At 40.2% G+C, this 72,089-nt stretch overlaps 2 protein-coding genes and 1 long non-coding RNA gene across 3 annotated transcripts in view; all 3 read left to right on the top strand.

Annotated features, from left to right (window-relative positions):
* Nucleotides 1-300: 300 nt before the first annotated feature.
* Nucleotides 301-13,725, top strand: LOC306839862. The gene is made up of 3 exons (XR_013781266.1): nucleotides 301-335; nucleotides 2,600-2,641; nucleotides 13,251-13,725. It is a non-coding gene; the product is annotated as an uncharacterized lncRNA (long non-coding RNA).
* An 8,028-nt stretch (nucleotides 13,726-21,753) lies between these two features.
* stm (starmaker) lies at nucleotides 21,754-53,270 on the top strand. Its single transcript, XM_079368866.1, has 9 exons — nucleotides 21,754-21,800; nucleotides 24,438-24,496; nucleotides 24,720-24,752; nucleotides 28,078-28,113; nucleotides 30,396-30,422; nucleotides 36,607-37,941; nucleotides 39,733-39,792; nucleotides 39,952-40,003; nucleotides 52,315-53,270. The coding sequence occupies exons 1-8, from the start codon at nucleotides 21,790-21,792 to the stop codon at nucleotides 39,960-39,962; spliced, it is 1,572 nt and encodes a 523-aa protein (XP_079224992.1). The 5' UTR covers nucleotides 21,754-21,789; the 3' UTR covers nucleotides 39,963-40,003; nucleotides 52,315-53,270.
* Nucleotides 53,271-61,773: 8,503 nt separating this feature from the next.
* Nucleotides 61,774-72,089, top strand: part of LOC306839924 (uncharacterized protein) — a 21,283-nt gene continuing 10,967 nt past the window's right edge. Inside the window, exons 1-10 of the mRNA XM_079368875.1 lie at nucleotides 61,774-61,807; nucleotides 61,963-62,027; nucleotides 62,126-62,197; nucleotides 62,912-62,950; nucleotides 64,686-64,742; nucleotides 65,063-65,371; nucleotides 67,984-68,013; nucleotides 68,110-68,163; nucleotides 68,290-68,337; nucleotides 71,418-71,462. Coding sequence (XP_079225001.1) covers nucleotides 61,797-61,807; nucleotides 61,963-62,027; nucleotides 62,126-62,197; nucleotides 62,912-62,950; nucleotides 64,686-64,742; nucleotides 65,063-65,371; nucleotides 67,984-68,013; nucleotides 68,110-68,163; nucleotides 68,290-68,337; nucleotides 71,418-71,462 — 730 coding nt within the window. The 5' untranslated portion in view covers nucleotides 61,774-61,796. The remainder of the gene's footprint in view (nucleotides 61,808-61,962; nucleotides 62,028-62,125; nucleotides 62,198-62,911; nucleotides 62,951-64,685; nucleotides 64,743-65,062; nucleotides 65,372-67,983; nucleotides 68,014-68,109; nucleotides 68,164-68,289; nucleotides 68,338-71,417; nucleotides 71,463-72,089) is intronic.

Genomic DNA, 72,089 nt, shown 5'->3' with positions numbered 1-72,089 from the left:
TTATTATTATTATTATGACCAATAAAGAGATGTGACCTTAAAGACATGTGACCTCATTGAAAAACTGTTGAGAGATAAAATAAGTGAAAAGTAAAATATGTCAAATATGTGTTGAATTATCTGATCATTTGTTCTACATTAATTAAAATACAGTTTAACTAATTGTGTTTTTTTTTCATTTACAGACACTGAAATACAAGCGGTGACAACAGGTAAATTACTTATTTGTGTGTCTGTCCTTCCTCCTGTCTAACTAGTCTGTTATATGTTGTTTCTCTAATCTGTCTCTTGTCTGTCCTAAGATAAAGACTCAACATCCAGTGAAGCCCCATCAGGTATGTCTCTGAATGAAGAAACTATCTCTCCACAGAGTTACATTTTCCATATATACCCAGTGGGACAGTTGACATTACTACAAGGCCAACACTCGGGTATGAAATGCGCAGTCACGCATAAAGTCACTGATTTACCTCACTTGAAAGAACCAAGGTTAGAATGTAACTAAATGTTCTCTGCCATATTGAGACTATCTTTTCAAGTAGTCACATATTCCATATTAGTGGGGACCCCATCAGACACGCTGTAAGGACACAAATGAGTTAGGGCAGGGGCCACTTCTATAACGCCTCTGCCAAAGATCTGGCAGACTGGGTTTTGAACAAGATGAATAATACCAGAGTGCTCTTAACAGTGCATAGAAAACAAATTCCCCGTGAACTGCTATTTATAGATATGCAAACATAAATATCAACCTCCCACATTTATTAGCTAGTGACGTTACCAGTTGCTCAATCTCGTTGCCTGGTGCTAAGGTGCATTACATAGTCTTAAGCATGGCCAACTCTGCAAAACAAAGGGTTAGGTGTAAGAAGATAGGGGCCGCTCAGAAGGCCTACTGACCAGGGTTTAAGACATCCCCTGTGGCCAGACCAAGATGGGCCCTTTGCCACACAGTAAATAATACTAATAAGGATGAGGATATACTTTATTGATCCTCCAATGGGTTAAATTTAGATTTTACACCAGCTCAAAGACAGGAATGTAAACAGCATCTCTGTTCCCCAAAGTCTGTGCCTGTAGCTGCATTCAGGCTGTAAATTCTGGTAAATGTAAACGTTGTGTTGTCCACACAAATCCCAGAGTGGTTAGGTACATGCCACTAACTAGGCTACCGAGTCAAAGGCCCTTTATAACGAGCCAATATGACTCGGATGTTAGCCAGCTGGCTCTGGACTGCCATGCCCCATGCATTTTGCTAAACAAAGCATCCATTTTTCTGCAGTTCTTCTAGAACAGCCACTGTTCCCGAGAATTGAATGAAATGAAGACACCAGGGCTGCCAGGGCCTGGTCAACAGGAGGTAATGGCCAACAGCCTATCCTCTCTCAATTATGGAGTGCCACTAGGTCTCTATGAAGTGAGGACCAGTGACTAGCACCTGTTCTCTGTTTCTGAAACTGCCATCAAACTACAACGTCAAGGTCAGGGAGAACAAGAGGGAGAGTGAGCCAATCCCAAGCCCTGTTATCAGACCCCTGATCAGATGGCATCTCCACATTCTGACCTGCAGCAGAACTAAAAACAATTTTATAAAACAAAAGTGTTCACACTTCAAACGCCTTCCTCCTTCTTTCCCAAGAGTAATAACAAATTATCCTTCTTGGAGGGCTCTAAAGTTTCTACATCCACCTGCCTGTCTGACTCAGGGGAAGAGGAGCGATCTTTAATGGCTGCCTGAGCTCTGAAAGCTCCCCTCTAAGGGGGTCCGGGGATCGGAGGCCCCTGTCCCCAGACTTTGCACTACCAGGTAGGCGGGTGTGACTATTTACCCAACACATGATTTCATGCCTGCCTTTGTCGTGCTGATGTACAAAAACAACTCCTACACAAGGATGGGTTATCCCTTGCTGTCAGCGCACGTTCAGCTCCTAAACAGAGCACACAATAGTCATGGCCATTCTATTCATATCTTACGTGCCATGTGTTTGTCTTAAAGAAATATCAATTGCCCCAAGTCCCCAGACGTGGAAAATGTAACTCTGTGGAGAGATAGTCTCAAAAAAGCACATGACACAATATATACAGTGAGGAACAGGAAAAGTATTTCAACACCCTGCAATTTGGCAAGTTCTCCCAATTAGAAATTCTGGAGTGGTCTGAGATTTACATTGAAGGAGCATTTCCACTGTGAGAGACAGAATTAAAAAAAGAAAATCACATCATATAAATAATTTATTTGTATTTTATTGTTGCACATCTGGATATCAGCAAGAATTCTGTCTCTCAAAGACACCTGTTCATCCCACAGTCAGTCAGACTCCAACTACTAACATGGGCAAGACCAAAGAGCTGTCAAAAGACACCAGAGACAACATTGTAGACCTCAACAGGGCTGCAAAGGGCTACGGGACAATTTTTAAAATTCTACCTCTCACAGGGGGAATGCACCTACAATGTAAATTTCAGACCCCTCCATATCTCCTAAATGGGAAAACTTGCCAAATCGCAGGGTGGTCAAATACTTGTTTTCCTCAGTGTATATATATAAAGAAAAAGACATGCATATTGATGGCTTAATAAGTTGATTTGTTATTATCAGATCCTGCGATTACTGCTGCAAGCACTTCAGAGAAAGAAGATGGTGAGACATGTTTGAATTATTATAATTGATCCATTTCATACAAAGGATCCCCTTTTACTAAATGTTGGGACATTTTTTTAAATGTAAATAAAAACAATGAGTGCGTTGACGTGGACTTAAGTATCCCAGTTATGAAAATATTTAGGATATGACATTTACATGCTCACAGAGACACCTGGTTATGCATATTCCTGTATACATGATTAATAATAGTATCCCAATTTCTGATCACTGCATCTTATTGCGCAGGCGAACATGATGTTTATATTGTACAGCACAAACCACGGAAAAACAGAAGTAGTCGATTGATAGAATAGAATAGAATAGAATAGAATAGAATAGAATAGAATAGAATAGAATGCCTTTATTGTCATTATTGTACAACGAGATGACTTCACCTTAAAGTGACACAGTGAGATGTTTTTAAGATCACTGCTGTATCAGAATAAAAAAGAAGTAATCTCACCAGGATAGGAAGATGAATAATCTGGTCTGTCAGTCCCACCATGCGTATCCTTTGCAGGTGAGAAGATGCGATGGGAACCTGAGGCTGATGGTAGAGGCTGCAGAGTAGTAGGTTTTTCTTTTAGACACTTTCACAGGTGTTTAGTGCTCTTTTCTTTCATCATCCAAACAGACTGTGAACATAAGCTAACAGCAGCTGCAGCAACATTTTCCTGCCGCTTCACGTTTCGTTAAACGGCTCTCTCATTCTCCTTTACACAGCGCCACATCCACAATCAAAACCGGGAGACTCAAGTCCGTATAAACGCACTCAATGTCATGTTTTTGTAAAACATGTTTACACCTCCTTTATTTACTTCAAATACTAAAAAGACAACATGTCAAATATGAAAACTTTGGAATCTGATATCAGCATAAATCAAACACATACACAAAGATTGTCTATGGCTCAGTTATTACAGTTGTTGTCTTTTAACCAGAAGGTTGAGTATATATGAATGGATGAGTTAATACTGATGGACTCTTTAAACAGCAGCCTCTACCATCAGTGTGTGAATGTGTATGAATGGATGAGTTAATACTGATGGACTCTGCAGCAGCCTCTACCATCAGTGTGTGAATGTGTATAAATGGATGAGTTAATACTGATGGACTCTGCAGCAGCCTCTACCATCAGTGTGTGAATGTGTATGAATGGATGAGTTAATACTGATGGACTCTTTACTCTGCAGCAGCCTCTACCATCAGTGTGTGAATGTGTATGAATGGATGAGTTAATACTGATGGACTCTTTACTCTGCAGCAGCCTCTACCATCAGTGTGTGAATGTGTATGAATGGATGAGTTAATACTGATGGACTCTTTACTCTGCAGCCTCTACCATCAGTGTATGAATGTGTCTGAATGGATAAGTTAATACTGATGGACTCTGCAGCAGCCTCTACCATCAGTGTGTGAATGTGTATGAATGGATGAGTTAATACTGATGGACTCTTTAAACAGCAGCCTCTACCATCAGTGTGTGAATGTGTATGAATGGATGAGTTAATACTGATGGACTCTTTAAACAGCAGCCTCTGCCATCAGTGTGTGAATGTGTATGAATGGATGAGTTAATACTGATGGACTCTTTAAACAGCAGCCTCTGCCATCAGTGTGTGAATGTGTATGAATGGATGAGTTAATACTGATGGACTCTGCAGCAGCCTCTACCATCAGTGTGTGAATGTGTATAAATGGATGAGTTAATACTGATGGACTCTGCAGCAGCCTCTACCATCAGTGTGTGAATGTGTATGAATGGATGAGTTAATACTGATGGACTCTTTACTCTGCAGCCTCTACCATCAGTGTATGAATGTGTCTGAATGGATAAGTTAATACTGATGGACTCTGCAGCAGCCTCTACCATCAGTGTGTGAATGTGTATGAATGGATGAGTTAATACTGATGGACTCTTTACTCTGCAGCAGCCTCTACCATCAGTGTGTGAATGTGTATAAATGGATGAGTTAATACTGATGGACTCTGCAGCAGCCTCTACCATCAGTGTGTGAATGTGTATGAATGGATGAGTTAATACTGATGGACTCTTTACTCTGCAGCAGCCTCTACCATCAGTGTGTGAATGTGTATGAATGGATGAGTTAATACTGATGGACTCTTTACTCTGCAGCCTCTACCATCAGTGTATGAATGTGTCTGAATGGATAAGTTAATACTGATGGACTCTGCAGCAGCCTCTACCATCAGTGTGTGAATGTGTATGAATGGATGAGTTAATACTGATGGACTCTTTAAACAGCAGCCTCTACCATCAGTGTGTGAATGTGTATGAATGGATGAGTTAATACTGATGGACTCTTTAAACAGCAGCCTCTACCATCAGTGTGTGAATGTGTATGAATGGATGAGTTAATACTGATGGACTCTTTAAACAGCAGCCTCTACCATCAGTGTGTGAATGTGTATGAATGGATGAGTTAATACTGATGGACTCTGCAGCAGCCTCTACCATCAGTGTGTGAATGTGTATAAATGGATGAGTTAATACTGATGGACTCTGCAGCAGCCTCTACCATCAGTGTGTGAATGTGTATGAATGGATGAGTTAATACTGATGGACTCTTTACTCTGCAGCCTCTACCATCAGTGTATGAATGTGTCTGAATGGATAAGTTAATACTGATGGACTCTGCAGCAGCCTCTACCATCAGTGTGTGAATGTGTATGAATGGATGAGTTAATACTGATGGACTCTTTACTCTGCTGCAGCCTCTACCATCAGTGTGTGAATGTGTATGAATGGATGAGTTAACACTGATGGACTCTTTACTCTGCAGCAGCCTCTACCATCAGTGTGTGAATGTGTATGAATGGATGAGTTAATACTGATGGACTCTTTACTCTGCAGCAGCCTCTACCATCAGTGTGTGAATGTGTATGAATGGATGAGTTAATACTGATGGACTCTTTACTCTGCAGCCTCTACCATCAGTGTATGAATGGATAAGTTAATACTGATGGACTCTGCAGCAGCCTCTACCATCAGTGTGTGAATGTGTATGAATGGATGAGTTAATACTGATGGACTCTTTACTCTGCAGCAGCCTCTACCATCAGTGTGTGAATGTGTATGAATGGATGAGTTAATACTGATGGACTCTTTACTCTGCAGCAGCCTCTACCATCAGTGTGTGAGTGTGTGTGAATGGATGAGTTAATACTGATGGACTCTTTACTCTGCTGCAGCCTCTACCATCAGTGTGTGAATGTGTATGAATGGATGAGTTAACACTGATGGACTCTTTACTCTGCAGCAGCCTCTACCATCAGTGTGTGAATGTGTATGAATGGATGAGTTAATACTGATGGACTCTTTACTCTGCAGCAGCCTCTACCATCAGTGTGTGAATGTGTATGAATGGATGAGTTAATACTGATGGACTCTTTACTCTGCAGCCTCTACCATCAGTGTATGAATGTGTCTGAATGGATAAGTTAATACTGATGGACTCTGCAGCAGCCTCTACCATCAGTGTGTGAATGTGTATGAATGGATGAGTTAATACTGATGGACTCTTTACTCTGCAGCAGCCTCTACCATCAGTGTGTGAATGTGTATGAATGGATGAGTTAATACTGATGGACTCTTTACTCTGCAGCAGCCTCTACCATCAGTGTATGAATGTGTCTGAATGGATAAGTTAATACTGATGGACTCTGCAGCAGCCTCTACCATCAGTGTATGAATGTGTCTGAATGGATAAGTTAATACTGATGGACTCTGCCGCAGCCTCTACCATCAGTGTGTGAATGTGTATGAATGGATGAGTTAATACTGATGGACTCTTTACTCTGCAGCAGCCTCTACCATCAGTGTGTGAATGTGTATGAATGGATGAGTTAATACTGATGGACTCTGCAGCAGCCTCTACCATCAGTGTGTGAATGTGTATGAATGGATGAGTTAATACTGATGGACTCTTTACTCTGCAGCAGCCTCTACCATCAGTGTGTGAATGTGTATGAATGGATGAGTTAATACTGATGGACTCTTTACTCTGCAGCCTCTACCATCAGTGTATGAATGTGTCTGAATGGATAAGTTAATACTGATGGACTCTGCAGCAGCCTCTACCATCAGTGTGTGAATGTGTATGAATGGATGAGTTAATACTGATGGACTCTTTACTCTGCAGCAGGCTCTACCATCAGTGTGTGAGTGTGTGTGAATGGATGAGTTAATACTGATGGACTCTTTACTCTGCTGCAGCCTCTACCATCAGTGTGTGAATGTGTATGAATGGATGAGTTAACACTGATGGACTCTTTACTCTGCAGCAGCCTCTACCATCAGTGTGTGAATGTGTATGAATGGATGAGTTAATACTGATGGACTCTTTACTCTGCAGCAGCCTCTACCATCAGTGTGTGAATGTGTATGAATGGATGAGTTAATACTGATGGACTCTTTACTCTGCAGCCTCTACCATCAGTGTATGAATGGATAAGTTAATACTGATGGACTCTGCAGCAGCCTCTACCATCAGTGTGTGAATGTGTATGAATGGATGAGTTAATACTGATGGACTCTTTACTCTGCAGCAGCCTCTACCATCAGTGTGTGAATGTGTATGAATGGATGAGTTAATACTGATGGACTCTTTACTCTGCAGCAGCCTCTACCATCAGTGTGTGAGTGTGTGTGAATGGATGAGTTAATACTGATGGACTCTTTACTCTGCTGCAGCCTCTACCATCAGTGTGTGAATGTGTATGAATGGATGAGTTAACACTGATGGACTCTTTACTCTGCAGCAGCCTCTACCATCAGTGTGTGAATGTGTATGAATGGATGAGTTAATACTGATGGACTCTTTACTCTGCAGCAGCCTCTACCATCAGTGTGTGAATGTGTATGAATGGATGAGTTAATACTGATGGACTCTTTACTCTGCAGCCTCTACCATCAGTGTATGAATGTGTCTGAATGGATAAGTTAATACTGATGGACTCTGCAGCAGCCTCTACCATCAGTGTGTGAATGTGTATGAATGGATGAGTTAATACTGATGGACTCTTTACTCTGCAGCAGCCTCTACCATCAGTGTGTGAATGTGTATGAATGGATGAGTTAATACTGATGGACTCTTTACTCTGCAGCAGCCTCTACCATCAGTGTATGAATGTGTCTGAATGGATAAGTTAATACTGATGGACTCTGCAGCAGCCTCTACCATCAGTGTATGAATGTGTCTGAATGGATAAGTTAATACTGATGGACTCTGCCGCAGCCTCTACCATCAGTGTGTGAATGTGTATGAATGGATGAGTTAATACTGATGGACTCTTTACTCTGCAGCAGCCTCTACCATCAGTGTGTGAATGTGTATGAATGGATGAGTTAATACTGATGGACTCTGCAGCAGCCTCTACCATCAGTGTGTGAATGTGTATGAATGGATGAGTTAATACTGATGGACTCTTTACTCTGCAGCAGCCTCTACCATCAGTGTGTGAATGTGTATGAATGGATGAGTTAATACTGATGGACTCTTTACTCTGCAGCCTCTACCATCAGTGTATGAATGTGTCTGAATGGATAAGTTAATACTGATGGACTCTGCAGCAGCCTCTACCATCAGTGTGTGAATGTGTATGAATGGATGAGTTAATACTGATGGACTCTTTACTCTGCAGCAGGCTCTACCATCAGTGTGTGAGTGTGTGTGAATGGATGAGTTAATACTGATGGACTCTTTACTCTGCTGCAGCCTCTACCATCAGTGTGTGAATGTGTATGAATGGATGAGTTAACACTGATGGACTCTTTACTCTGCAGCAGCCTCTACCATCAGTGTGTGAATGTGTATGAATGGATGAGTTAATACTGATGGACTCTTTACTCTGCAGCAGCCTCTACCATCAGTGTGTGAATGTGTATGAATGGATGAGTTAATACTGATGGACTCTTTACTCTGCAGCCTCTACCATCAGTGTATGAATGTGTCTGAATGGATAAGTTAATACTGATGGACTCTGCAGCAGCCTCTACCATCAGTGTGTGAATGTGTATGAATGGATGAGTTAATACTGATGGACTCTTTACTCTGCAGCAGCCTCTACCATCAGTGTGTGAATGTGTCTGAATGGATGAGTTAATACTGATGGACTCTTTACTTTGCAGCAGCCTCTACCATCAGTGTATGAATGTGTCTGAATGGATAAGTTAATACTGATGGACTCTGCAGCAGCCTCTACCATCAGTGTATGAATGTGTCTGAATGGATAAGTTAATACTGATGGACTCTGCAGCAGCCTCTACCATCAGTGTGTGAATGTGTATGAATGGATGAGTTAATACTGATGGACTCTTTACTCTGCAGCAGGCTCTACCATCAGTGTGTGAATGTGTATGAATGGATGAGTTAATACTGATGGACTCTTTACTCTGCAGCAGCCTCTACCATCAGTGTGTGAATGTGTATGAATGGATGAGTTAATACTGATGGACTCTTTACTCTGCAGCCTCTACCATCAGTGTATGAATGTGTCTGAATGGATAAGTTAATACTGATGGACTCTGCAGCAGCCTCTACCATCAGTGTGTGAATGTGTATGAATGGATGAGTTAATACTGATGGACTCTTTACTCTGCAGCAGCCTCTACCATCAGTGTGTGAATGTGTCTGAATGGATGAGTTAATACTGATGGACTCTTTACTCTGCAGCAGCCTCTACCATCAGTGTATGAATGTGTCTGAATGGATAAGTTAATACTGATGGACTCTGCAGCAGCCTCTACCATCAGTGTATGAATGTGTCTGAATGGATAAGTTAATACTGATGGACTCTGCAGCAGCCTCTACCATCAGTGTGTGAATGTGTATGAATGGATGAGTTAATACTGATGGACTCTTTACTCTGCAGCAGCCTCTACCATCAGTGTGTGAATATGTATGAATGGATGAGTTAATACTGATGGACTCTGCAGCAGCCTCTACCATCAGTGTGTGAATGTGTATGAATGGATGAGTTAATACTGATGGACTCTTTACTCTGCAGCAGCCTCTACCATCAGTGTGTGAATGTGTATGAATGGATGAGTTAATACTGATGGACTCTTTACTTTGCAGCCTCTACCATCAGTGTATGAATGTGTCTGAATGGATAAGTTAATACTGATGGACTCTGCAGCAGCCTCTACCATCAGTGTGTGAATGTGTATGAATGGATGAGTTAATACTGATGGACTCTTTACTCTGCAGCAGCCTCTACCATCAGTGTGTGAATGTGTATGAATGGATGAGTTAATACTGATGGACTCTTTACTCTGCAGCAGGCTCTACCATCAGTGTGTGAATGTGTATGAATGGATGAGTTAATACTGATGGACTCTTTACTCTGCAGCAGCCTCAACCATCAGTGTGTGAGTGTGTGTGAATGGATGAGTTAATACTGATGGACTCTTTACTCTGCTGCAGCCTCTACCATCAGTGTGTGAATGTGTATGAATGGATGAGTTAACACTGATGGACTCTTTACTCTGCAGCAGCCTCTACCATCAGTGTGTGAATGTGTATGAATGGATGAGTTAATACTGATGGACTCTTTACTCTGCAGCAGCCTCTACCATCAGTGTGTGAATGTGTATGAATGGATGAGTTAATACTGATGGACTCTTTACTCTGCAGCAGCCTCTACCATCAGTGTGTGAATGTGTCTGAATGGATGAGTTAATACTGATGGACTCTTTACTCTGCAGCAGCCTCTACCATCAGTGTATGAATGTGTCTGAATGGATAAGTTAATACTGATGGACTCTGCAGCAGCCTCTACCATCAGTGTGTGAATGTGTATGAATGGATGAGTTAATACTGATGGACTCTTTACTCTGCAGCAGCCTCTACCATCAGTGTGTGAATGTGTATGAATGGATGAGTTAATACTGATGGACTCTTTACTCTGCAGCCTCTACCATCAGTGTATGAATGTGTCTGAATGGATAAGTTAATACTGATGGACTCTGCAGCAGCCTCTACCATCAGTGTGTGAATGTGTATGAATGGATGAGTTAATACTGATGGACTCTTTACTCTGCAGCAGCCTCTACCATCAGTGTGTGAATGTGTATGAATGGATGAGTTAATACTGATGGACTCTTTACTCTGCAGCAGCCTCTACCATCAGTGTGTGAATGTGTATGAATCGATGAGTTAATACTGATGGACTCTTTACTCTGCAGCCTCTACCATCAGTGTATGAATGTGTCTGAATGGATAAGTTAATACTGATGGACTCTGCAGCAGCCTCTACCATCAGTGTGTGAATGTGTATGAATGGATGAGTTAATACTGATGGACTCTTTACTCTGCAGCAGCCTCTACCATCAGTGTGTGAATGTGTCTGAATGGATGAGTTAATACTGATGGACTCTTTACTCTGCAGCAGCCTCTACCATCAGTGTATGAATGTGTCTGAATGGATAAGTTAATACTGATGGACTCTGCAGCAGCCTCTACCATCAGTGTATGAATGTGTCTGAATGGATAAGTTAATACTGATGGACTCTGCAGCAGCCTCTACCATCAGTGTGTGAATGTGTATGAATGGATGAGTTAATACTGATGGACTCTTTACTCTGCAGCAGCCTCTACCGTCAGTGTGTGAATGTGTATGAATGGATGAGTTAATACTGATGGACTCTGCAGCAGCCTCTACCATCAGTGTGTGAATGTGTATGAATGGATGAGTTAATACTGATGGACTCTTTACTCTGCAGCAGCCTCTACCATCAGTGTGTGAATGTGTCTGAATGGATGAGTTAATACTGATGGACTCTTTACTCTGCAGCAGCCTCTACCATCAGTGTATGAATGTGTATGAATGGATGAGTTAATACTGATGGACTCTTTACTCTGCAGCAGCCTCTACCATCAGTGTATGAATGTGTCTGAATGGATAAGTTAATACTGATGGACTCTGCAGCAGCCTCTACCATCAGTGTGTGAATGTGTATGAATGGATGAGTTAATACTGATGGACTCTTTACTCTGCAGCAGCCTCTACCATCAGTGTGTGAATGTGTATGAATGGATGAGTTAATACTGATGGACTCTTTACTCTGCAGCAGCCTCTACCATCAGTGTGTGAGTGTGTGTGAATGGATGAGTTAATACTGATGGACTCTTTACTCTGCTGCAGCCTCTACCATCAGTGTGTGAATGTGTATGAATGGATGAGTTAACACTGATGGACTCTTTACTCTGCAGCAGCCTCTACCATCAGTGTGTGAATGTGTATGAATGGATGAGTTAATACTGATGGACTCTTTACTCTGCAGCAGCCTCTACCATCAGTGTGTGAATGTGTATGAATGGATGAGTTAATACTGATGGACTCTTTACTCTGCAGCCTCTACCATCAGTGTATGAATGTGTCTGAATGGATAAGTTAATACTGATGGACTCTGCAGCAGCCTCTACCATCCGTGTGTGAATGTGTATGAATGGATGAGTTAATACTGATGGACTCTTTACTCTGCAGCAGCCTCTACCATCAGTGTGTGAATGTGTATGAATGGATGAGTTAATACTGATGGACTCTTTACTCTGCAGCAGCCTCTACCATCAGTGTGTGAATGTGTATGAATGGATGAGTTAATACTGATGGACTCTTTACTCTGCAGCAGCCTCTACCATCAGTGTATGAATGTGTCTGAATGGATAAGTTAATACTGATGGACTCTGCAGCAGCCTCTACCATCAGTGTGTGAATGTGTCTGAATGGATGAGTTAATACTGATGGACTCTTTACTCTGCAGCAGCCTCTACCATCAGTGTGTGAATGTGTCTGAATGGATGAGTTAATACTGATGGACTCTTTACTCTGCAGCAGCCTCTACCATCAGTGTGTGAATGTGTATGAATGGATGAGTTAATACTGATGGACTCTTTACTCTGCAGCAGCCTCTACCATCAGTGTGTGAATGTGTATGAATGGATGAGTTAATACTGATGGACTCTTTACTCTGCAGCCTCTACCATCAGTGTATGAATGTGTCTGAATGGATAAGTTAATACTGATGGACTCTGCAGCAGCCTCTACCATCAGTGTGTGAATGTGTATGAATGGATGAGTTAATACTGATGGACTCTTTACTCTGCAGCAGCCTCTACCATCAGTGTGTGAATGTGTATGAATGGATGAGTTAATACTGATGGACTCTTTACTCTGCAGCAGCCTCTACCATCAGTGTGTGAATGTGTCTGAATGGATGAGTTAATACTGATGGACTCTTTACTCTGCAGCAGCCTCTACCATCAGTGTATGAATGGATGAGTTAATACTGATGGATTGAGTTGTCAGAAGATTTACCCTGAGATAAACATATATATACACAGTAAATATACGTACAGTAGATATATACATACAGCCTGTCGGCATATATATATATATATATATATATATATATATATGTATATATATATATATATATATATATATATATATATATATATATATATATATATATATATATTTATATATATATATATATATATTTATATATATGCCGACAGGTACAGCACAGGTTAGTAATAATAATGCTGCTTCATTTGCTGCTTCATTTGTTGTTCTCCAGATCATGAAAGCTTTGACTCTGATGAAGGCGGAAAGAAAATCTTCAAGGTTAAATCACACATTTCTGGGCACAATCCAAACCCCGCCCACAACCCAAGCTCTATGGTCCCTCATCAGCCAATCATTCCTCAGCCTAAAGCTGCCGTGAGGAACCGAATGTCCAAGAGACGATCCAGGACAAACCGTCGCCAGATCTAACTCGCACATGTTTGTGATCTGATTGATCCCCCGGTTGGTTTTCTGCTTTGTGGTTTAATTGGTCTTCTACAGGTGTGACAGGTGTCCAGGATCCAGGATCCAGGATCCAGGATCCATTTGGAGTTGTGTTTAAGAATCATTGAGATCAACATCAAAGTCTTGCAGATGGATTTCTATCAGCTCTTTTTTGTTTTTCTGTTTTACACTTATATTTTTAAACAATGACACAAGAAGATGTTGTGTGTTAACTTTTCCGTGTTTAAATAAAGTTTAGCTGAACATGACCTCTGACTCACTGTTCCTTCAACTCATAATTATTGTTTATATTTTATTTCTCTCTCATTAGAACAATGCAGTTTATTTTGAAATGACAAAAATAAAAACACAAAGGTTCAACAACCGCTGGCTTCTGATAAGGCACGTATTATGAGGAAAATAAAATCAACATGGATAACTGCATGGTCTGCAATTTGCAGAATTTGGCCACTAGATGGCACCGAAGTGTCCTCAAAGATTTCCCTGGTCTGGACAGGTATTCAACTGAAAAAATGTGTCCTATTCAAATCACAGGTTTCACAAGATACAACCAACAAGAGGACATGAAAGGATTAGTAAACATGACGAGCTGTGAAAGCTGTGAAAAGATGATTTCTAAAAACATAACGTATTCTCTCTTTCATATTTATAATAATGATAGTCTGTGCTGCTATGTCACACCATCAGAGGACCTTTGTGAGCAACCAGACTTTACCAGGTGTGTGTGAAGGTCCTGAATGTCCGGTCTCTGGCAGGAGTCAGGGAGTCCAGGTGGACCGAGTTCTTTGGCCCAGATGTTTCCCTGAAAGGCTGCTGGCGGTCCCTGTACAAGCTGCCTGTTGAAAAACGGACAGCTGACCTCCAGTGGAGGGTCGTACACGGAGCTATAGCTACTAACAGATACAAGGCGCACATTGATCCTGGGGGGGGGGGGGCAGTGTGGGTTTTGTTCGGAGCCTGAAACTCTCACACACTTGTTTGTTGACTGTTCACGTCTCGCTCCTCTCTTTGAGATTTGATCTAAATGGTTTCAGGCTCTTGGGGAGGTCTTTTCTTTTGTTTTGTTTGTTTTTGGCCCAAAGTACTCGGCTAAAAAAAAGGCCGTTCACACACTGATGAACTTTCTGGCAACTTAACACATTCCTGCCAGGAAGAACCAGGCAAAGAACTCTGGTTGTGTGGATCCTTTAATGCAGGGGTGGGCAATTATTTTTTACAAGGTGCCACATGAGAAAGTCACATTTTGTCAGAGGGCCGCACCAACGATAACTTAAACTCTGCTCAACGTTCTCTTAATGTAAAATACTAAATGATATATTTTGAATAGCTGGTGCTGGCAATCAGAAGAATAAAAACAGTCTGTAAATATTTGTAGAAATAGACTTTGTTAAATTGTGGTGTACAGGTCAAATAAGAAAATGCTACTATAGATGTAATAAACAAAAAAAAGTGAAATGTCATGACGTCTATTTTTAACTTTGTTATCTTCACAAGCAAAGAAAAACTTTATAACAAGTCCAAATCATTCACTTCAGTGAGAATAATCCAGTATATCTTCATCCAGTCTCTTAGTCTTTAGTCTTGTACACATTAGTCATTAATTACCTGTTTATTTTTAGTTCATTGTTATTATTTAATGTTAAATTGTACACAGAGAGCACAGGCTACCAACAATAAATTCCTTTTTGTTAAACATACCTGGCCAATGAAACTGATTCTATCTTGGGCTTCAACAAGGACATTTAAATGTGTCTCTGTGAATGACAGAGGTGCTCTTCACTGATCTGTGTTTGGATGTGTTGAACTTCATCACTGAGAATGTTTGTGCACAAAGAGGACAAGCATCTTCTGAACATTATTATAGTCATAGTCCATCAGCTGAAGCTCCTCAGCCTTCCTCCTTACAGAGTGTCAGGAGAGTGTCACATGGTCAAGTTCTCCTTTTTCTCCGTCAGTGCAAAAGAGTCCAATTAACACTCCTTAATAAACTCTCCTTTAAAAAAGGCCTTTCTGTTTCAGGCGACTCGTCCTGACGGCTGCATCTCTGGCTGTGTATCTGTCATGGTTTGGGGTTTTGTTCTGCATTTAATCTTGTTTTAGTTTTCATTATTTCCCTTGTGTTCTGTGTATCTATGTTCCTAGTGTGTTTTCCTGTATCCTTGTGTTCTTCTATGTTGCCTGTTAGTTTATTTCCTGTCTTGTGTTTTAAGTCTAGTCTTTAGTGTTTCCTGTTTTATTTTGTAGATCTGGTTTTGGTGGCGTCGGTGTCAAGTTGTACTTTGTGCTTGTCTTCAGTGTTCTGGTCTTGTGTTCTTTGTTCCTTGTGTTTCCCGCCTTCCTGATGACCCTGATGTTCCTCACCTGTCTTGTTAGTCTCATCTGTGTCTGATTACCCTGATGTTCCTCACCTGTCTTGTTAGTCTCATCTGTGTCTGATTACCCCTTGTCTATTTAGTCTCTGTGTTTGCCTGAGTTTCTTGTCGGTTCATTGTATTGTCCTTGTCGGTGTCTTGGCTTATGTTGGTTCTGGTTTTGGTCTGTGGTTCTTGTCCCTGCTCCCTGTGTTTTTTCCTCGTGGATTTTTGTTATTTAAGTAAGTCTTGGTTTTTGCCTTTTTGTTAAAATAAATTAAGTGTATTCTGCACTTGGGTCCTCCTCCCTGTATTCTGCCTGCTACTCGTGACAGTAACGTTTTGTAAGAAACCCTTGTTCGGTTTGCAGCTTTGCTAGCAACGTAGTTTAGCTTCACTCACTCACGCACTGCGTGCGTCCATACGGAAGTAATACGAACGTAGCGCCTTTCAAAATAAAAGCATCAGCGTTGTATTGCATGCACGGCTTAAATATACAGTATATATTGATTTATGATTGGCATCGCGTGGGCCAGACAGGGATGCACAACGGGCCGGCCCATGTCTGCCTTAATGGTTCTGCAGGGCTTGCAAAGGGCTGATGATGGACGATGAGCACGTCTTCATTTTAGCTTTGTGCTCTGTGGGAAGGGGGACAGCTACTTGTACATTTTTTGCTTTTGTTGTTGCTGGTTTGAATTTCCCTCGGGATCCATAAAGTATCTATCATCTCTTTATTTATTTAAGTATTTATTTTAAACTCTACCTCCTGTAGGACATTTAGAGACTGTAGGTACCAGCAGGTCTGATAACTGCAGACTCTACCTCCTGTAGGACATTTAGAGACTGTAGGTACCAGCAGGTCTGATAACTGCAGACTCTACCTCCTGTAGTTTAGAGACTGTAGGTACCAGCAGGTCTGATAACTGCAGACTCTACCTCCTGTAGTTTAGAGACTGTAGGTACCAGCAGGTCTGATAACTGCAGACTCTACCTCCTGTAGTTTAGAGACTGTAGGTACCAGCAGGTCTGATAACTGCAGACTCTACCTCCTGTAGTTTAGAGACTGTAGGTACCAGCAGGTCTGATAACTGCAGACTCTACCTCCTGTAGTTTAGAGACTGTAGGTACCAGCAGGTCTGATAACTGCAGACTCTACCTCCTGTAGTTTAGAGACTGTAGGTACCAGCAGGTCTGATAACTGCAGACTCTACCTCCTGTAGTTTAGAGACTGTAGGTACCAGCAGGTCTGATAACTGCAGACTCTACCTCCTGTAGTTTAGAGACTGTAGGTACCAGCAGGTCTGATAACTGCAGACTCTACCTCCTGTAGGACATTTAGAGACTGTAGGTACCAGCAGGTCTGATAACTGCAGACTCTACCTCCTGTAGGACATTTAGAGACTGTAGGTACCAGCAGGTCTGATAACTGCAGACTCTACCTCCTGTAGTTTAGAGACTGTAGGTACCAGCAGGTCTGATAACTGCAGACTCTACCTCCTGTAGTTTAGAGACTGTAGGTACCAGCAGGTCTGATAACTGCAGACTCTACCTCCTGTAGTTTAGAGACTGTAAGTACCAGCAGGTCTGATAACTGCAGACTCTACCTCCTGTAGTCCATTTAGAGACTGTAGGTACCAGCAGGTCTGATAACTGCAGACTCTACCACCTGTAGGACATTTAGACTACATTACCTAACTTACCCTAACCCTACATTCTGGGAGTGTAACGTTTGAGAGGGGAAATACAGCACTATGAACTGAATGTAACTGACCATTAGTTTAAGTGTTATTGTAGTTATAACTCAAGTATAATCAAACAGTTTTGTGTGATAATCATTAATATAGATTGTCTCCTAATTTGAGTCGAATCATTTTCATAATTAACTCTGGTCTGCTCTGAATATAAACACTGGTTGTTAAAAATAAGGTTTGTATCAAGCTGACACAGAAACAGTTTTTTAGAGCACTTCCAGGTGTTCAAATGAAAATGAAGCTCATTATAGGCTGTTAGCATGCTAACACATGCACACACTCAGTAACAAACAGACAGATTTATTTCACTCTTTGTCTTTCTGTTTTCTGTCCTCAGCTGAACTCCCACAACATCCAACTTTTCAGGTTTATACATGTTTTTTACCCACAGCATGTGAACGATCCAATCCCAACACAATTTTTCAAATCCGGTTTTCACATTGTCTTGCAAGAATTTACAAGGAATATTAACACCTCTCTTAGTTTAGGCATTTAAAACCTCAGTAGTGAAAAAAATGTAGTGACCCCTGTGAGCTTAACTACTACAGGCCAATTTCTAATTGATGTGATAGTCCTCCTTCTTTTACACGCAGCATTCAACACAATCGACCACAACATTTTAATCAACCGAACGAAGAAAAGCAATGTTCTGTCTGAACATTTAGCCTGGTTCAGTTTATATCTTCTTAAGTGACAGTTTTATATCAGCCTTGGTGCTTGTGTGTCAGAGAAACTTGGTTTTAGCCATGGCATCCCTCAAGGAAGCATTCCTTGACTTATTTTATTTTAACTATACATGTTTCTACTAAAGATATTCAGGGCGAATCTCATCCACGCCCGGTGCCTTGCTATGAAGGAGTTTGCAAACCACCTTGGTGAGTCTTCCTTCCACCGCCCGACTACATCCCCAGTTGAGGTCAGCAGCTCCTCCACTGTAAACAGTGTTGGTGAAGCACTGCTTCCCCCTCCTGAGGCGACGGATGGTTTGCCAGAATTTCCTTGAGGCCATCCGAAAGTCCTCCTCCATGGCCTCCCTGAACTCCTCCCAAGCTGTTGTGGAGTTTTTGCCTCCACAACAGCCTGGGCTGCAGCACGCCTGGCCTGCCGTTACCCGTCAGCTGCCTCAGGAGTCCTATGAGCTAGCAACGCCCTATAGGACTCCTTCTTTAGCTTGATGGCCTCCCTTACAAGGGGCGGGTTCAGGGATTACTGCCATGACAGGCACCAGTGACCCTGCAAACACAGCCTAGAGCAGCAGCTTTAACAGAACATGGTCCGCTCAGACTCGATGTCTCCAGCCTCCCTCGGGATCTGTGAGAACCTCTCCTGGAGGTGGGAGTTGAAGACCTCGCTAACAGAGGGTTCAGCCAGACGCTCCCTGCAGACCCTCAGAACACGTTTGGGTCTGCCGAGTCTGACCGGCTTCCTCCCCTGCCAGCGCATCCAACTCACCACCAGGTGGTGATCAGTTGACAGCTCAGCCCCTCTCTTCACCCGAGTGTTCGAGACAGATGACACGACCACAAAGTCTATCATCAACCTCTGACATAAAGTGTCCTGGTGCCACGTGCACTTATGGACATCCCTGTGCTTGAACATGATGTTCGTTATAGACAAACTGTGACTAGCGCAAAGGCCCGGCCACCAGGCACTCTCCTATGGGCCCCAACCCCAGGCCTGGCCCAAGGGTGTGGCCCCGGCTGCACCATCACGGTCCTTGTTGATATTTTCTTCACCTATCTTAAATCTGGATGTGCAGGGGATGTTATGGTTGACATGTCTCTGTCTGTCTGTCTGTCTGTCTGTCTGTCTGTCTGTCTGTCTCTCTGTCTGTCTGTCTGTCTGTCTGTCTGTCTCCGGAGTAGATTAACATGTGCAAAAAAACAGTGATGACAGTTGTAATCAGTATTGATATAAGAGTCAAAGTAAGTGATGCATGTAATATAATCAGTGCAATATTGAGAACAGAGTTGGCAGCAGAAACTATTGACTATGATGATGAATAGACAGGACATATGAAATGACCTTTAATGATACCTATAATAAAGTGTAGAGACAAGTTAGCAGCTGAAACTATTGACTATAATGATGGGTAGACATAGAAATAAAGTGAACCTCAGTGATGCATATATTAAAGTGTAGACAAGTTAGGCAGTTAGCAGCTGAGCTATTAGCTATAATGATAATGATCTATTATCCCTGCTTGAGTGCAGGGATAATAGACTTAACATGAGCAGAAGAAGAGACAGAGATGATCATGATGACAGTTCTCTGCTTGCAAGAGGTGAGCTGTTGTACAGGATTATGGCATTTGATAGGAAATATTTCCTGTACCTGTCCTTGTGGCAGCAGAGTTGAACCAGTCTGTTAGAGAAGCTTCTCCGCTGACTGTCTAGTAGGTGGTGCAGAGGGTGATCAGGATTATCCATAATGGATACCAGTTTGTTCAGAGTCCTCCTCTCTGTCACCACTACATAAGAGTCCAGCTTGCAGCCTGTCACAGAGCAGGCCTTCTTAATGAGCTCGTCCAGTCTCTTCATGTCTCCGGCTCCAGCACTGCTCCCCCAACAGACCACACAGAAGAAAAGTGTACTGGCTACAACAGACTGGTAGAAGATCTCCAACATCTTGCTGCACACTTTAAAGGATCTCAGCTTCCTCAGAAAGTAGAGTCTGCTCATCCCCTTCTTGTACACAGCCTGAGTGTTGGCTTTCCACTTCAGCCTGTTGTCCATGTTGACACCCAGGTACTTGTACTCCTCCATCACAGTCACGTCCTCTCCCAGGATACACAGTGGTTGAGGCTCTGTCCTCTTCCTTCTGATCACCATCTCTCTGGTCTTGTCCACGTTCAGGAAAACACAAGGAGAAACTGGGAGGTGTGAAGGACAGGAGAGTCATTAAAGGAGGGTTGGGGAGGGGAAGGAGAAAGCACAGGGTGAAACTGAGAGGTGAGAAGGACAGGGTTGTTGTTTTAGGTGAGGGAGGCAGCTGAGGGCTGTGAACCAAACCGGTTAAAGAACAAGTTTAGCTTTCTCGCCCTTTCCAGGCTGCCAGATTGTAGCCTTTCTTTCTCCTTGAAACTGGTGATTTCTCTCATGCTTGAAGACACATTCCTCTCACTGTTCTGCTGGAGTTTCCTCCAGCTTTCTCCTGTAAGAGTCCTTGCCCTCCCTCAGCTTCTCTCTCAGGTCTTGTTGTATCCTCCTGAGCTCCTCCCTGTTACCAGACCTAAAGGCTGAAGGCTGAGAAGGGCTTTCAGGTAACTGTTTATCCAGAGTCTGTTGTTGGGGAAACAACGTACAGTCTGAGTCAGAACAGCAGTGTTTTCACAGAATTTGATGTATTCAGCGATGCAGTCTGTCATGTTATTGATGTCCTCACCATGTGGCTCGCAGAGTACATCAAAGTCTGAAGACTCGAAGCAGTCCTGCAGTGCCTCCTTACCTTCCTGTGACCACCTCCTAACAGTCCTTGTGGTCACAGGCTGCCTTTGAACAAAGGGCATATACTCTGGTGTTAGAAGGACCAGGTTGTGATCTTATCTGCCTGGGGGGAAGAAGGAGGGGCATTAGTACTGTAAGCTTCTTTAACGTTAGCATACAGACGGTCCAGTGTTTTATTTTCTCTCGTTGGGCAGTTAACATAATGATCAAAGGTGGGTAATGTTTTGTCCATTTTTAATGATTAAAGTCCCAAGTAATGGCTACAAAAGCATTTGGATTCTTAGTTTGAAGCTGTGAAACAGTAGTATGAATAGCATTACTTGCAGACTTGGCATCAGTTGATGGTGGGATGTAAACAACAATAACAATAACAATATTTCTGTAACATATGTAACAGAACCCCAGGGTCATACAACGTGATTGAATCATTTCTTTCTCTTCATTTAAACATCTTTCTGTATTAAGTGTGTTCATTAGTCAATCCTGATAAAATATGTCAAAGATTAAAAGTCAAAGAAAGATGACTGGAAGCAGCTGCTCGTATCTAAACTAGATGTGTCACTGGAGATAACCTGAGGTATAGGTATTTAGACAGGTGAAGAACGAGGAGGGGGAAAAGGGGGAGCAGAAGGTGAGGAGGAGGAGAAAGAGGAGGAACAGGAGGAGGAGGAGGGTCTGATCATAAAATGCTGCGTCCCTGTTCAGCTGAGTTCAGAAACTCAACAAGCAGCCAAGTGTTTCCTGTTAGTGACAACATGTTCGCACGGTGAGTTCTTCTTCTTTCTTTAACTTTCACTCTTCATCACATTTGTCAAACTTTGTAAAGTTCATCCATTTTCACAAAAGAAACAGGATTTTTTTATTTTGTGAACAGTAGAAGGTGTTAGGGTTTTTTTTTTAGGTCTGCTGATGAACTTTTGGCTCACTTTGACTCTTATGATGTAAAAATACTAAGACTCTGCTCATATCATGTCATTATCTTGTTGAGTTTTCATTTAACCCATAATTGATAGTTTACTGTCTATTTTCTACTAATGATAGATAACACATTGATAAAGTGTAAGATTGTCTTTTAAAAAAGGAAGTTACATGCTTACTGTTATTCTTCTATTTTTGCTCAGGGGCTTTTGAATGTCATGCATGTCTGCAGCTAACTCAGCGTGTAGCTTTTGTTTCAGTGTCTGTTCTGTATAAATCCTGGTCTGTAAAAACCAGCAGAAGGACTTCAGTGTTTCAGCATAAAGCCGCAGTCTTCTTTGCTTTTCACCGAAACTCGACTCTTGTCATGAACCTTAAAGCTTTTGTGTCTCTTAGAGGATCTGAGCCACTTTGCTCCTGCAGCTCGTATCTCTCCATACGTCGGAGAAGAACAGATGCTTTGTTCTGGGGTTTTTCTTTGGCGTAAATACAAAGTAACAAAGTCATTAACGTTTGAGGCTAGAGACAGGTTTCAGCTGACAGGTTCTCCACACACCTTACGTTCAACAGTTTTACCTGACCCTTTACATTCATCAATTTACACCTGACCCTTTACATTCATCAATTTATATCTGACCCTTTACATTCATCAATTTACACCTGACCCTTTACATTCATCAATTTATATCTGACCCTTTACATTCATCAATTTATATCTGACCCTTTACATTCATCAATTTATATCTGACCCTTTACATTCATCAATTTACACCTGACCCTTTACATTCATCAATTTACACCTGACCCTTTACATTCATCAATTTATATCTGACCCTTTACATTCATCAATTTATATCTGACCCTTTACATTCATCAATTTACACATGACCCTTTACATTCATCAATTTATATCTGACCCTTTACATTCATCAATTTATATCTGACCCTTTACATTCATCAATTTACACATGACCCTTTACATTCATCAATTTATATCTGACCCTTTACATTCATCAATTTATATCTGACCCTTTACATTCATCAATTTATATCTGACCCTTTACATTCATCAATTTATATCTGACCCTTTACATTCATCAATTTACACCTGATCCTTTACATTCATCAATTTATATCTGACCCTTTACATTCATCAATTTATATCTGACCCTTTACATTTATCAATTTATATCTGACCCTTTACATTCTTTACATTTGACCCTTTACATTCTTTACATTTGACCCTTTACACTCTTTACATTTGACCCTTTACATTCTTTACATTTGACCCTTTACACTCTTTACATTTGACCCTTTACATTCTTTACATTTGACCCTTTACATTCTTTACATTTGACCCTTTACACTCTTTACATTTGACCCTTTACATTCTTTACATTTGACCCTTTACATTCATCAATTTACATCTGACCCTTTGCATTCTTTACATTTGACCCTTTACACTCTTTACATCTGACCCTTTGCATTCTTTACATTTGACCCTTTACATTCTTTACATCTGACCCTTTACACTCTTTACATTTGACCCTTTACACTCTTTACATTTGACCCTTTACATTCTTTACATTTGACCCTTTACATTCTTTACATTTGACCCTTTACACTCTTTACATTTGACCCTTTACATTCTTTACATTTGACCCTTTACATTCTTTACATTTGACCCTTTACACTCTTTACATTTGACCCTTTACATTCTTTACATTTGACCCTTTACACTCTTTACATTTGACCTTTTACATTCTTTACATTTGACCCTTTGCATTCTTTACATTTGACCCTTTACATTCTTTACATCTGACCCTTTACACTCTTTACATCTGACCCTTTACACTCTTTACATTTGACCCTTTACATTCTTTACATTTGACCCTTTACACTCTTTACATCTGACCCTTTACACTCTTTACATTTGACCCTTTACATTCTTTACATTTGACCCTTTACACTCTTTACATTTGACCCTTTACATTCATCAATTTACATCTGACCCTTTGCATTCTTTACATTTGACCCTTTACATTCTTTACATCTGACCCTTTACACTCTTTACATCTGACCCTTTACACTCTTTACATTTGACCCTTTACATTCTTTACATTTGACCCTTTACACTCTTTACATCTGACCCTTTACACTCTTTACATTTGACCCTTTACATTCTTTACATTTGACCCTTTACACTCTTTACATTTGACCCTTTACACTCTTTACATTTGACCCTTTACATTCATCAATTTACATCTGACCCTTTGCATTCTTTACATTTGACCCTTTACATTCTTTGCAATGTAACATTTCGATGTGTTACATAAACATGCATTGCTATCAAATCTCTCACTGAATTTCTTCCTTTAGATTTGTATAATGTCGTGCAACAGAGATATGTTTTTTCTTCCAAAAACTCTGGGAATATTTCTAATATCTGTGTGTGTGTGTGTGTGTGTGTGTGTGTGTTTTACAGGTCTGTTGTGTTGCTGCTCTTGGTCATTAGTGCTGTCTCTCTTGCAGCTCCAGTCCCAGGTAAACTATGACATCATGTTTTATTCAGTCACCATCATTAATTATTGATATAACCTCTGAACATGAAGTCTGCATGTGTGAGTGTGTCATGATGTTACACTGAAGGTCTGATCTTCTGTGTTTAAATGTTTGTATATATATATATATATATATATATATATATATATATATATGTTTAAATGATGGGATTTTACTGTGTTTGTGTATCTGTTTGGTTTTTCAGATAGAAGTGAAGCTTTACTGATCCACGCAAATGGTAACACACACAGAAACACAAATCTAGTAGTTAAATCAATCAAAGTTTATTTCTATAGCATTTAAAACAACCTTGGTTGACCAAAGTGCTGTACAGGCAAAAAACACACTATAAAAAACAGTAAAAAAGTAGTACTAGAAGTTAGCATTAAGGGGGAAGGCTTACACAGCTTTTTAAATCAATCAATTAATCAATCAATCAATCTTTATATGTGCAGTGTCAATTCATAACAGGTGTTATCTGAAGATACTTTACAAAGAGCAGGTAAATTACCTTAATCTTTGTTACGTTACCAAAAGCAAGTAAACCTATCCTTATATTACAAGGAGCCAGCTTAATCCATCATGTGTAGCAAAAGTGACATCAGTAAGAGAAATCGTCCTTTAAAGAGACAACAATCTTTGGCGTGATCCCAGGCGCATTATCAAACAGCCTTCACGGGCCTGGACTGCATCAGGCTTGGAAAGGGATAAAGGGAGATGGGATAAGATGTAAGAAGAGGGATAGGGAACAAGGGCAGGGTGTTCTTCAGGTAGACCATCAACCAACAATCCTGAAGAACCTGAAAGCTCAGGAGCTCCCAGAAAAAGATCTCTTATCTCTCTCTCCCTCTCTCTCTCCCAGCTTTCATATCTTATTACTGCTTGTCTCTGTCTTTATATTCTAACCTCTCCTTTTTCTGGGAGCTCCTGAGCTCTCTTAGGTTCCTTGGGACTGTTGATGAGGATGGCCTGCCCAGACCCCCCCCCCATCCTATCCTATTCTTCTTTCTTTCTGCATCTCCTCCATCACATGTTAAAGCCCAGCTCAGTTTATCAGATGTTCATCATGATCCGGGTCTGCTGAAGATTTCTGCCTGTTAAAAGGAAGTTTGTTCTTCTATGACGGATTCAGCTGAGCTCTTTAATATATCCATCAGTAAGGTCCTTTACCTGCTTTATGTAAACAATGAACATGTTTACCTGCTTTATGTAAACAATGAACATGTTTACCTGCTTTATGTAAACAATGAGCATGTTTACCTGCTTTATGTAAACAATGAACATGTTTACCTGCTTTATGTAAACAATGAACATGTTTACCTGCTTTATGTAAACAATGAGCATGTTTACCTGCTTTATGTAAACAATGAGCATGTTTACCTGCTTTATGTAAACAATGAGCATGTTTACCTGCTTTATGTAAACAATGAGCATGTTTACCTGCTTTATGTAAACATAACAATGAGCATGTTTACCTACTTTATGTAAACAATGAACATGTTTACCTGCTTTATGTAAACATAACAATGAGCATGTTTACCTGCTTTATGTAAACAATGAACATGTTTACCTGCTTTATGTAAACAATGAACATGTTTACCTGCTTTATGTAAACAATGAACATGTTTACCTGCTTTATGTAAACATAACAATGAGCATGTTTACCTGCTTTATGTAAACATAACAATGAGCATGTTTACCTGCTTTATGTAAACAATGAACATGTTTACCTGCTTTATGTAAACATAACAATGAGCATGTTTACCTGCTTTATGTAAACAATGAACATGTTTACCTGCTTTATGTAAACAATGAACATGTTTACCTACTTTATGTAAACAATGAGCATGTTTACCTGCTTTATGTAAACAATGAACATGTTTACCTACTTTATGTAAACAATGAACATGTTTACCTGCTTTATGTAAACATAACAATGAGCATGTTTACCTGCTTTATGTAAACAATGAACATGTTTACCTGCTTTATGTAAACAATGAACATGTTTACCTGCTTTATGTAAACAATGAGCATGTTTACCTGCTTTATGTAAACAATGAGCATGTTTACCTGCTTTATGTAAACAATGAGCATGTTTACCTGCTTTATGTAAACAATGAACATGTTTACCTGCTTTATGTAAACAATGAACATGTTTACCTGCTTTATGTAAACAATGAGCATGTTTACCTGCTTTATGTAAACAATGAGCATGTTTACCTGCTTTATGTAAACAATGAGCATGTTTACCTGCTTTATGTAAACAATGAGCATGTTTACCTGCTTTATGTAAACAATGAGCATGTTTACCTGTTTTATGTAAACAATGAACATGTTTACCTGCTTTATGTAAACAATGAGCATGTTTACCTGCTTTATGTAAACAATGAGCATGTTTACCTGCTTTATGTAAACAATGAACATGTTTACCTGCTTTATGTAAACAATGAACATGTTTACCTGCTTTATGTAAACATAACAATGAGCATGTTTACCTGCTTTATGTAAACAATGAGCATGTTTACCTGCTTTATGTAAACAATGAACATGTTTACCTGCTTTATGTAAACAATGAGCATGTTTACCTGCTTTATGTAAACATAACAATGAACATGTTTACCTGCTTTATGTAATCAATGAGCATGTTTACCTGCTTTATGTAAACAATGAACATGTTTACCTGCTTTATGTAAACAATGAGCATGTTTACCTGCTTTATGTAAACAATGAGCATGTTTACCTGCTTTATGTAAACAATGAGCATGTTTACCTGCTTTATGTAAACAATGAACATGTTTACCTGCTTTATGTAAACAATGAGCATGTTTACCTGCTTTATGTAAACATAATGATGAGCATGTTTACCTGCTCTTTAGTTAATGAGTTAATGTTACCAGACAGACAGTAAGGTCCTTTACCTGCTTTTGTAAAGTGTCTCGAGATAACACCAACCTATACAAATAAAGATGATTGATTGATTGATTGATAAAGCCCTTTTTGCAATGATACAAAGGCCTAATATGAATAACATGTGTCTCTGTTTATGAAAAAGTAGCCACGTGCAGTAATATAGGATAGAAGATACATTGTGATGTTTCGCTGGAATCTTTTAATCAACTGCAAGCTTCCTATTGAGGTTTGGATTGCTTAAAACAACAGGTCAGACCGGGAAACAGACAGTATTTATAGTTAGCCTTAACTGCACATGATTGTTAGATGTCGTCCCAAATCGTGCACTGCACCGCACTGCACTGATCGGGTCACTGACTCCCATTCACATTACACGCTTTCAGGCCACGGTGTAAGAGGACCCTAATGATAAATATTAATGGACGAAACCTGAGTGATGTCAGGACACGAGGTGCTATGCTGGAAATGCTGTCTCAGCCTAACTTTCAGTCAAACCTAACAACAGGCTGAGAGCTGGATCTGAGGCAGATTTGAAGTGTTTTGACAAACCGTTACACTGCAGCCACCTGTCAATCATGTTAGCCACACAACCAATCACAGTATCAGCTTAATTAAACTGGACACTTAATTTGGGTTTTTGTTGTCTATTGTAGGAGGAAGTACAGATCAACCTGTGACCTCACAGCCAGGTAACAACACAACAAATACACACTTTATACAAAACAGTCTGTCTGATCACCTGTCTATCTGATGACCTGTCTCACTGATCACCTGTCTATCTGATGACCTGTCTGTCTGATCACCTGTCTATCTGATGACCTGTCTCACCGATGACCTGTCTATCTGATGACCTGTCTCACTGATGAGCTCTCTGTCTGATGACCTGTCTCATTGATGACCTGTCTCACTGATGACCTGTCTCACTGATCACCTGTCTATCTGATGACCTGTCTCACTGATCACCTGTCTATCTGATGACCTGTCTCACTGATGACCTGTCTATCTGATGACCTGTCTGTCTGATCACCTGTCTATCTGATGACCTGTCTCACTGATGACCTGTCTATCTGATGACCTGTCTCACTGATGACCTGTCTATCTGATGACCTGTCTCACTGATGAGGTCTCTGTCTGATGACCTGTCTCATTGATGACCTGTCTCATTGATGACCTGTCTCACTGATGACCTGTCTCACTGATGACCTGTCTGTCTGATCACCTGTCTATCTGATGACCTGTCTCACTGATGACCTGTCTCACTGATGACCTGTCTATCTGATGACCTGTCTCACTGATGACCTGTCTATCTGATGACCTGTCTCACTGATGACCTGTCTATCTGATGACCTGTCTCATTGATGACCTGTCTCACTGATGACCTGTCTATCTGATGACCTGTCTCACTGATGACCTGTCTATCTGATGACCTGTCTCACTGATGACCTGTCTATCTGATGACCTGTCTCACTGATGACCTGTCTGTCTGATCACCTGTCTATCTGATGACCTGTCTCACTGATGACCTGTCTGTCTGATCACCTGTCTATCTGATGACCTGTCTCACTGATGACGTGTCTGTCTGATGACCTGTCTGTCTGATCACCTGTCTCACTGATGACGTGTCTGTCTGATGACCTGTCTATCTGATAACCTGTCTCACTGCACTGATGACCTTTCTATCTGATGACCTGTCTTATTGATGACCTGTCTCACTGATGACCTGTCTATCTGATGACCTGTCTCATTGATGACCTGTCTCACTGATGACCTGTCTCATTGATGACCTGTCTCATTGATGACCTGTCTCACTGATGACCTGTCCATCTGATAACCTGTCTCACTGATGACCTGTCTGTCTGATGACCTGTCTATCTGATAACCTGTCTCACTGATGACCTGTCTGTCTGATGACCTGTCTATCTGATAACCTGTCTCACTGATGACCTGTCTCACTGATGACCTGTCTATCTGATGACCTGTCTCATTGATGACCTGTCTCACTGATGACCTGTCTCATTGATGACCTGTCTCATTGATGACCTGTCTCACTGATGACCTGTCTATCTGATAACCTGTCTCATTGATGACCTGTCTCACTGATGACCTGTCTGTCTGATGACCTGTCTATCTGATAACCTGTCTCACTGATGACCTGTCTCATTGATGACCTGTCTCACTGATGACCTGTCTATCTGATAACCTGTCTCACTGATGACCTGTCTCACTAATGACCTTTCTGTCTGATGACCTATCTCATTGATGACCTGTCTCATTGATGACCTGTCTCACTGATGACCTGTCTCATTGATGACCTGTCTCACTGATGACCTGTCTCATTGATGACCTGTCTAACTGATGACCTGTCTCATTGATGACCTGTCTCACTGATAACCTGTCTCATTGATGACCTGTCTTACTGATGACATGTCTGTCTGATCACCTGTCTATCTGATAACCTGTCTCACTCATGACCTGTCTCACTGATGACCTGTCTGTCTGATCACCTGTCTATCTGATGACCTGTCTCATTGATGACCTGTCTATCTGATGACCTGTCTCACTGATGACCTGTCGCACTGATGACCTGTCTATCTGATGACCTGTCTATCTGATGACCTGTCTGTCTGATAACCTGTCTCACTGATGACCTGTCTCACTAATGACCTTTCTGTCTGATGACCTATCTCATTGATGACCTGTCTCATTGATGACCTGTCACACTGATGACCTGTCTATCTGATGACCTGTCACACTGATGACCTGTCTATCTGATGACCTGTCTCACTGATGACCTGTCTGTCTGATGACCAGTCTATCTGATGACCTGTCTCATTGATGACCTGTCTCACTGATGACCTGTCTCACTGATGACCTGTCTGTCTGACGACCTGTCTCATTGATGACCTGTCTCACTGATGACCTGTCTCACTGATGACCTGTCTGTCTGACGACCTGCCTTTTTGTCCCTCAGAGTCAGATGAATCGACCCTGTCACCAGGTCAGTGCGTAATTTGCTCTGCTTTTACTCAGTACAAATTTTGAAAAAGTAAATGTATTTTTTGGTAGTTTCCATGGTTACAGCATTGTGGTTTTGTATCTATAATTGGTGGTTTTTGCTTTGTTCCGGCACAACTACAGAGTGACACACAACAACTACAGAGTGACACATAACAACTACAGAGTGACACACAACAACTACAGAGTGATACACAACAACTATAGAGTGATACACAACAACTATAGAGTGACACACAACAACTACAGAGTGATACAGAACAGCTACAGAGTGACACACAACAACTACAGAGTGATACACAACAACTACAGAGTGATACACAACAACTATAGAGTGACACATAACAACTACAGAGTGATACACAACAACTACAGAGTGATACACAACAACTACAGAGTGATACACAACAACTATAGAGTGACACATAACAACTACAGAGTGACACACAACAACTACAGAGTGATACAGAACAACTACATAGTGATACACAACAGCTGCAGAGTGACACACAACAACTACAGTGATACACACAACTACATAGTAACACAACAACTACATAGTGACACAACAACTACAGAGTGACACAACAACTACATAGTGACACAACAACTACAGAGTGACACACAGCAACTACAGTGATACACAACAACTACAGAGTGACACAACAACTACAGTGATACACAACAACTAAAGAGTGATACACAACAACTACAGAGTGACACACAGCAACTACATAGTGACACACAACAGCTACAGAGTGACACACAACAGCTACAGAGTGACACACAACAACTACAGAGTGATACACAACAACTATAGAGTGACACACAACAACGACAGAGTGACACACAACAACTACATAGTGACACACAACAGCTACAGAGTGACACACAACAACTACAGAGTGACAAACAACAACTACATAGTGACACACAACAGCTACAGAGTGACACACAACAACTACAGAGTGACACACAACAACTATAGAGTGACACGCAACAACTACACAGTGACACACAACAACTAAAGAGTGACACACAACAACTAAAGAGTGACACACAACAACTACATAGTGACACACAACAGCTACAGAGTGACACACAACAACTACAGAGTGACACACAACAACTACAGAGTGATACACAACAACTACAGAGTGACACACAACAACTACAGTGTGACACACAACAACTACAGAGTGATACACAACAACTACAGAGTGACACACAACAACTACATGGACACACAACAACTACATGGACACACAACAACTACAGTGTGACACACAACAACAACTACACTGTGACACACAACAACAACTACAGAGTGATACACAACAGCTAAAGAGTGACACACAACAACTACATAGTGACACACAACTACAGAGTGATAAACAACTGCATAGTGACACACAACAACTACAGTGATACACAACAACTACAGAGTGACACACAACTACAGAGTGATACAACAACTATAGAGTGACACACAACAACTACAGAGTGACACGCAACAACTACACAGTGACACACAACAACTAAAGAGTGACACACAACAACTAAAGAGTGACACACAACAACTACATAGTGACACACAACAGCTACAGAGTGACACACAACAACTACAGAGTGATACACAACAACTACAGAGTGACACACAACAACTACAGTGTGACACACAACAACTACATGGACACACAACAACTACATGGACACACAACAACTACAGTGTGACACACAACAACAACTACACTGTGACACACAACAACAACTACAGAGTGATACACAACAGCTAAAGAGTGACACACAACAACTACATAGTGACACACAACTACAGAGTGATAAACAACTGCATAGTGACACACAACAACTACAGTGATACACAACAACTACAGAGTGACACACAACTACAGAGTGACACAACAACTACAGAGTGATACACAACAACTACAGAGTGACACACAACTACATAGTGACACAACAACTACAGAGGGACACAACAACTAGAGAGTGATACACAACAACTACAGTGATACACAACAACTATATAGTGATACACAACAACTACAGAGTGACACACAACAACTACAGTGATACACAACAGCTACAGTGATACACAAAAACTACAGTGATACACAACACCTACATAGTGATACACAACAACTACAGTGATACACAACAACTACAGTGATACACAACAGCTACAGTGATACACAACAACTACATAGTGACACAACAACTACAGAGTGATGCACAACAACTACCGAGTGACACAACAACTACAGTGATACACAACAACTACAGAGTGACACAACAACTACAGTGATACACAACAACTACAGAGTGACAAACAACAACTACAGTGTGACACACAACAACTACACTGTGACACACAACAACAACTACAGAGTGATACACAACAGCTACAGAGTGACACACAACAACTACATAGTGACACACAACAACTACATAGTGACACACAACAACTACATAGTGACACACAACTACAGAGTGATAAACAACAACTACAGTGATACACAACAACTACAGAGTGATACACAACAACTACAGAGTGATACACAACAACTACAGAGTGACACAACAACTACAGAGTGACACAACAACTACAGAGTGATACACAACAACTACAGAGTGATACACAACAGCTACAGAGTGACACACAACAACTACATAGTGACACACAACTACAGAGTGACACACAACTACATAGTGACAACAACTACAGAGTGATACACAACAGCTACAGAGTGACACACAACAACTACATAGTGACACACAACTACAGAGTGATAAACAACTGCATAGTGACACAACAACTACAGAGTGATACACAACAACTACAGTGATACACAACAACTACAGAGTGATACACAACAACTACAGAGTGATACACAACAACTACAGAGTGACACAACAACTACAGAGTGATACACAACAGCTACAGAGTGACACACAACAACTACATAGTGACACACAACTACAGAGTGATAAACAACTGCATAGTGACACAACAACTACAGAGTGATACACAACAACTACAGTGATACACAACAACTACAGAGTGATACACAACAACTACAGAGTGACACAACAACTACAGAGTGATACACAACAACTACAGTGATACACACAACTACAGAGTGACACAACAACTACAGAGTGACACACAACTACATAGTGACAACAACTACAGAGTGACACACAACTACACAGTGACACAACAACTACATAGTGACACAACAACTACAGAGTGATACACAACAACTACAGTGATACACAACAACTGCATAGTGACACAACAAGTACAGTGATACAGAACAACTACAGTGATACACAACAACTATATAGTGATACACAACAGCTACATAGTGATACACAACAACTACAGAGTGACACACAACAACTACAGTGATACACAACAGCTACAGTGATACACAACAACTACAGTGATACACAACAGCTACATAGTGATACACAACAACTACAGTGATACACAACAACTACAGTGATACACAACAGCTACAGTGATACACAACAACTACAGTGTGACACAACAACTACAGTGATACACAACAACTACAGAGTGACACACAACTACATAGTGACACAACAACTACAGTGTGATACACAACAACTACAGAGTGACACAACAACTACAGTGATACACAACAGCTACAGTGATACACAACAACTACAGTGTGACACAACAACTACAGTGATACACAACAACTACAGTGTGACACACAACTACATAGTGACACAACAACTACAGAGTGACACAACAACTACAGTGTGACACACAACAACTACAGAGTGACACAACAACTACAGAGTGACACACAGCAACTACAGTGATACACAACAACTATAGAGTGACACAACAACTACAGAGTGACACAACAACTACAGTGTGACACACAACAACTACAGAGTGACACAACAACTACAGAGTGACACACAGCAACTACAGAGTGATACACAACAACTACAGTGATACACAACAACTACATAGTGACACAACAACTACATAGTGACACAACAACTACATAGTGACACAACAACTATAGAGTGACACAACAACTATAGAGTGACACAACAACTGTAGAGTGATACACAACAACTACAGAGTGACACAACAACTACAGAGTGACACACAACAACTACAGAGTGACACACAACAACTACAGAGTGACACACAACTACAGAGTGACACACAACAACTACAGTGATACACAACAACTACAGTGATACACAACAACTATATAGTGATACACAACAACTACAGAGTGACACACAACAACTACAGTGATACACAACAACTGCATAGTGACACAACAACTACAGTGATACACAACAACTACAGAGTGACACACAACTACATAGTGACACAACAACTATAGAGTGACACACAACAACTACAGAGTGATACACAACAACTACATAGTGACACAACAACTATAGAGTGACACAACAACTATAGAGTGATACACAACAACTACAGAGTGATACACAACAACTACAGAGTGACACAACAACTAAAGAGTGATACACAACAACTACAGAGTGACACAACAACTACAGAGTGACACAACATCTATAGAGTGACACACAACAACTACAGAGTGACACAACAACTACAGTGATACACAACAACTACAGAGTGACACGACAACTACAGAGTGACACAACAACTACAGAGTGATACACAACAACTACAGTGTGACACACAACAACTACAGAGTGACACAACAACTAAAGAGTGATACACAACAACTACAGAGTGACACGACAACTACAGAGTGACACAACAACTACAGAGTGATACACAACAACTACAGTGTGACACACAACAACTACAGAGTGACACAACAACTACAGAGTGACACAACAACTACAGAGTGATACACAACAACTACAGAGTGACACACAACTACATAGTGACACAACAACTATAGAGTGACACACAACAACTACAGAGTGATACACAACAACTACATAGTGACACAACAACTATAGAGTGACACAACAACTATAGAGTGATACACAACAACTACAGAGTGATACACAACAACTACAGAGTGACACAACAACTAAAGAGTGATACACAACAACTACAGAGTGACACAACAACTACAGAGTGACACAGCATCTATAGAGTGACACACAACAACTACAGAGTGACACAACAACTACAGTGATACACAACAACTATAGAGTGACACAACAACTATAGAGTGACACAACAACTATAGAGTGATACACAACAACTACAGAGTGATACACAACAACTACAGAGTGACACAACAACTAAAGAGTGATACACAACAACTACAGAGTGACACAACAACTACAGAGTGACACAACAACTAAAGAGTGATACACAACAACTACAGAGTTTCACAACAACTACAGAGTGACACACAACAACTACAGAGTGACACAACAACTACAGTGATACACAACAACTACAGAGTGACACGACAACTACAGAGTGACACAACAACTACAGAGTGATACACAACAACTACAGTGTGACACACAACAACTATAGAGTGACACAACAACTAAAGAGTGATACACAACAACTATAGAGTGACACAACAACTATAGAGTGACACAACAACTATAGAGTGATACACAACAACTACAGAGTGACACAACAACTAAAGAGTGATACACAACAACTACAGAGTGACACAACAACTACAGAGTGACACAACAACTAAAGAGTGATACACAACAACTACAGAGTGACACAACAACTACAGAGTGACACAACATCTATAGAGTGACACACAACAACTACAGAGTGACACGACAACTACAGAGTGACACAACAACTACAGAGTGACACGACAACTACAGAGTGACACAACAACTACAGAGTGATACACAACTACAGTGGGTCAGTGAATGAGTCGGTCTGTCAGTTCTTAAGGCAGTCGGTCAGTCAGTTAGATTTAAAGCTTGTTTACTTGCTCAGTATTTAAAGATGTTGTTGAGTAGCCCTTTGCAGCAAAACCACTGTTGGATCAATAACTTTTATACTGTATCTGATATATCTGATCTCTTTGGACGAGCAACATGCTAATGTTTGAGAAAACAATAACAATATGTGATGAGAATCAAACATTTTCTTTTCTCAGACACTGCTGACACTTCAGCTCATGTTGAAACTGAGCAGAACGTTGACATGGACTCAAAGGGTGACACTAAACCTGAGACTGAGGACACTGATGTAGACAAGGTCAACAGCATGTCAGAGAAAGACTTAAAGGAAGGAGGTGGGGTAGATAGTAGGAACACAGAGGGGAAGGAGGGAGAGGAAAATGATTTGTCAGAAGAGGAGGACCCCACAGGAGGTGAACAACAGGTGGTCTCAGAAGAAGAAGCTAGTGAACAGAATGAAGACATTGAGAAAGAGGACGAGGACACAAGTGATGGAGACACGAAAACGAGTCAGTCTGACAATGACAGCAGTGAAATGGTGGACTCCAAGGATGAGGAGGTGGATCCAATTAAATATGAGCAGGAACAGACCACAAAGGAGGATGACAGCGACAGTGAATCTATACCTGACAATCAGAAGAACACAAGTCAAGATAAACTTGAATCCAAGGACAAAGGGACTGACTCAGCTGAACATGACCAGGAGAAGCCCTCAGACGAGAACAACAGCACTGGGAATGATGACAAAAAGAAGGACGAGGATAATAATGACATGAATGATAGAAACAGTGACATGAGTCAGTCCGACAGTGATATAGGTGGCATTGGTGACAACAGCAAAAATGATGACAACAATCACAATGATGACAGTGGGGACAAAGGTGACAACAGTGACCCTAGCAAAACAGTTGAAGACAGTGGCAACGATGAAAATGGTGACAACAGCAAAAATGGTGACCATGATGACAACGATGACAACACTGACCATAGCAAAATTGGTGACAATGATGACAGCGATGACAACACTGACCATAGCAAAATTGGTGACAATGATGACAGCGATGACAACACTGACCATAGCAAAAACGGTGACAATGATGATAGCGATGACAACACTGACCATGATGATAGCGATGACAACACTGACCATAGCAAAAATGGTGACAATGATGACAGCGATGACAACACTGACCACAGTCAAAACGATGACTCTAGTGATGTCACTGTTGGTGGTGATGAAAATAACAGCAGTGACAGTAGGGAAGGTGGAGATGATGGTGATGACATAAAAAGCAGTGATGGCCATGACAACAGTGACGATGGCAATGGTGGTGGTGCTAGCAATAATAGCAGTGATGGCAATGATGAGGGTAATGATGGTGACAGCAGTAACAACAATAACAGTGAAACTGAGCCAAACCATGACATGGCAGACAATGTCACTGGGGATCATGAGGTAAAGCAGGAAGAGGCAAAACCTGATAACAAGAAGCCTGATGACCAGAGTCCACACACTCCTGACTCCAATGAAGGTAAAATGGAATTTAAGCCCAGGGTACTCCGAAATATTGCATATATTGCATTGTAAAATCAGCTCACACTGTACAACTGAATTGTTTACAATGGACAACCAAGGTTGATCATTTATGAGCACACACTGTATGAGTTAAATCAGGATGGAGTATTCAAAATTATCAGTAGCCAACTCCAGCAGACAGATTATTTTTAAAATCCAAATTTACTGTAAATCTGCGGAGTTCAGGATTTCAAATGAAATGCTGAGATTCAGAAATGGAAAGAATTAAAAAAGGGTGAGCTCTGATAATCAGAAAGAAGTGGATTAAAACTTTGAGATAAATCTTATATAAATTAAAGATTTCCAATTCAGTAAGACATTTGGGCTGCACGCTGTCTGTAGACAGAATCTTAAGATAGACTTAACAGTTATGACAAAGCGAGGCAGCTCTGTCATCAGACTATTTTTGTTACCAGAAACAATAAGTGTTAGTGAGAAGGGCTCTGACTCAGAGGTTATGGGTGCTGCATACACTAAAAATACAGTGAATGGAACCAGGTCCTTTTTTCTGACACCAAACACTCCAGATATACTTTTTCTAATAATATACTGTCTTATGAGCCTGGCATCTATCACCACTGTTAGGAATCTGTAAATTCTGTTTGATCTAGATATGTCCTATAAGTCCTATGTAAAACACTTTTCGGGGACTGCCTGTTTTCACCTTTGTGAACATCCTGTCTTAGAATGATGCTGAAAAACAAATCCATGTATCCGTAACTTTTAGTTTGGAACTTTTGAAAACACCAAGGATCCGCAACTATCAGTGAACTAGGACAAAGAGCCAAAAGTCGGGCTACACCTTGGACAGATGCACGCTGTCTGTATACAGACACTTACTGTTTCTAGGTAACAAAAATAGCCTGATGACAGAGCTGCCTTGCTTTGTCATAACTGTTCAGTCTGTCTTAAAATTCTGTATGCTTGATATCTGCTTTTATTTAAGGACATTTAAAAAAGACACATAAACCATAGAAGGAAATTGTGTCCTATAATTTGCAGCACCTCTAGACCTGGAAATTGAACCCCTGAAATAAACAGCAAGGACTACTGGACCACTCATGTTGACAGTTGATATGAGCATCTCACATCATTACGACTTTCATTGGTCAGTGAAAGAGAACACACAAAAAACAGCTGATGCTGAAGGTATTTTGTTCTTAGCAGACTTAGCACTGAAAACACTAAAAAACAGAATGAATGTTAAAAATGCAGAAAAAAAATTTAACATTGAAACAATGCTGAACACTTTCTGGTGATCTGGTCATAATGTCCATATGTCTTGCTTATAGTAAGCTGATATGTGGCTTCATTGATAGGTACAAGTGAGTATCATCTGCATAGTGCTGAAATTATTGGCAGTGTTTCCTCAAAATATTACCTAATGGAAGCAAGTATTGGTCCAAGTACTAAACTTTGTCTCACAATCAAGAACTGCTTCAATGACATATAAACTTTCTTAATGAACATCCAGAAAAAAAAGCATAAAACACATTTGTCAGCAGAAGGTAAGGACTGGGGGGACCACGGATGGAATTTAACCTATGGCTTTAGTCTCTTATATTTACATGTTTATGTTCATTAATAGAAATACATACATGCATCCATATACTCTATACACACAAACAAAAACAAATCAATGAATATACTTGTTTAACCTAATCATTTTCTCACTGGAGAATAATTTAATCTTAGTGAATGTCCTGTGACTTTGTTTGTTAATGAGCTCTTATCTGGTTTTGCGTAGCAGTGACATCTTCTGACCAACCAGAAAAAATTAACGACTCAACACCTGCCACCACAGCAGGTAAAGGTTACACCCTACTGTGACACACAGTTTCACAGCAAATCACATTCAGCCTCAGCAAACTAATTTCAGTGTTCTGAATATAAGAATATGATGACGCTGAGCTCAACAAATACTAAAAAGGCAGAAAATATGTTAACATCTGTTTGTATCTTTTAGCCATAAAGTAGACTCGTTCGGCGCCTGAAGAGAGAAAGCTCAGCAACTGCAGGTAATATCACCACTAAAACACACACTACTTGTCACTTTACTTTACAGTGTCACTTTAAGTGACACTGTATTTGACTGTGCGACCTACACCACCACCCGGATCAGATGGAGCGAGGAGCACAGCCCACTCGTCTTATTTCTAAGATTACACTTTAAAGTCAGAGGCACCTTGTGTTGATATAACTGCTGATTTACAGCCAATGAACCTGTTCTCAAAGCAGCCAGACCTTAACTTATAACACGAGACAATTACTAACTAACCATGACAAACAAGAAAGACGTCACTAACTTATAACTGAGAGACAACTACAAACTAACCATGACCAACAAGAAAGACGTCACTAACTTATAACTGAGAGACAACTACAAACTACCCATGACCAACAAGAAAGACGTCACTAACTTATAACTGAGAGACAACTACTAACTAACCATGACCAACAAGAAAGACATCACTAACTTATAACACGAGACAATTACTAACTAACCATGGCCAACAAGAAAGACGTCACTAACTTATAACTGAGAGACAACTACAAACTAACCATGACCAACAAGAAAGACGTCACTAACTTATAACTGAGAGACAACTACTAACTAACCATGACCAACAAGAAAGACGTCACTAACTTATAACAAGAGACAACTACTAACTAACCATGACCAACAAGAAAGATGTCACTAACTTATAACTGAGAGACAACTACTAACTAACCATGACCAACAAGAAAGACGTCACTAACTTATAACAAGAGACTACTACTAACTAACCATGACCAACAAGAAAGACGTCACTAACTTATAACTGAGAGACAACTACTAACTAACCATGACCAACAAGAAAGACGTCACTAACTTATAACTGAGAGACAACTACTAACTAACCATGACCAACAAGAAAGACGTCACTAACTTATAACACGAGACAACTACTAACTAACCATGACCAACAAGAAAGACGTCACTAACTTATAACTGAGGGACAACTACTAACTAACCATGACCAACAAGAAAGACATCACTAACTTATAACTGAGAGACAACTACTAACTAACCATGACTAACAAGAAAGACGTCACTAACTTATAACTGAGATACAACTACTAACTAACCATGACCAACAAGAAAGACATCACTAACTTATAACACGAGACAACTACTAACTAACCATGACCAGCAAGAAAGACATCACTAACTTATAACTGAGAGACAACTACTAACTAACCATGACCAACAAGAAAGACATCACTAACTTATAACACGAGACAACTACTAACTAACCATGACCAGCAAGAAAGACATCACTAACGTATAACTGAGAGACAACTACTAACTAACCATGACCAACAAGAAAGACGTCACTAACTTATAACAAGAGACTACTACTAACTAACCATGACCAACAAGAAAGACGTCACTAACTTATAACACGAGACAACTACTAACTAACCATGACCAACAAGAAAGACGTCACTAACTTATAACTGAGGGACAACTACTAACTAACCATGACCAACAAGAAAGACGTCACTAACTTATAACAAGAGACTACTAACTAACCATGACCAACAAGAAAGACATCCCTAACTTATAACTGAGACAACTACTAACTAACCATGACCAACAAGAAAGACATCACTAACTTATAACACGAGACAACTACTAACTAACCATGACCAGCAAGAAAGACGTCACTAACTTATAACTGAGAGACAACTACTAACTAACCATGACTAACAAGAAAGACATCACTAACTTATAACTGAGAGACAACTACTAACTAACCATGACCAGCAAGAAAGACATCACTAACTTATAACTGAGAGACAACTACTAACTAACCATGACTAACAAGAAAGACGTCACTAACTTATAACTGAGAGACAACTACTAACTAACCATGACCAACAAGAAAGACATCACTAACTTATAACACGAGACAACTACTAACTAACCATGACCAACAAGAAAGACATCACTAACTTATAACTGAGAGACAACTACTAACTAACCATGACCAACAAGAAAGACGTCACTAACTTATAACTGAGAGACAACTACTAACTAACCATGACCAACAAGAAAGACGTCACTAACTTATAACTGAGAGACAACTACTAACTAACCATGACCAACAAGAAAGACATCACTAACTTATAACTGAGAGACAACTACTAACTAACCATGACCAGCAAGAAAGACATCACTAACTTATAACTGAGAGACAACTACTAACTAACCATGACCAACAAGAAAGACATCACTAACTTATAACTGAGAGACAACTACTAACTAACCATGACCAACAAGAAAGACGTCACTAACTTATAACTGAGAGACAACTACTAACTAACCATGACCAACAAGAAAGACATCACTAACTTATAACTGAGAGACAACTACTAACTAACCATGACCAACAAGAAAGACATCACTAACTTATAACTGAGAGACAACTACTAACTAACCATGACCAGCAAGAAAGACATCACTAACTTATAACTGAGAGACAACTACTAACTAACCATGACCAACAAGAAAGACGTCACTAACTTATAACAAGAGACTACTAACTAACCATGACCAACAAGAAAGACGTCACTAACTTATAACACGAGACTACTAACTAACCAGGACCAACAAGAAAGACGTCACTAACTTATAACACGAGACAACTACTAAGTAACCATGACCAACAAGAAAGACGTCACTAACTTATAACAAGAGACTACTAACTAACCATGACCAACAAGAAAGACATCCCTAACTTATAACTGAGACAACTACTAACTAACCATGACCAACAAGAAAGACGTCACTAACTTATAACTGAGAGACAACTACTAACTAACCATGACCAACAAGAAAGACGTCACTAACTTATAACTGAGAGACAACTACTAACTAACCAGGACCAACAAGAAAGACATCACTAACTTATAACACGAGACAACTACTAACTAACCATGACCAGCAAGAAAGACATCACTAACTTATAACTGAGAGACAACTACTAACTAACCATGACCAACAAGAAAGACATCACTAACTTATAACACGAGACAACTACTAACTAACCATGACCAGCAAGAAAGACATCACTAACGTATAACTGAGAGACAACTACTAACTAACCATGACCAACAAGAAAGACGTCACTAACTTATAACAAGAGACTACTACTAACTAACCATGACCAACAAGAAAGACGTCACTAACTTATAACACGAGACAACTACTAACTAACCATGACCAACAAGAAAGACGTCACTAACTTATAACTGAGGGACAACTACTAACTAACCATGACCAACAAGAAAGACGTCACTAACTTATAACAAGAGACTACTAACTAACCATGACCAACAAGAAAGACATCCCTAACTTATAACTGAGACAACTACTAACTAACCATGACCAACAAGAAAGACATCACTAACTTATAACACGAGACAACTACTAACTAACCATGACCAGCAAGAAAGACGTCACTAACTTATAACTGAGAGACAACTACTAACTAACCATGACTAACAAGAAAGACATCACTAACTTATAACTGAGAGACAACTACTAACTAACCATGACCAGCAAGAAAGACATCACTAACTTATAACTGAGAGACAACTACTAACTAACCATGACTAACAAGAAAGACGTCACTAACTTATAACTGAGAGACAACTACTAACTAACCATGACCAACAAGAAAGACATCACTAACTTATAACACGAGACAACTACTAACTAACCATGACCAACAAGAAAGACATCACTAACTTATAACTGAGAGACAACTACTAACTAACCATGACCAACAAGAAAGACGTCACTAACTTATAACTGAGAGACAACTACTAACTAACCATGACCAACAAGAAAGACGTCACTAACTTATAACTGAGAGACAACTACTAACTAACCATGACCAACAAGAAAGACATCACTAACTTATAACTGAGAGACAACTACTAACTAACCATGACCAACAAGAAAGACGTCACTAACTTATAACTGAGAGACAACTACTAACTAACCATGACCAACAAGAAAGACGTCACTAACTTATAACTGAGAGACAACTACTAACTAACCATGACCAACAAGAAAGACATCACTAACTTATAACTGAGAGACAACTACTAACTAACCATGACCAGCAAGAAAGACATCACTAACTTATAACTGAGAGACAACTACTAACTAACCATGACCAACAAGAAAGACATCACTAACTTATAACTGAGAGACAACTACTAACTAACCATGACCAACAAGAAAGACGTCACTAACTTATAACTGAGAGACAACTACTAACTAACCATGACCAACAAGAAAGACATCACTAACTTATAACTGAGAGACAACTACTAACTAACCATGACCAACAAGAAAGACATCACTAACTTATAACTGAGAGACAACTACTAACTAACCATGACCAGCAAGAAAGACATCACTAACTTATAACTGAGAGACAACTACTAACTAACCATGACCAACAAGAAAGACGTCACTAACTTATAACAAGAGACTACTAACTAACCATGACCAACAAGAAAGACGTCACTAACTTATAACACGAGACTACTAACTAACCAGGACCAACAAGAAAGACGTCACTAACTTATAACACGAGACAACTACTAAGTAACCATGACCAACAAGAAAGACGTCACTAACTTATAACAAGAGACTACTAACTAACCATGACCAACAAGAAAGACATCCCTAACTTATAACTGAGACAACTACTAACTAACCATGACCAACAAGAAAGACGTCACTAACTTATAACTGAGAGACAACTACTAACTAACCAGGACCAACAAGAAAGACGTCACTAACTTATAACACGAGACAACTACTAACTAACCATGACCAACAAGAAAGACGTCACTAACTTATAACAAGAGACAACTACAAACTAACCATGACCAACAAGAAAGACATCCCTAACTTATAACTGAGACAACTACTAACTAACCAGGACCAACAAGAAAGACGTCACTAACTTATAACACGAGACAACTACTAACTAACCATGACCAACAAGAAAGACGTCACTAACTTATAACAAGAGACAACTACAAACTAACCATGACCAACAAGAAAGACATCCCTAACTTATAACTGAGACAACTACTAACTAACCAGGACCAACAAGAAAGACGTCACTAACTTATAACACGAGACAACTACTAACTAACCATGACCAACAAGAAAGACGTCACTAACTTATAACAAGAGACTACTAACTAACCATGACCAACAAGAAAGACATCCCTAACTTATAACTGAGACAACTACTAACTAACCATGACCAACAAGAAAGACGTCACTAACTTATAACTGAGAGACAACTACTAACTAACCATGACCAACAAGAAAGACATCACTAACTTATAACTGAGAGACAACTACTAACTAACCATGACCAACAAGAAAGACATCACTAACTTATAGCAAGAGACTACTAACTAACCATGACCAACAAGAAAGACGTCACTAACTTATAACTGAGAGACAACTACTAACTAACCATGACCAACAAGAAAGACGTCACTAACATATAACAAGAGACTACTACTAACTAACCATGACCAACAAGAAAAACATCCCTAACTTATAACTGAGACAACTACTAACTAACCATGACCAACAAGAAAGACATCACTAACTTATAACTGAGACAACTACAAACTAACCATGACCAACAAGAAAGACGTCACTAACTTATAACTGAGAGACAACTACTAACTAACCATGACCAACAAGAAAGACGTCACTAACTTATAACAAGAGACTACTACTAACTAACCATGACCAACAAGAAAGACGTCACTGACTTATAACTGAGAGACCACTACTAACTAACCATGACCAACAAGAAAGACGTCACTAACTTATAACACGAGACAACTACTAACTAACCATGACCAACAAGAAAGACGTCACTAACTTATAACTGAGACAACTACTAACTAACCATGACCAACAAGAAAGTTTTCACTAACTTATAATGGAGAGACAACTACTAACTAACCATGACCAACAAGAAAGACGTCACTAACTTATAACACGAGACAACTACTAACTAACCATGACCAACAAGAAAGACGTCACTAACTTATAATGGAGAGACAACTACTAACTAACCATGACCAACAAGAAAGATGTCACTAACTTATAACAAGAGACTACTAACTAACCATGGCCAACAAGAAAGACGTCACTAACTTATAACAAGAGACTACTAACTAACCATGGCCAACAAGAAAGACATCCCTAACTTATAACTGAGAGACAACTACAAACTAACCATGACCAACAAGAAAGACATCACTAACTTATAACTGAGAGACAACTACTAACTAACCATGACCAACAAGAAAGACGTCACTAACTTATAACTGAGGGACAACTACTAACTAACCATGACCAACAAGAAAGACGTCACTAACTTATAACAAGAGACTACTAACTAACCATGACCAACAAGAAAGACGTCACTAACTTATAACTGAGGGACAACTACTAACTAACCATGACCAACAAGAAAAACGTCACTAACTTATAACACGAGACAACTACTAACTAACCATGACCAACAAGAAAGACGTCACTAACTTATAACAAGAGACAACTACTAACTAACCATGACCAACAAGAAAGACGTCACTAACTTATAACTGAGAGACAACTACTAACTAACCATGACCAACAAGAAAAACGTCACTAACTTATAACTGAGAGACAACTACTAACTAACCATGACCAACAAGAAAGACATCACTAACTTATAACTGAGAGACAACTACTAACTAACCATGACCAGCAAGAAAGACATCACTAACTTATAACTGAGAGACAACTACTAACTAACCATGACCAGCAAGAAAGACATCACTAACTTATAACTGAGAGACAACTACTAACTAACCATGACCAACAAGAAAGACGTCACTAACTTATAACAAGAGACTACTAACTAACCATGACCAACAAGAAAGACGTCACTAACTTATAACACGAGACTACTAACTAACCAGGACCAACAAGAAAGACGTCACTAACTTATAACACGAGACAACTACTAAGTAACCATGACCAACAAGAAAGACGTCACTAACTTATAACAAGAGACTACTAACTATTCATGACCAACAAGAAAGACATCCCTAACTTATAACTGAGACAACTACTAACTAACCATGACCAACAAGAAAGACGTCACTAACTTATAACTGAGAGACAACTACTAACTAACCAGGACCAACAAGAAAGACGTCACTAACTTATAACACGAGACAACTACTAACTAACCATGACCAACAAGAAAGACGTCACTAACTTATAACAAGAGACAACTACAAACTAACCATGACCAACAAGAAAGACATCCCTAACTTATAACTGAGACAACTACTAACTAACCAGGACCAACAAGAAAGACGTCACTAACTTATAACACGAGACAACTACTAACTAACCATGACCAACAAGAAAGACGTCACTAACTTATAACAAGAGACAACTACTAACTAACCATGACCAACAAGAAAGACATCCCTAACTTATAACTGAGACAACTACTAACTAACCATGACCAACAAGAAAGACGTCACTAACTTATAACTGAGAGACAACTACTAACTAACCATGACCAACAAGAAAGACATCACTAACTTATAACTGAGAGACAACTACTAACTAACCATGACCAACAAGAAAGACATCCCTAACTTATAACTGAGACAACTACTAACTAACCAGGACCAACAAGAAAGACGTCACTAACTTATAACACGAGACAACTACTAACTAACCATGACCAACAAGAAAGACGTCACTAACTTATAACAAGAGACTACTAACTAACCATGACCAACAAGAAAGACATCCCTAACTTATAACTGAGACAACTACTAACTAACCATGACCAACAAGAAAGACGTCACTAACTTATAACTGAGAGACAACTACTAACTAACCATGACCAACAAGAAAGACATCACTAACTTATAACTGAGAGACAACTACTAACTAACCATGACCAACAAGAAAGACATCACTAACTTATAGCAAGAGACTACTAACTAACCATGACCAACAAGAAAGACATCCCTAACTTATAACTGAGACAACTACTAACTAACCAGGACCAACAAGAAAGACGTCACTAACTTATAACACGAGACAACTACAAACTAACCATGACCAACAAGAAAGACATCCCTAACTTATAACTGAGACAACTACTAACTAACCAGGACCAACAAGAAAGACGTCACTAACTTATAACACGAGACAACTACTAACTAACCATGACCAACAAGAAAGACGTCACTAACTTATAACAAGAGACTACTAACTAACCATGACCAACAAGAAAGACATCCCTAACTTATAACTGAGACAACTACTAACTAACCATGACCAACAAGAAAGACGTCACTAACTTATAACTGAGAGACAACTACTAACTAACCATGACCAACAAGAAAGACATCACTAACTTATAACTGAGAGACAACTACTAACTAACCATGACCAACAAGAAAGACATCACTAACTTATAGCAAGAGACTACTAACTAACCATGACCAACAAGAAAGACGTCACTAACTTATAACTGAGAGACAACTACTAACTAACCATGACCAACAAGAAAGACGTCACTAACATATAACAAGAGACTACTACTAACTAACCATGACCAACAAGAAAAACATCCCTAACTTATAACTGAGACAACTACTAACTAACCATGACCAACAAGAAAGACGTCACTAACTTATAACTGAGAGACAACTACTAAATAACCATGACCAACAAGAAAGACATCACTAACTTATAACTGAGACAACTACAAACTAACCATGACCAACAAGAAAGATGTCACTAACTTATAACTGAGAGACAACTACTAACTAACCATGACCAACAAGAAAGACGTCACTAACTTATAACTGAGAGACAACTACTAACTAACCATGACCAACAAGAAAGACGTCACTAACTTATAACAAGAGACTACTACTAACTAACCATGACCAACAAGAAAGACGTCACTGACTTATAACTGAGAGACCACTACTAACTAACCATGACCAACAAGAAAGACGTCACTAACTTATAACACGAGACAACTACTAACTAACCATGACCAACAAGAAAGACGTCACTAACTTATAACTGAGACAACTACTAACTAACCATGACCAACAAGAAAGTTTTCACTAACTTATAATGGAGAGACAACTACTAACTAACCATGACCAACAAGAAAGACGTCACTAACTTATAATGGAGAGACAACTACTAACTAACCATGACCAACAAGAAAGATGTCACTAACTTATAACAAGAGACTACTAACTAACCATGGCCAACAAGAAAGACGTCACTAACTTATAACAAGAGACTACTAACTAACCATGGCCAACAAGAAAGACATCCCTAACTTATAACTGAGAGACAACTACAAACTAACCATGACCAACAAGAAAGACATCACTAACTTATAACAAGAGACAACTACTAACTAACCATGACCAACAAGAAAGACGTCACTAACTTATAACTGAGGGACAACTACTAACTAACCATGACCAACAAGAAAGACGTCACTAACTTATAACTGAGAGACAACTACTAACTAACCATGACCAACAAGAAAGACGTCACTAACTTATAACTGAGAGACAACTACTAACTAACCATGACCAACAAGAAAGATGTCACTAACTTATAACTGAGAGACAACTACTAACTAACCATGACCAACAAGAAAGACGTCACTAACTTATAACAAGAGACAACTACTAACTAACCATGACCAACAAGAAAGACGTCACTAACTTATAACTGAGAGACAACTACTAACTAACCATGACCAACAAGAAAGATGTCACTAACTTATAACTGAGAGACAACTACTAACTAACCATGACCAACAAGAAAGACGTCACTAACTTATAACAAGAGACTACTAACTAACCATGACCAACAAGAAAGACGTCACTAACTTATAACTGAGAGACAACTACTAACTAACCATGACCAACAAGAAAGACGTCACTAACTTATAACTGAGAGACAACTACTAACTAACCATGACCAACAAGAAAGATGTCACTAACTTATAACTGAGAGACAACTACTAACTAACCATGACCAACAAGAAAGACGTCACTAACTTATAACAAGAGACTACTAACTAACCATGACCAACAAGAAAGACGTCACTAACTTATAACACGAGACTACTACTAACTAACCATGACCAACAAGAAAGATGTCACTAACTTATAACAAGAGACTACTAACTAACCATGACCAACAAGAAAGACGTCACTAACTTATAACTGAGACTACTAACTAACTATAACCAACAAGAAAGACGTCACTAACTTATAACTGAGAGACAACTACTAACTAACCATGACCAACAAGAAAGACGTCACTAACTTATAACTGAGAGACAACTACTAACTAACCATGACCAACAAGAAAGACGTCACTAACTTATAACTGAGAGACAACTACTAAGTAACCATGACCAACAAGAAAGACGTCACTAACTTATAACTGAGAGACAACTACTAAGTAACCATGACCAACAAGAAAGACATCACTAACTTATAACTGAGAGACAACTACTAACTAACCATGACCAACAAGAAAGACGTCACTAACTTATAACTGAGAGACAACTACTAAGTAACCATGACCAACAAGAAAGACGTCACTAACTTATAACTGAGAGACAACTACTAACTAACCATGACCAACAAGAAAGACATCACTAACTTATAACTGAGAGACAACTACTAACTAACAATGACCAACAAGAAAGACATCACTAACTTATAACAAGAGACAACTACTAACTAACCATGACCAACAAGAAAGACATCACTAACTTATAACAAGAGACAACTACTAACTAACCATGACCAACAAGAAAGACATCACTAACTTATAACTGAGAGACAACTACTAACTAACCATGACCAACAAGAAAGACGTCACTAACTTATAACTGAGAGACAACTACTAAGTAACCATGACCAGCAAGAAAGACGTCACTAACTTATAACAAGAGACAACTACTAACTAACCATGACCAACAAGAAAGACGTCACTAACTTATAACAAGAGACAACTACTAACTAACCATGACCAACAAGAAAGACGTCACTAACTTATAACTGAGAGACAACTACTAACTAACCATGACCAACAAGAAAGACGTCACTAACTTATAACAAGAGACAACTACTAACTAACCATGACCAACAAGAAAGACGTCACTAACTTATAACAAGAGACAACTACTAACTAACCATGACCAACAAGAAAGACATCACTAACTTATAACTGAGAGACAACTACTAAGTAACCATGACCAACAAGAAAGACGTCACTAACTTATAACAAGAGACAACTACTAACTAACCATGACCAACAAGAAAGACATCACTAACTTATAACTGAGAGACAACTACTAAGTAACCATGACCAACAAGAAAGACGTCACTAACTTATAACACGAGACAACTACTAACTAACCATGACCAACAAGAAAGACGTCACTAACTTATAACAAGAGACAACTACTAACTAACCATGACCAACAAGAAAGGCATCACTAACTTATAACTGAGAGACTACTACTAACTAACCATGACCAACAAGAAAGACATCACTAACTTATAACTGAGACAACTACTAACTAACCATGACCAACAAGAAAGACATCACTAACTTATAACTGAGAGACTACTACTAACTAACCATGACCAACAAGAAAGACGTCACTAACTTATAACAAGAGACAACTACTAAGTAACCATGACCAACAAGAAAGACATCACTAACTTATAACTGAGAGACAACTACTAACTAACCATGACCAGCAAGAAAGACGTCACTAACTTATAACTGAGAGACAACTACTAACTAACCATGACCAGCAAGAAAGACGTCACTAACTTATAACTGAGAGACAACTACTAACTAACCATGACCAACAAGAAAGACGTCACTAACTTATAACTGAGAGACAACTACTAACTAACCATGACCAACAAGAAAGATGTCACTAACTTATAACAAGAGACAACTACTAACTAACCATGACCAACAAGAAAGACGTCACTAACTTATAACTGAGAGACAACTACTAACTAACCATGACCAACAAGAAAGACGTCACTAACTTATAACTGAGAGACAACTACTAACTTATTGATAGACGTGATCTGTCAATTGACTCAAAGAGTTGTTATGTTTTGTCACCATCAGAGCCGAGCCGACCCTACACTGGAATGAAGTTGCCATTGACAACAACAACTACAACAAGCTGAACCATAACTAACCTTCAACCTTCAGCTTCCTATTTGTTGCCTCAACCCCTTTCCTGATTTTTCGTCAATATTTTGAAGTCTTACTTCTCGACTTACCCCCAAATTAACTGAACTTGTTCTTTAATCTGTCTTACTCTTTGCCTGTCCTAATCTCTGCCCATCTTTCCTGCCTGTCTTACTCTCTACTTGTCTCTCTCTCCGCAAATCTTACTCTCTGTCTTTCTGACTCTCTGTGTGTCTCACTCAATTTCAATTTAGAATATATTGGCATGAATGTTTCATAAACAAAATTGTCAAAGCACAACAGTGATCAATAATGTAGCATGATTCAAATTCATAATTTTATAAAACGACAAATAAAACAGAAAAAACACTGTGTGTTCAGAAAAGAAAAAGATCTGATCTGAGACCTGTCTGAATGTGTCTATATTTCCTGCTTTTGCCCTCTGTCTGTCTCACTCTCTACCCATCTCACCGTCTTTGCCAATCTCCCTTGTTATTTTCCTCTTCCTGTCTCAGTCTGCCCATCTAGATAGATAGATAGATAGATAGATAGATAGATAGATAGATAGATCCAGTAGCAGTATACAAGACAAGACATTAGTTACAATAAACAATAAACAGCCACTGTCCCCCTTCCCTTTTTCAGACAGATCTCTCTCTGCTTGTCTCTCTCTCTCTCTGCTTGTCTCTCTCTCTCTCTCTGCTTGTCTCTCTCTCTCTCTCTGCTTGTCTCTCTCTCTCTCTCTGCTTGTCTCTCTCTCTCTGCTTGTCTCTCTCTCTCTCTCTCTGCTTGTCACTGTTTTTTAAACTGTAAAAAGTCATGGTGATGTTGGACCACTGATTCTTGATTGTCTGTTAACAGAAGAGTTTCTAATAAAGTTTTGAATTGTGTCTTTCGTTATTTATTCTTTGTTCAATCTTTCGATATGAATTTGATATGATCAGTTATAATCAGTTATTACATGTTAATATAATCAGTTATAATCAATTACATGTTATTATAATCAGTTATTACATGTTGATATAATCAGTTATTACATGTTGATATAATCAGTTATTACATGTTGATATAATCAGTTATTACATGTTGATATAATCAGTTATTACATGTTGATATAATCAGTTATTACATGTTAATATGATCAGTTATATTCAGTTATTACTTCTTAATATGATCAGTTATTACATGTTAATATGATCAGTTATTACATGTTAATATGATCAGTTATTACATGTTAGTATAATCAGTTATTACATGTTAATATGATCAATTATATTCGGTTATTACTTAATAGGATCAGTTATTACATGTTAATATCAGTTATAATAAGTTATTATAGGTTAATATGAGCATATTTTATAGTTTTTACTTGTTAATATGATCATGTTTTTTAGTTATTACCTGTCATTAGGATCAGTTATTACACATTGATATAATAAGTTATAATCAATTATTACATGTTAAGATGATCATATATGATAGTTATTACTTATTAATTGGATCAGTTATTACTTGTTAATAAGATCAGTTTTTACATGTTAAAATGATCAGTTATTATCAGTTATTGCATGTTAATAGGTTACTTATTACATGGTAATATGATCATATGATAATCATGATAATTATAAAAAATCTAATATATTTTATTCATGGGCGCATTTCATGTCACTCAAGGTCACCTTACAGTAGAGTAAAAACAACAACAGTAACTAGTACACAACATAATCTAAAAAGATGTGTCAAAATGACTCAATGCACTCGCTCACATGCAACATTGTTTTATGTTAACCATGCCAAGACCTACAAAAAAAGTCCATCAACATCATGGCGAAATGTCTTCAGGAAGTCTGCCAATAATTTCTGCATTTCAAAATAAAGCGTAATTTTTATCCTTCATACCAGGGGTGTCGAACTCCGAGTTCTCGAAGGCCAGATCCCTCAGACTGTTAGACGTCTCCTTGCTTCCTCAGACTGTTAGACGTCTCCTTGCGTCCTCAGACTGTTAGACGTCTCCTTGCTTCCTCAGACTGTTAGACGTCTCCTTGCGTCCTCAGACTGTTAGACGTCTCCTTGCTTCCTCAGACTGTTAGACGTCTCCTTGCGTCCTCAGACTGTTAGACGTCTCTCTGCGTCCTCAGACTGTTAGACGTCTCTCTGCGTCCTCAGACTGTTAGATGTCTCCTTGCTTCCTCAGACTGTTAGACGTCTCCTTGCGTCCTCAGACTGTTAGACGTCTCCTTGCGTCCTCAGACTGTTAGACGTCTCCTTGCGTCCTCAGACTGTTAGACGTCTCCTTGCGTCCTCAGACTGTTAGACGTCTCTCTGCGTCCTCAGACTGTTAGACGTCTCCTTGCTTCCTCAGACTGTTAGACGTCTCCTTGCGTCCTCAGACTGTTAGACGTCTCCTTGCGTCCTCAGACTGTTAGACGTCTCTCTGCGTCCTCAGACTGTTAGATGTCTCTCTGCGTCCTCAGACTGTTAGATGTCTCCTTGCTTCCTCAGACTGTTAGACGTCTCCTTGCGTCCTCAGACTGTTAGATGTCTCTCTGCGTCCTCAGACTGTTAGACGTCTCTCTGCGTCCTCAGACTGTTAGATGTCTCTCTGCGTCCTCAGACTGTTAGATGTCTCCTTGCTTCCTCAGACTGTTAGACGTCTCCTTGCGTCCTCAGACTGTTAGATGTCTCTCTGCGTCCTCAGACTGTTAGATGTCTCTCTGCGTCCTCAGACTGTTAGATGTCTCCCTGCGTCCTCAGACTGTTAGATGTCTCTCTGCGTCCTCAGACTGTTAGATGTCTCTCTGCGTCCTCAGACTGTTAGATGTCTCCCTGCTCTAACTCGCCTGCTTTAAACCAACGTGTTGTCATCAAGCTCTGCAGAAGCCTGATCACGAGTCACTCACTGGATTCAGCTGCGTCCGAGCAGAGAGACATCTAACAGTCTGAGGAAGCAGAGAGACATCTAACAGTCTGAGGACGCAGAGAGACATCTAACAGTCTGAGGACGCAGAGAGACATCTAACAGTCTGAGGACGCAGAGAGACATCTAACAGTCTGAGGACGCAGAGAGACATCTAACAGTCTGAGGACGCAGAGAGACATCTAACAGTCTGAGGACGCAGAGAGACATCTAACAGTCTGAGGACGCAGAGAGACATCTAACAGTCTGAGGACGCAGAGAGACATCTAACAGTCTGAGGACGCAGAGAGACATCTAACAGTCTGAGGACGCAGAGAGACATCTAACAGTCTGAGGACGCAGAGAGACATCTAACAGTCTGAGGACGCAGAGAGACATCTAACAGTCTGAAGACGCCGGCTGGACAGGACTGGAGTTTGACACCTGTTGTTTATACAATAAATGATAAACTATAAACTATAAACTTTATAGGGTTCCTATTTGAAGGCAGTTGCCCAAATTCATCTGATCAATTCAAGTTTGCTATGAAATGACAGTAAGATGAAGATCCAAAGCTGTTCAAGTCAAGAGGGTTCACCTGAGGGTTCACCTGAGGTTTCACCTGAGGGTTCACCTGAGGTTTCACCTGAGGGTTCACCTGAGGGTTCACCTGAGGTTTCACCTGAGGGTTCACCTGAGGGTTCACCTGAGGGTTCACCTGAGGGTTCACCTGAGGGTTCACCTGAGGTTTCACCTGAGGGTTCACCTGAGGTTTCACCTGAGGGTTCACCTGAGGGTTTGCTCATGATGTCAAAGTTTTATGTCCTTTTTGGCATCATGCCTAAAAAAGGACGGCTTATAACTCTATGCACACTTTTCATTTGTCACAACGCTACCTGTTGACTACACTAGCACTATTTCCTTAGCACTAGCTATTGCTACACAGTTACTCTTACCCCTCTCAAAATCGGTTTGGACATCCTAAGACTTTGATCATAACACTTTTCCAACAAAATGTTTGAACATAAATATTTACACATAAGCTTTAAATTATCGTGCACAAGCTACAAACACAACAACATAAACATGCAGAAAGATGGAGAGCCTATCCACCTGACAATGTCCTCGTGGGGGCTCAAAACAAAGACGGACAGTGTGTGTGTGTGTGTGTGTGTGTGTGTGTGTGTGTGTGTGTGTGTGTGTGTGTGTGTGTGAGTGTGTGTGTGTGTGTGTGTGAGTGTGTGTGTGTGTGTGTGTGTGTGTGTGTGTGTGTGTGTGTGTGTGTGTGAGTGTGTGTGTGTGTGTGTGTGAGTGTGTGTGTGTGTGTGTGTGTGTGTGTGTGTGTGTGTGTGTGTGTGTGTGTGTGTGTGAGTGAGTGTGTGTGTGTGTGTGTGTGTGTGAGTGTGTGTGTGTGTGTGTGTGAGTGTGTGTGTGTGTGTGTGTGTGTGTGTGTGTGTGTGTGTGTGAGTGAGTGTGTGTGTGTGTGTGTGTGTGTGTGTGTGTGTGTGTGTGAGTGAGTGTGTGTGTGTGTGTGTGTGTGTGTGTGTGGGCCTGCAGCTCTCTTTTCTTTCTTAGTATTCTGAGGACTCACTCTTCCAAACCAACGACCTGCAGTACAGGTAACCTGACTCCTCCCCCTTCACTCCACCTGGGTCAGCTTTGAATGGTGTAGACCACACGCCTCGCAGTCCAACCTGACCATCAATAAATAACCCCATCAACTACAGGTAACAACAGCCGAAACGGCAGGGAACCTACGGTTGCCTAGGAAACAAAACAGAACTTAGAGACATGGGACGGGAGACAGACAGGAAGGGGACCAGGGGCTGACATGAAATCAGGATCACAAGGAAATCTGGGCTTCACTCTTCTTGTTTCCAGGTTTTTCCAGGTGTTTTCAATGGGCTTTGGCATCTCTGTGACTTCCTGTCTCTCTCCCATCCCACAGCTCTAAGTTTCAGACTACATGAGGATCAAAGGTCGCCTGAGACCAGTCATTCAGAACTGAGCTGGACCAGACTAAATCTTAGAGTGCTTTAATTTCTCTACTGGACCTGATCCCGGATCTAGCTCAGCTCCAGCAGGGTTCTGGTTTCAGATTCCTCATGCCAACTCATGTTCTGCCCCAATTCACACAGACAGCAGGAAACTCTCTCCAGAATCAAAGCTCAGAGAAAGGTCAATAAGAGAAGGTTACATCCTCATATGACTCATGTAACACTTATATATATATACACTCAGCCAATCACATGACAGGAACTCAGTGTGGCATGTAGACATGTTCCAAATGATCTTCTGAGGTTCCAACATCAGAACTGGGAAAAAAGTTCATTGAAAAGGCTTTTTGAAAGATTTCATCTTTATTAAATCGATAAAGGGGACAGAGTCGGAAATCAGGGAGAGAGAGAGAGAGATAGGAATGACTTTCAGGAAGGAGGCCACAGGCCAGAGTCGAACCCGGGCCACCCACATTGAGGACTATAGCCTCCGGGGGCGGGGGGGGGGGGGGGGGGGGGGGGGGGGGGGGGGGAGGGGGGGGGGTTGTTGGATTCAGACAGGCTGACACCAACCGAGTATTTCTGCTGCTTATAATCAAAGTAACACAGAGCTAAATAGACCGGTCTGAGGGCCAAAGGGGGGCCAAACCAGTCCAAGCCAGGAGGACCTGATAAAACGGGGGCGATGAGTGTAGATATAAATATAGATGTAATACAGATAGATACAGATATAAATATAGATGTAATACAGATAGATTCAGATATAAATATAGATGTAATACAGATAGATTCAGATATAAATATAGATATAATACAGATAGATACAGATATAAATATAGATGTAATACAGATAGATACAGATATAAATATAGATATAATACAGATAGATACAGATATAAATATAGATATAATACAGATAGATTCAGATATAAATATAGATGTAATACAGATAGATACAGATATAAATATAGATGTAATACAGATAGATACAGATATAAATATAGATGTAATACAGATAGATACAGATATAAATATAGATATAATACAGATAGATACAGATATAAATATAGATGTAATACAGATAGATACAGATATAAATATAGATATAATACAGATAGATACAGATATAAATATAGATGTAATACAGATAGATACAGATATAAATATAGATGTAATACAGATAGATTCAGATATAAATATAGATGTAATACAGATAGATACAGATATAAATATAGATGTAATACAGATAGATTCAGATATAAATATAGATGTAATACAGATAGATATAAATATAGATGTAATACAGATAGATTCAGATATAAATATAGATGTAATACAGATAGATATAAATATAGATGTAATACAGATAGATACAGATATAAATATAGATATAATACAGATAGATTCAGATATAAATATAGATGTAATACAGATAGATATAAATATAGATATAATACAGATAGATACAGATATAAATATAGATATAATACAGATAGATTCAGATATAAATATAGATGTAATACAGATAGATTCAGATATAAATATAGATGTAATACAGATAGATACAGATATAAATATAGATGTAATACAGATAGATTCAGATATAAATATAGATATAATACAGATAGATACAGATATAAATATAGATGTAATACAGATAGATTCAGATATAAATATAGATGTAATACAGATAGATTCAGATATAAATATAGATGTAATACAGATAGATACAGATATAAATATAGATGTAATACAGATAGATACAGATATAAATATAGATGTAATACAGATAGATATAAATATAGATGTAATACAGATAGATACAGATATAAATATGTTTATCAGTTTAAATTCAGTTTAAAGTTTTGTAATTTTCACTGAATCTCATCTTTCAGCTGAACAATAAACAACTGTTAGAGAAACTAATTAAACCTGAAACCTGATCAACTGAGGAGAGGAGGCGGCGAGAGGAAAGGAGAGAAGGAGAGGAGGAGAGGAGGAGGAGAGGAGGAGGAGGACAGGATAGGAGGAGAGGAGGAGAGGTAGGAGGAGGAGAGGAAAGGAGGAGAGGAGGAGAGGAGGAGGAGGAGAGGAGAGGAGAGGAGAGGAAGACAGGATAGGAGGAGCAGAGGAGAGGCAAGGAGGAGGAGAGGAGAGGAGAGGAGGAGAGGAAAGGAAAGGAGAGAAGGAGAGGAGGAGAGGAGAGGAGGAGAGAAAAGGAAAGGAGAGAAGGAGAGGATAGCAGGAGAGGGGGAGGAGGACAGGATAGGAGCAGAGGAGGACAGGATAGGAGGAGGAGGAGAGGCGAGGAGGAGGAGAGGAGGAGAGGAGGACAGGATAGGAGGAGGAGAGGCGAGGAAGAGGAGAGGAGGAGAGGCGAGGAGGAGGAGAGGAGAGGAGGAGAGGAGAGGAGAGGTAGGAGGAGGAGAGGAGAGGAGGAGAGGGGGAGAGGAGAGGAAAGGAGAGAAGGAGAGGAGGAGAGGAGAGGAGAGGTAGGAGGAGGAGAGGAGAGGTAGGAGGAGGAGAGGAGAGGAGAGGAGAGAAGGATGAGAGGAGAGGAGAGGTAGGAGGAGGAGAGGAGAGGAGAGAAGGAGAGGAGGAGAGGAGAGGTAGGAGGAGGAGAGGAGAGGAGGAGAGGGGGAGGAGGAGAGGAGAGGAGGAGAGGTAGGAGGAGGAGAGGAAAGGAGGAGAGGAGAGGAGAGGTTGGAGGAGGAGAGGAAAGGATAGCAGGAGAGGGGGAGGAGGACAGGATAGGAGGAGAGGAGGAGAGGAGGAGAGGAGAGGAGGAGAGGAGGAGAGGAGGAGAGGAGAGGAGGAGAGGAGAGGAGAGGAGAGGAGAGGAGGAGAGGAGGAGAGGAGAGGAGGAGGAGAGGAGGAGGAGAGGGGGAGAGGGGGAGGAGAGGAGGAGGAGAGGAGGAGGAGAGGGGGAGGAGGAGAGGACGAGAGGAGGAGGAGGAGAGGACGAGAGGAGGAGGAGAGGTAGGAGGAGGAGAGGACGAGAGGAGGAGGAGAGGGGGAGAGGGGGAGGAGAGGAGGAGGAGAGGAGGAGGAGAGGGGGAGGAGGAGAGGACGAGAGGAGGAGGAGAGGTAGGAGGAGGAGAGGACGAGAGGAGGAGGAGAGGTAGGAGGAGGAGAGGACGAGAGGAGGAGGAGAGGGGGAGAGGGGGAGGAGAGGAGGAGGAGAGGAGGAGGAGAGGAGGAGGAGGAGAGGACGAGAGGAGGAGAGGTAGGAGGAGGAGAGGACGAGAGGAGGAGGAGAGGGGGAGAGGGGGAGGAGAGGAGGAGGAGAGGGGGAGGAGGAGAGGAGGAGAGGTAGGAGGAGGAGAGGACGAGAGGAGGAGGAGAGGTAGGAGGAGGAGAGGACGAGAGGAGGAGGAGAGGGGGAGGAGAGGAGGAGGAGAGGAGGAGGAGAGGGGGAGGAGAGGAGGAGGAGAGGAGGAGGAGAGGAGGAGGAGAGGGGGAGGAGGGGAGGAGGAGAGGACGAGAGGAGGAGAGGTAGGAGGAGGAGAGGAGGAGGAGAGGGGGAGGAGGAGGAGAGGACGAGAGGAGGACGAGAGGACGAGAGGAGGAGGAGGAGAGGAGGAGAGGACGAGAGGAGGAGGAGAGGTAGGAGGAGGAGGAGGAGAAGAGGAGAGGAGGAGGAGGAGAGGAGGAGAGGACGAGAGGAGGAGGAGAGGTAGGAGGAGGAGGAGGAGAAGAGGAGAGGAGGGGGGGGGGATGATATAGGGTCTTCCCCTGAAACGCTGTATTCATATATGTCAATCTTTAAATCATCACGGTTTCACTTTTAATTAAAAAAATAAAAACAGTGATTAATACCAAACGATTAGTTAACATTAGTTACATGTGTGAGCTTAGTTTGGCTGCGTTAGGGGGGATGTGAAGGGGGGACGGGGGACGCTGTCAGGTAAGTCCTGCTGCCCTCAATGCATGCTGGGATACCATCTCGTCACTGTGAATATAAATGCAAACAGCAAACAGAACAGTTGGTAATTTTGCAACAGTACAATCGTTGGTCCTCCCCTCCGTTTGTAGCCCCTCCCCATGTCCATAGCCCCTCCCCATGTCCATAGCCCCGCCCCATGTCCATAGCCCCTCCCCATGTCCATAGCCCCTCCCCATGTCCATAGCCCCGCCCCATGTCCATAGCCCCTCCCCATGTCCATAGCCCCTCCCCATGTCCATAGCCCCTCCCCATGTCCATAGCCCCGCCCCATGTCCATAGCCCCTCCCCATGTCCATAGCCCCTCCCCATGTCCATAGCCCCGCCCCATGTCCATAGCCCCGCCCCATGTCCATAGCCCCTCCCCTCTCTTTCTGAGGGGCCATCAATTTTGTTTTTAGCCCCTCCCCACCCATATGCATGGCACCCTTCCCCTCTTTACGTTAACCGTCCTCCCTGTCTGTAGCACACCACCTATGTATGGGGCCCCTCCCCCTTATATGTAGCTCCTCCCCACTCTGTGAGTATAAATACCAGTAGCTCTTCAGATTCAGAAACACAGAAATACTTTGACTGCAGGATGCTGCCACTGTGAGTACAACAGATTTGTTGTTGTTTATGATGTTTATAATGTTCTTTATGTTGTTTCTGATAATGTTCATAATCTAAGCAATAATTACATTATTGATCATTGATTATTGTATTGATGACGTCATATCTGTGATTGATCCGCTCTATCATCACAGGAAGCTGTGGATGGTTTGGGCCGTAGTTTTTCTGGTGGTTTCCGTGTCAGCAGCTCCTTTGGAGGGTAAAAAGAAAACTTACAGATAAGTTTCAGGCTTCTGTTTGATTTGATGCTTTAGTCGAAGGTGTTGGTGGTAAAAGAGTTTTGTGTTTGGATTCCAGAGAAGGAGCAGGAGGAGGTGGAGGTGGAGGTGGAGGCCACAGAGGCGGGGGAGCTGTCTGAGGAGGAGGAGGGTAAGTGTGCTGTTTTATTTTCAAAGAACTGCTTTCAGTCACAAATAATGCTAACATGCTAGCTAAAAGCTAATCAGCAAGATTAGTTAATTAGTGATTAACAGTAAAGATTTTGTTTTAATTGAATTTCATTACTTTAGTTTGATTACATTAGTTTGTTTTCATTAATTGAATTTCATCAGTTTTGTGTCATTAGTTTGGTTTATTTTGTGCTGGTTGAAATTAATTCATCCAGTTTGATTAATGTGTAGATTTTAAACATGAAGTTTCTCAATCATTTGACCATTAAATTAAATATTTGGGACAATGGGCTCACTTACAGCACAGATTGCTACCAGCCAACCAATCAAACAAACAACCAGTCCATCCATCCATCATCTATCGCTCGCTGTATTTTGGCATTTGTCTCGGGGTTTGATGACCTTGGATCATCAAGACAACAAGAAACACAAAGTGTTTAATGAAAATGGATGACACTTACATTTGGACTGAAGTGTGTTCACTGTTTTTGCTGTCTGATGTTAGTGACAGTGATACATATAAACCCACTGTCTTTGAATACCCTAATAATGGAGGGGGGAACGAGACTAAATACACATCAGGTAACACGACTACTGATAAAAGATTTATTAATCAATAATACATAATGTATTATCCTAAAACATTTAAAACTGTTTAAAACACCCTTACAGAAGAATGTTTCTTCCTTTCCAGATGATGATGACTCCAAGAGTCAGGATAAGATTGATGAGGGTGAGAGGCTAAAACACACTGTGACCTTTGATCTTAAACATACACTTACATAAACACAAACTTCATTTTATCAAAACTAAACACACTTTTAAACAAATTGAGGTTGCAGTTTAGTCTGTGTATGGGTGACATTGTTGATATGCTGAAGAGTCATGTTAATACAGTGAACTGTCATTGTGGTGAGTCATGTTAATACACTGCAGAGTCATGGTGCAGAATCATGTTGATACACTGGAGAGTCACTGTGCTGAGACATGTTAATACAGTAAACAGTCACTGTGCTGAGTCATGTTAATAGACTGCAGTCATATTAAAACACTGCAGAGTCACTGTGCTGAGTCATGTTAATACACTGCAGAATCATTGAGCAGAGTCATGTTAATACACTACAGAGTCATAGTGCAGAATCATGTTGATACACTGCAGAATCACTTTGCTGAGTCATATTAAAACACTACAGAGTCACTGTGCTGAGTCATGTTAATACACAGCAGAGTCATGTTAATAAACTACAGAGTCATAGTGCAGAATCATGTTGATACACTGCAGTCACTGTGCTGAGTCATGTTAATACACTACAGAGTCATAATGCAGAGTCATGTGAATACATTGCAGAGCCATGTTAATACATTGCAGAGTCACTGTGCTGAGTCATGTTAAATCACTGCAGAGTCACTGTGCTGAGTCATGTAAATACATTACAGAGTCATAATGCAGAGTCATGTGAATACATTGCAGAGCCATGTTAATACATTGCAGAGTCACTGTGCTGAGTCATGTTAAATCACTGCAGAGTCACTGTGCTGAGTCATGTAAATACACTGCAGAGTCATATTAAAACACTGCAGAGTCACTGTGCTGAGTCATGTAAATACACTGCAGAGTCATATTAAAACACTGCAGAGTCACTGTGCTGAGTCATGTTAATACACAGCAGAGTCATATTAAAACACTGCAGAGTCACTGTGCTGAGTCATGTTAATACACAGCAGAGTCATATTAAAACACTGCAGAGTCACTGTGCTGAGTCATGTTAATACACTGCAGAGTCATATTAAAACACTGCAGAGTCACTGTGCTGAGTCATGTTAATACACTGCAGAGTCATATTAAAACACTGCAGAGTCACTGTGCTGAGTCATGTAAATACACTGCAGAGTCATATTAAAACACTACAGAGTCACTGTGCTGAGTCATGTTAATACACTGCAGAGTCATATTAAAACACTACAGAGTCACTGTGCTGAGTCATGTTAATACACAGCAGAGTCATGTTAATACACTACAGAGTCATAGTGCAGAATCATGTTGATACACTGCAGTCACTGTGCTGAGTCATGTTAATACATTACAGAGTCATGATGCAGAGTCATGTGAATACATTGCAGAGCCATGTTAATACACTGAAAACAATACAGTAGAATTAAATGATACCAGGCATAAACACTATGTGCACTTTTACTTGTGTAAAGGCCCGTCAGATTAAAAACACACAGTGGGTATATTAATAACTCTATTTCAGTATAATCACAGAGTAAGAGCAAATGTTCGGTGATACTTGTAAACATAAAGTGTTCCCTTGTGACACATAATTTTTTTTTTTTTTTAAATTCTGGTTTATTTAAACACAAGTGTAAACTTATGTTACGGTGAATGTTTCTGTCAGTCCTTGAACAAGTTTCCTCTGAAAACAAACATTTGATTCATTATGAACACCTTACACTCGTCCTTCCAGCAGGACTCGTTGGCATGCAGCAGACCATCGCCACAGTGTCTGCGTCCGGAGATTCAGGTAAGTGATCAGGTTTTACCTCCTGAGAAGTTGGTTTGTTCCCTTTCAGTCTCAAGTTTAATCTGGATTTAATTGGGAGCCAGGATATCCAGGATTTATCAGATTAGTTCCTTTCCCCTTCTTAAATTTGTCAAGCATCCTTTAATGCATGTTGGGTCGGTACAATGGCTACAGCGCCACCAGCTGGACCTGGTACAGCATGATGTTTTATAGCCAAAATGATTGTCCCAGATCATATCTCTGTCTGGGCTTAATGTCAAAGTTATTTGTTGACATGAAGTAAAACAGATCATTTGAGGAAGGCATGTATTAAATTCCAGCTTCCAGTGGTCTTTTGACAGTAGGAGGAAGAAATGATGGATCAGCAGGAGGAGGAACAATGGATGTGACACTAGAAAGTTCTTCAGGAGGGGGAACAAACTATGGAATTGCAGAAGCAGGAACAAACCATGGAACAGTTGGAAGTTCTTCAGGTGGGGGAACGAACGATGGAACGACAGGAGGAAGAACAAACCATGAAACAGTAGGAAGTTCTTCAGGTGGTGAAACAAATGATGGTACAGCAGAAGGAAGAACAAATGATGGAACAGCAAGAGGAACAAATGATGGAACAGCAGGAGCTTCTGCAGGTGAAAAAGAAATAATGATCAGGCTTCTGTATCAACAAATTCTGACAACATGAATTGAAGCTGTGAAAGTTAAATTAAAAATATTGTCTAAGAAGGTTTAAAAGAATAGGTTTATTCATATCAGGTCATCCTGCAATTTCACAAAAACAGTTATGTACACTTTTTTATAAAATGTAAGAGTAGAGCTTACTCAATATTTACACAGACTAACATCCATCCACCATGAGACAGAGGCTAGGACCACACTCACTGGAGAATGGACATCTGCTGAGACTCAGTGGAAGTTCATGTTTTAGTCTAAGCCTATTTGCAGTATAACAAGGATGTTGACTGCATGTAGCAGTCTAAACCTATAGCAGCTTAACTATGAGATAGAGTTCATGTTGCAGTTTAAACCTATAACAGTATAAACAGGAAGTAGAGTTCATGTTGCAGTTTAAACCTATAACAGTATAAACAGGAAGTAGAGTTCATGTTGCAGTTTAAACCTATAACAGTATAAACAGGAAGTAGAGTTCATGTTACAGTTTAAACCTATAACAGTATAAACAGGAAGTAGAGTTCATGTTACAGTTTAAACCTATAACAGTATAAACAGGAAGTAGAGTTCATGTTACAGTTTAAACCTATAACAGTATAAACAGGAAGTAGAGTTCATGTTACAGTTTAAACCTATAACAGTATAAACAGGAAGTAGAGTTCATGTTGCAGTTTAAACCTATAAAAGTATAAACAGGAAGTAGAGTTCATGTTACAGTTTAAACCTATAACAGTATAAACAGGAAGTAGAGTTCATGTTGCAGTTTAAACCTATAACAGTATAAACAGGAAGTAGAGTTCATGTTGCAGTTTAAACCTATAACAGTATAAACAGGAAGTAGAGTTCATGTTGCAGTTTAAACCTATAACAGTATAAACAGGAAGTAGAGTTCATGTTGCAGTTTAAACCTATAACAGTATAAACAGGAAGTAGAGTTCATGTTACAGTTTAAACCTATAACAGTACAAACAGGAAGTAGAGTTCATGTTACAGTTTAAACCTATAACAGTATAAACAGGAAGTAGAGTTCATGTTGCAGTTTAAACCTATAACAGTATAAACAGGAAGTAGAGTTCATGTTGCAGTTTAAACCTATAACAGTATAAACAGGAAGTAGAGTTCATGTTGCAGTTTAAACCTATAACAGTATAAACAGGAAGTAGAGTTCATGTTACAGTTTAAACCTATAACAGTATAAACAGGAAGTAGAGTTCATGTTGCAGTTTAAACCTATAACAGTATAAACAGGAAGTAGAGTTCATGTTGCAGTTTAAACCTATAACAGTATAAACAGGAAGTAGAGTTCATGTTGCAGTTTAAACCTATAACAGTATAAACAGGAAGTAGAGTTCATGTTACAGTTTAAACCTATAACAGTACAAACAGGAAGTAGAGTTCATGTTACAGTTTAAACCTATAACAGTATAAACAGGAAGTAGAGTTCATGTTGCAGTTTAAACCTATAACAGTATAAACAGGAAGTAGAGTTCATGTTGCAGTTTAAACCTATAACAGTATAAACAGGAAGTAGAGTTCATGTTGCAGTTTAAACCTATAACAGTATAAACAGGAAGTAGAGTTCATGTTACAGTTTAAACCTATAACAGTATAAACAGGAAGTAGAGTTCATGTTACAGTTTAAATCTATAACAGTATAAACAGGAAGTAGAGTTCATGTTACAGTTTAAACCTATAACAGTATAAACAGGAAGTAGAGTTCATGTTACAGTTTAAACCTATAACAGTATAAACAGGAAGTAGAGTTCATGTTACAGTTTAAACCTATAACAGTATAAACAGGAAGTAGAGTTCATGTTACAGTTTAAACCTATAACAGTATAAACAGGAAGTAGAGTTCATGTTGCAGTTTAAACCTATAACAGTATAAACAGGAAGTAGAGTTCATGTTACAGTTTAAACCTATAACAGTATAAACAGGAAGTAGAGTTCATGTTGCAGTTTAAACCTATAACAGTATAAACAGGAAGTAGAGTTCATGTTACAGTTTAAACCTATAACAGTATAAACAGGAAGTAGAGTTCATGTTACAGTTTAAACCTATAACAGTATAAACAGGAAGTAGAGTTCATGTTACAGTTTAAACCTATAACAGTATAAACAGGAAGTAGAGTTCATGTTACAGTTTAAACCTATAACAGTATAAACAGGAAGTAGAGTTCATGTTGCAGTTTAAACCTATAACAGTATAAACAGGAAGTAGAGTTCATGTTACAGTTTAAACCTATAACAGTATAAACAGGAAGTAGAGTTCATGTTGCAGTTTAAACCTATAACAGTATAAACAGGAAGTAGAGTTCATGTTACAGTTTAAACCTATAACAGTATAAACAGGAAGTAGAGTTCATGTTGCAGTTTAAACCTATAACAGTATAAACAGGAGATGGAGTATAAATATGTCATGGAGTATTTGCTGCAGTTCAAGCCTATGGAAGTATAAATAAGGTATGCTAATCAAAGTGTTAACACAATACTACTGTACTACAATTGTGAGATGCAAATAACATTCCTATCTTAAATCCATCAGTAATAAATGAATCATTTTTGTCTTCAGGATCGGATGGAGTAGACTCAGAGTCTAACAGTAAATATGAAAAATGATCACGCACTTATAAACAAACACATATAACAGTTAAAGGACCATTAGCGGTGATTATTGATTACCTTGTGTTTGATTCAGGCAACGGACAGAAACTGCTGAATGGTGGAGGAGGAGGAGCTGAAAGTTCAACAGGTGAGCTGTGGGGGGTGGGACTAAAGGATTGTTACTGAATGTGATGAGAGACATGTAACTAAAGGAAATGATCCTCAGTCAATTTTATTGTATATCTGTTAACTTCTTTCTCTCATGCTCTGCCAGGTGTTTTGGGTTCATTGGGGGGCGGACTTTCTCACCTGGATTATACAGGTGAGTGTCCAGGTGAGGTCTGACTGCCATTCTTGTGGTTATTTATAAGTCTATTTATGAGTCTAATTCTTAACAGCCTTTATTAAGAGACAGGACCAGTGATAGAGTTTTATCCAGAGTGTGGGGAATAATAGGCAGAAAAGGATTCCAACATGGGCTGCCCGCTGTACATACACATAAATAACTCTGTTCTTACCAAGTTTTATCAAATGGTTCTTTGATTAGAAAATAAAATGCCACCCAAAGAGTGTAAAGATACAGGAGGTAAAAAGATCATTAAAGAACTTTTAAAATTTTTCTGAAAAAGGAAGTTTGAAGAAATGTGTTTGAGGGTAACCCTAACCCAAAACTAAATGTTCATATTTGTCTTTATTGAGCTATAAAAAAAGTGTTGCGACATCCAGAGTTTAATATCTTTGAGGGTGTGGGTTAAAAGATGAGATCTGTACGGCTTCTGAAACAGAAGGGAATAAAGAGCTGTGTGTCTTCTGCATATGCATGATGGAAGACAACATGATTTAAATAACCTGTCTTGTAAATGGAAAACAATAAGGGTTAGGGTTGAACCGGAGAACCATCTGACCAGTCGACCGTCTAACCATAGAACCATCAGACCAAAGAACCATTGGACCGGAGAACCATTGGTCCAGTTGACCATCAGAACATTGAACCATCGGACTATTCGACCACTGGACCAGTCAATCATCAGAACATAGAACCATCGGATTATTGGACCTAAGAACATAATAATAATAATAATAATAATAATTTACACTTTATTAATCCCACGAGGGGAAATTCAGTTTTTACACTCTGTCTAACACACACACAGGCCGAGATACACACTCATGCACAAACAGGGTTCTAGTGACATGCATTAATGGAGAGGTCTCAGAGTGAGGGGGGCTGCCCACAGCGAGCGCTCCAGAGCAGTTTTGGGGTTCGGTGCCTTGCTCAGGGGCACCTCGGCAGTGCTCAGGAAATGGACTGGCACCTCTCCAGTTACCAGACCAGTTTCTGGACTTGGTCCGTGCCGGGACTTGAACCGGCGACCCTCCGGTTCCCAACCCAAGTCCCTACAGACTGAGCTACTGCCGCCCCAATTGACTATCAGACCAGTTGACTATCAGGCATAGAACCATCGGCCCAGTGGACCATCATACCAGTGGACCATTGGACCAGTCAACTTTTGGAACATTCAACCATCAGACCATAGAACCATTGGGCCAGTTGACCATTGGACCAGTCGAGTCTCTGACCATAGAACCATCGTACTATTTGACCATCAGACCAGTCGATTGTAGGACCATAGAACCATTGGATCAGTCAACTCTCGGACCAAAGAACCATCGGACCAGTCGATCATTGGAACAGTCAACTATCGGACCAGTTGACCATCAGAACATAGAATCATTGGACCATTGGACCATCAGACCAGTCAACTATCGGACCACTGGACCAGTTGACCATTGGAACAGGTGAATATCGGCCCATCAGACCAGACCATTTGACCATCGGACCAGTTGACTCTCTGACCATAGAACTATCACATCATTCAACCATCGGACGGTTTGACTATTGGACAATAAAACAATCGGACCTGTCAACTCTCAGACCATAGAACCATTGGACCAGTCAAACCATAGGACCATCGGACCAGTTGGATGTCGGACCATAGAACCATAAGACCAGTCAACTGTTGGACCATCAAACCATCGTACCAGTTAAACATTGGACTAGTTGACCATAAGAACATAGAATCATCGGACTATGAGACCACTGGACTATCGGACCATTGGACCAGTCGACTATCAGACCAGTTGACTATCAGACCTGTTGACCATCAGAACATAGAATCCTCGAACTATCGGACCATCAGACCAGTCGACTATTGGATCAGTTGACCATCGGACCAGTCAACTCTCTGACCATAGAACCATCGTATCAGTTGACCATTGGACCAATTGACTATCAAACCATCGGACAAGTCGACCATCGGACAATTTGACAATTGAACCATTGGTTCATTCGACCATCTGACCATTTCCCTCACAAGTCCATCCATAAACTTCAACTGGTCTAGAACTCTGCAGCTCGCATCATCTCCAGATCCCCCTCAATCACATCCCTCCTGTCCTTCAGCAGCTTCATCGGCTCCTGGTTAAATTTAGCTTCAACTTCAAAATTCTGCTCCTTCAATTCACCGTACTACCTTCACGCCTGTCCACCATGGGATCCAGAGCCTTCAGTCTATCTGCCCCCCCCCCCCCCTGGAACTCCCTCCCACCTCAAATCTGTAATATCGACTCTCTCTCTATCTTTAAATCCCATCTCAAAACACATCTTTTTAAACTGGCATATTCTGTTCGATCATTCCCTTCTTCTCTCCCCAGTCTCATAAATCCACTACATCCTGAATTTTTTGGTTATAATATATTTTTTTTTCTTTTTGAAAGGCGTCTCTAAATAAAATGCATTATTATTATTATTATTATTATTACTATTATTATATCTGCAGCTTTTCGATTGTCAGCAATAATAATAATAATAATTTATGCACTCTGACCTTTCACCTTGTTGGACTAATCAGGACTTTCCATTTACTGGTCTTAGGGTAATGTATCCAATGACAGCCTAAGTATAAACAGGAAGTCCTTTTTCTACTCTCCGTGGTTGTCATCACACATCACATAGATGTCAACTTTCATCTAGAAAAAGAGGCCAAGAGAGAACAAAGTACATAAAACTATGAACATAAACCTGGGGGGGGCGCGGGGGGGTGCTAAGCATTAATAATCAGTCAGAAAGATCAGATAAAGTCTGCTCTCTCGGGGGCAACAAAAATGATCCAATTGTTCCAGATCCTGTAGAATGACGAGTTATTCCAATCCAATCCTCAACAGAAGGCTGAACTGGGCTTAACCCCCCCCCCCCCCCCCCCCTGTGATTGTTTTCTTGCTCCCCAACAAGACTAAGTGCAGCAACTTTATCTCACTCATGTGTTCCAAAAAAGAGACACAACCCAGATACAGAACCGTTTCTACTATTTTTAAACATTAATGAGTTTTTTTCTCCAACAGGAAATTTTGACTCATCAGGTCACGACTTCCTGTTGAGCCTGATAGGTGAGTCTCAAAAGTTCTGAGGAAGAATCAGTGCTTCATCTCTTGTTGCCTTCAATGCCTCCTTTGATGTTTACATCAGTGTCTCCTCTCCTGTCTCCTTCAGTGTTCCCTTTTACTGTCTCCTTCAGTGTTCCCTTTTACTGTCTCCTTCAGTGTCTCCTTTACTGTCTCCTTCAGTGTCTCCTTTACTGTCTCCTTCAGTGTTCCCTTTTACTGTCTCCTTCAGTGTCTCCTTTACTGTCTCCTTCAGTGTCTCCTTTACTGTCTCCTTCAGTGTTCCCTTTTACTGTCTCCTTCACTGTCTTCTTCAATGCTTAGTCTCCTGCCTCCTTCAGTGTCTCCTTTACTGTCTCCTTCACTGTCTCCTTCACTGTCTTCTTCAATGCTTAGTCTCCTGCCTCCTTCAGTGTCTCCTTTACTGTCTCCTTCACTGTCTCCTTCACTGTCTTCTTCAATGCTTAGTCTCCTGCCTCCTTCAGTGTCTCCTTTACTGTCTCCTTCACTGTCTTCTTCACTGTCTTCTTCAATGCTTAGTCTCCTGCCTCCTTCAGTGTCTCCTTCACTGTCTCCTTCACTGTCTTCTTCAATGCTTAGTCTCCTGTCTCCTTCAGTGTCTCCTTTACTGTC

This window comes from Symphodus melops (assembly GCF_947650265.1).
Source record: "Symphodus melops genome assembly, chromosome: 18".
In the NCBI taxonomy this organism is placed as follows: Eukaryota; Metazoa; Chordata; class Actinopteri; order Labriformes; family Labridae; genus Symphodus; species Symphodus melops.
Note: the sequence above shows the minus strand (reverse complement) of the source record. Positions and strands in the feature narration are given on the sequence as shown.

Excerpts from the sequence above, each read along its gene's own strand:
- stm (XM_079368866.1), top strand. Across the intron at positions 24,753-28,077 it reads TTTACTGATCCACGCAAATG|GAGGAAGTACAGATCAACCT; the intron begins GTAACACACACA and ends TGTCTATTGTAG. Across the intron at positions 30,423-36,606 it reads TGAATCGACCCTGTCACCAG|ACACTGCTGACACTTCAGCT; the intron begins GTCAGTGCGTAA and ends TTCTTTTCTCAG.